The sequence below is a fragment of the Neopsephotus bourkii genome, unplaced genomic scaffold (genome assembly GCF_033783945.1).
Source record: "Neopsephotus bourkii isolate Nb327-2 ecotype Australia unplaced genomic scaffold, CSIRO-AGI_Nbou_v1 NB_873, whole genome shotgun sequence".
Lineage (NCBI taxonomy): Eukaryota > Metazoa > Chordata > Aves > Psittaciformes > Psittacidae > Neopsephotus > Neopsephotus bourkii.
Genome location: NW_026901367.1, coordinates 2,821,693 through 2,891,754, shown reverse-complemented (window position 1 = coordinate 2,891,754; position 70,062 = coordinate 2,821,693). Strand labels below are relative to the sequence as shown.

Here is a 70,062-nt window from a genome sequence, read left to right as displayed (position 1 = left end):
ATACAATACATATATTTATATATATAAAGCTTTTCTGCTGCAGAAACATTTTAAAATGGAGAAAATTCAGCTCTGCTAAGTAAAAGGAAGGCAAAAAGCAGGAGGTCACAGGCAAAACCGTTCCCCATCTCCCAGAGCATCACAGAGCGGATGCACCCTTCCCCGGCAGGACTCCTGGGATGCTGCAGACCCTGGAATGGGTTTAACCCCCCTTGTTCTGCTCTGCTCTTTCCCCAGTGAGATTCATGCCATTAGGACATGGCCGATGCTGCCCTGGGGGTGAAGAACCCCTCCAGGTCCCCCCCTCTGATCCTCACAGCACCAGCATCCTCCCCTTCACACACACAGCAGGAGCCAGGCTGCAGCACTGGTGCCGCTCTGTTTGCTTCCAGGAGGTTAATAAAGACCTTGCCTCCAGCCCACTGAAGGACACAGGAAGCTCCTGAAATAACTGCTTTTAGATGTGGCATCCCCAGCCCTGAAGCCGCAGCCTTGCTTTGGTGGCCATGGGGAGCTCGTGCACCTTGGGCAGGAGGAATAAGCTCTATAAATAAAGACTGGCCAAATAGTGAGAGCTGAGCTGCCTCATCAGCCTGCTCCATAGGAACACAGGCACCAGGGGAGCTTCTGACTCCTTTATCAGCTGCTTGATGGAGCAATATTCCCCTCCCTACACTGTGGCTTGTGCCTATAGACCCCACTGTGACACTGCTGGTTTAAGGATAACCCCACTGCACCACCCTTTCCCCCAAGGACACGGGTTCACCCACAGGTTGCCCTCCTGCCCTGATCCAGCCTCACCTCTGGCTTCCCATGGATGGGAAGGAGGATGAAATGTTATCCCATGCTGGCCACTGAACAGGGCCTATGGCTCCTGCTCCAGCAGGGACCTACCCCACTACATCACACCTGAGAGGCATCACCCAGCAGAGCTGCTGCATGGGGCTATGGGGTCCCAAAGGTGCAGACCCCTCACCCTCAAGGTCCCGCTGCCCCTCAGCATCTTACCTACAATAACCCTTGCATCCAGCTTCACTTCAGCATCTTCACAGATCTTGGTTTTTCACATCCTTTTGGCAGTGCAAGCACTCAGCAGGAGGGGTAAAGCAGAAATGCAGATGTCATGAAACACCTTTACTCTCTGAAGCCTTCATTCACATTCTGGTGGCTTAATCAGGCTTTGGAAGCAGAACAGAGCAGGTAAACCCCTTGGCTTTTATGCATCGTGCTTCAGTGGCTGTTCTCAAAGGGCTTTCTGAGGTGATTCCCCCAGCCCCTGACCCTTCCACAGGTGGGGAAACTGAGGCAGTCACCATGATGAGCCCAGGTGCTCAATGGAAGGGCTGGTGCAGCTCTGGGGTCTGCAGGGCATGGGTTTACCACTGCAGTGCTTGGACCCAGAGTGATGCGCACCCAGGGTGGGTACCGGAGCATCCCCATGCCCTCTGCATGCAGCCCTGGGACAGGGAAAGGGATAGGAATCAGAGCTGAGCGTGATGAGGTCCCATGGATCACCCCTGGCAGCATCCAGGGACACCCAAAGGCCTGGCCATGGTGTGGTGCTGGATGGCTGCATCCTGCAGCAAGCCGGCACCTTGTGCGGTGTGTAATTCCACCAGCCCTGAGGGGTTTGGAAACAATACTGGAAGTAATCCCTTTTGATCTGATGCTAATCCCAGATAATTGCTTTCAGGCTTAATAGGAAAACTGCATTTTCTTGGTGGGGGAATTGGTCAGTTTGAAAGGGCTTTGATTTAGCTCATGCTGTAGGTGCTTGTTTTAGCAGAGGGAGCTCTATTGTTCCTGAATGCCGGGAGTAATGACACAGGCTGTGATCCCGCAATTAAACCCGTCTGTTTGCAGCCACCCAGCCACATGGGCAGAGCAGCCTGGAAAAGGAGCCTTTCTAACCCACACTGGACAAAATACACTTCCAATATCGGTGGGAAACCAGGAAAACTCCTGCCATGGGATGCTGAAGGGGTCAAAGGCATCAGGGTTTGGAAGGAGGTGGGATAAATTCATGGCTAAGGGTGACATGCCCTTCGCTGACCCACTCTTGTGCCTGGGGGTATCTCAGAAGCGCATCCCATTTCAGGGTACAACACAGATTGATTATGTATTATGTAGGTTATATATACATTGTATTTGTGTTAGATACAGCCTAAACCATTCTAGGATTCCATTATACATATCCATCTTGCCTCCCTAGGCACCATGACCCTCTCTATGCCAACTCTCAGCTCCTGAGCGCACCATAAATTACAGATCTGAGCAAGCCGGAGGTGTTTTAGCACCGGTCCAAGCACACTTGTTGCTTTAACAGGAAAGCTGGTGTTGGGTGGCAGCTTGTGGGTCACTGTGCTCTTACCCTGCTCCCCCTGAGCCCCGGAGCCGTGCTGACAGCGTGCATTCTTCCTGCCAAACAATGGCTTTCCCATTGTTCATTAACCAAAGGTTCCCACTTTGCAGCTGCGGGTGTTGGGAAGTTACTCATGGCCCAGGCAGGAGGAACAAGGTGGTTTTGGAGCTGTGCGAAGGTCCCGGCCAAGGCTTTGAAGGTGCTGATGGGGATGGGTGGCTCGGGGAGCCTAAAAAGGCACCCTCAAACCAGGCAGGGAGAGCAGTGAAGAACTGGGTGGCCCGAGACCTCCTGAGCTCAGACTGAGCAGCGCTAAGCTCAGCCTTCTCCTGCACTTCCAACAACAGGATTTGCTCAGCATGGACAAGCAGGGTGAGCCCTTGGGGGTCAAACCCAGGCTGGCCCCAGCTCCTGTGGCTGGGGAAGGTTTGGTTCCCTGTCCAAAATCCCCATCCCTGGCAGTGCTCAAGGCCAGGTTGGACACAGGGGCTTGGAGCAAGCTGCTCCAGTGGAAGGGGTCCCTGCCTGTGGCAGGGGTTGGAGCTGGATGGGCTTTAAGGTCCCTTCCAAGCCAAACCAGGCTGGGTTCTGTGTGTAGGGTCCCGGAGCAGAAAGTCAGAGCATTTCTGGTGCCTTTGCTTTGAGGTCCTTCGCCCACTGGAGGGAGCATACGGCAAACGATTCACTGCGTGGGGCTCGGCTTTGGAAGAGGTTTGCGTTTAAAGCAGGGCTGGGTAACAGGCGTTAGATCCTGCTCAAGCATAACAAATACATTAAAAAACAAGGAGAAATGAGATCTGCTTAATTCTGGGCTTTGATTTCTTCCCGTTCAAAGAGCTTTTCCTCCAGGGAAGACGGTCAGGAGGGGAAATCCAGGCACCCCATGGAGCTTCCCCTTAATTTAGTTTATACCTCAACCCAGTTACCTTGGGTTTTAGGGAAATTAAATACATGCAGGTACAATGAAATCAGCTGAAATCCTGGAGGAGCTGTGGAATTCGTTGAGCCTCATGGTGGGGAACTGGAATGATTTCAGTATTTTCCTTTTGGCGAGCCACACTTCAGCAAACACTTCAGTTTCACCCAGTGGTAAGGGCAGATGTGTGGGTCCTCACCCATGGGGCCTTCAAAACCCCAAAAGAAGGATAAGAGAAGAGAAGCAACATACCCCAGCCCCCCCATCCCATTCACACCTTGTCACCCTTATGCACCCTGAGTATCCCTGTTCTCTCCACATCCGAGCTAGATGCAGCCCTTGGGACCCTCCTGCTGGAAGCATCAGTGCAGGGAAGCAGCAGCACAGGGTGCCCAGAGAAGCTGTGGCTGCCCCATCCCTGGCAGTGCTCAAGGCCAGGTTGGACACAGGGGCTTGGAGCAAGCTGCTCCAGTGGAAGGGGTCCCTGCCCGTGGCAGGGGTTGGAGCTGGAGGAGCTTTGAGGTCCCTTCAACACAAACCAGGCTGGGGTTCTGTGACTGCTTCTATCCATGGGGCCACTCGCACTGGAGGAGGGTGTGATGGTGTCTTGTCTTTGAAGGTGTGTGTTAACGCCTGTTTTGACTGCGGGCATGCAAAGGGCAAAGACAACCCCAACGTGCCCGAGCACCCCCCCAGGAGCGCAGCTCATGGCACCACTCGCCGTTATTAGAACAGCAAACGGAACACTATTGATTCAGAGGCTTTGTGGTTTACCAGCATAGCTCCGTGGCCAGCCTGCGCACCGCTGCCTGACTCGGGAGCACACCCGGAGCCCCACATCACCCGCCTCCAGTTTAAACACTTGGGTTTGTGTATGTGGGAGATGGCTTTATTTGGACTAATTCAGGTCGTGCCTCCCTCGAGACGCTGCTGCCTCCATAGGGCCTGATCCGATGCCCATGGACGCCCAGTGGAGCCCTTTCAAGGAATTCAATAGCACCTGGATCATGGCCACCAGGCTGCTATTCCCAGAGGTGCTGAGTAAACACAGCTCCAAGGCCTTTAATTCACCTTTGTGAGCATGCTTGCCTTTGAAAACCAGGCCTGATACCCTCTCCTTTACCTAGGCATGTGGATGAGGGTAACACACTGCCTGGGTCTTGACAGGTTGTCTATTAAATATAGATGATGCCTTCACATGCAATTGTCTGCTGGATGTTTGGGGAGGAACAAAAGGCTCCTGTTCACAAGCTCTGGCATGCCATGTGGGGATGATCAAAGAGGTTAAAGGCTTAAGATAGTTCCCGTTTACTTCAATGACTGCAGGACTATCCCTATAATAGCCCTAATTAAAAATCAGCCTGATATAATACAGCTGTTATACTACAGCTGATTTTACTTCATGTTTCCCATGTGACGCTGCCGCAATGCCTCTCATTCTCTGGTGGTGCCTCTGTGATTCACTACAGAGGGATCCAAGGGGAATATGCAGCTGCATAATGTGCTCCATTCGAGGGTCTACCATAAGGGTCCATGGCTATGTGTAAACTGGGAGACCAGGAGCAATCCTGGCATGGCTCAAGGTATTCCTTACCGCAGAGGAGCTGCTGCTGGGATAAATCCCATCACCAGTTACCCATCCTGAGGTCTCAGTGCCATGGCTTTAGGGAGTGTGGGATGCCTCTGCACTCACAGAACCCCAGATTGGTTTGGGTTGAAGGGACCTCAAAGCTCCTCCAGCTCCAACCCCTGCCACAGGCAGGGACCCCTTCCACTGGAGCAGCTTGCTCCAAGCCCCTGTGTCCAACCTGGCCTTGAGCACTGCCAGGGATGGGGCAGCCACAGCTTCTCTGGGCACCCTGTGCCAGCGCCTCAGCACCCTCACAGGGAAGAGCTTCTGCCTTATCTTCATCCTGAGCTTCTGTTTCAGTCTGAACTCATCACCCCTTGTCCCATCACTGCAGTCCCTGATGAAGAGTCCCTCCCCAGCACCCAAACGCTCTCCATGCTCTGTCTCCCTGCTCCTCATGTTCCCCACCACTGCTCAGCAGCTGAATGATGCCCCAGTTTGAGATGTTCAGCCATCAGCTGCTGGCACCATCCCAGCTCCCCATCCAGTGCCTGCCTGACAAGCTCTCCTCTGCATTTCCTCCTGGCCCCAGCCTTCACTGTTTGAAACTGGCTTTTGATTGAGAGATTCTTGCAGCAGGGCCAAGCCCTTCCAGCTCCCATTCCTTGCATGGGGAACTCCCCATTGCTCTGCTGACATATTGTCTTTTCCACAAGACATTCCTGATGCAGAGAGCAAACACTTTGCTGTAAGGAAGCAGCTGAGGCTCAGCTCCATGGAAGTCCTGCTTCCAGGGAGTGACTCCAGGGCTTTGCTGCACCAGCCTTTAACAACCAGCACACGCTGAAGCTGCCTATCAGGATCGCTCTCTCTGGAAATACAACTGTTTTCCTTGGGCTTTTAGCATCTCTCCTTAAGCCTGTGAATGTGTCACATGCTCTTTAGCATCTTAGAGAAAACAAACAGATACAAGAAGATGTTTTAAAGCCTGGCATCCAAAAATCCCTTCAATTCCGCCCATAACTGAGGGTCTCCAAAGGTCTTCTGACCCAGAGCAAAGCCTTGAAAGAGCCCAGCTCAGTCTGAGGTTACAACAGTGCTTCATTTGATAATGAGATATTGCTGTGGGATGAAGGACCCTCGGTGAGATTGCTGATGACACTGAGCTGTGTGGTGCAGTGACACTCTGGAGGGAAGGGATGGGATCCAGAGGGACTTGGACAGGCTGGAGAGGTGGGGATGTGAACCTCATGAAGGTGCAAGGTCCTCAGGGCAATCCCCAGCACAAGCACAGGCTCATGGAGAATGGATGGAGCATCCCTGAGGAGGAGGACTTGGGGTGCTGGGTGAGGAGAAGCTCCCTATGACCCTGCTTCAGTGAGCGCTTGAGCCCAGAACCCCACCTTGTGGAAGGTGTCCCTCCCCATGGCAGGGGTTGGAACTTGCTTTAAGGTCCCTTCTAACACAAACCAGACTGGGATTGTGTGATCCTTAATACAACCTTGGAAGTGCTGCCTTGCCCATAGCCATTTGATGGGATGGATCTCCCCTTCAGGAGCCTTCTCTTCTCCAGGCTGAACCAGCCTGGCTCCACAGGAGAGGTGCTCCAGAATATCTCGAGCTGGAAGGGACCCATAGGGATCATTGAGTCCACCTCCAAGGAAGATGCTCACTCATTTGATTTGCCTTTTCCATGGCCAAACCCACTGGTTGGGGTGCGGAGAACAGCAGGACCACCCCTCACCACCTCCTTCCAAGGGAGCACAAGCTTTCCTTATGGAAAGACCTCCAGCACTGGCCGGGGTCCTCTGCTGCAGCCGCTGCTCCTGATGTTTTAACAAGAGGCCCCACAAGGGAGCGAACCTGCTGTAGTGGTGGGGTGGGATGGATGTGTTTGCCAAGAAGAGAGGGTGAAAGACTGTGGAATTTATTGATTGGATTCCCGTTGAAACACAAATGCCTTCTCATAACCCAGGAGGAGATAATGGCTTGGCAAACAAGTACGGACTGAGTGCACTTGGCTGGAGGTATTTATGTTTTGTCCCAGGGAACTGAAAGGAGAGGGAAAGGTGAGGACCCCGTTTCACTCTCTAAGGATGTTCTCTCCTCTGCAGGGGGTGGGTGCATTCTTGGGGGGGACAAGCTGCTTCCCGGTGGGTCCTCATGGTGCAGGACCTCCATAGAAAACCTGGTCCCAAAGCCCGGGCAGCAGCCACAGTGAGGATGCTCTGGTTCAGCATCCCCATCACATGCACGTTGTGTGCATTTCTACCAAGTTACCATTGGTCCTTCAGGTGGAAAATGGCCAAGAGGAGGGAACCAGGGAGAGGAGCTGCCTGTTAGCAGGATGGTTTCACTTCTTTCCCTCCCATTCTTCCAGCACACATTGCAATGGGGTACCCTGAGCTTCTGTACATGTGGCAATGTTGCTCTCCCATCAGGCAGCATCTCTGTTGTAGGGGTGTGAAAGGAAAACTGGCAATTGTCTTTGAAAAAAACAGCCATCCATGAATCCCATATGGGAAAAAAAATTAGAACTCCTTTTAAATGTTCACAGACTGATGGAATGGTTTCTGTTGGAAAGGACCTTCAGGCTCATCCAAGCCCTCACACAGCTGAGAGCAACAGCTTTGCTAGCAAGCATACGGAGGCACAGCCCCGGGTGGGTGAATGTAGCTGTACCTAAGCCCATGTGTCTGAATGGGTTTCCCCCAGAAGCTGTGAGGGTGCTGAGGGTGCCCAGAGAAGCTGTGGCTGCCCCATCCCTGGCAGTGCTCAAGGCCAGGTTGGACACAGGGGCTTGGAGCAAGCTGCTCCAGTGGAAGGGGTCCCTGCCCGTGGCAGGGGTTGGAGCTGGAGGAGCTTTAAGGTCCCTTCAACCCAAACCAGCCTGTGACTGTATGGTCTTTGGTTGCTCTGCCTGCTTTTCAGGCATGTTCACCCATTCTCCCCCTCCCTATCTCCATAGAGACACCATTGTCTGCTCATGCCTGCCGCAAGCTTTTCCCCCTTTCCCCCCCTCCTTTTGTTTTTCTTTATTTCCTTTTATTTCTTTCTTTTCTCCCCCCCCCCCCCCCTCCATCCACGTGTTTCCACACAAACCACCCAAATTTCCATCTCACGAACACCACCTCCCTCAAACCTAGGTGACAACATCCCAATGGAAACCCTGTGCCCAACCTAAATGCATCAGCCACCCCTTCCTGCCACCAGCAAACGGAGCTGGTCCATGGGTGCAGGAGGAGCTGCGCTCTGCCCTCCTGCTTCCCAATGCCCACTCTTGGGATGATTCCCATCTTCTCCAGGAGGTTTTGCAACCCTTTCCCTGTGTTTTGTCCGGGCAGGGCTCTCAGGGCAGGTGCAGGCAGAACGGGGAGGGAGAAAATAAAGGAGACAGGACTGACCTTTAAAGTTTTGTTCCACCTCTGTCTTGCTGCTGAAAGCACACCGGCTTACACAAATAACTTTTGACCTCCAGCCCTCTTGCTTGTGTCACAGCATTGTGCCAGGAGCATTTGTCTCGGGGCTGTGACACATGGCCTTTGTGTCTGGGGGTGCGAGTGAAGGCTGGGGCACCGCGACTGCCTAGGTAGTGAGTTATGAGAGCACCAGCTTCTCTTTTAGCAGCCTCTCTTTGTGGGTGCAGGAGCAGCAAGGGGGAACGGGGCTGGAAGGGAAAGAATTAAAGGGTTGTTAATAAGAAGGAAATGAAGAAAAATGAAGTTGCGCTGCAATGTTTCAGTGCTGGATGCAGGCAGGGTCTGGGAGGCATCCCTGTGGCTGTCCGGTGGAAGAGTTAATGCCCTCATGCCATGCAGTGGGATTTCAATGGGGTGAGTTAGTGGGGATGCAGTGACATCCATACAGCTATGCTGAGTTACACCAGTTTACAACCTGACCCAGAGCCCTACAGGGGGAATGGTGCCAATTTACACCAGCTGAGGGTCTGCCCTTTGCCACAGGAGCCACCACAAATCAATGTCTCCTGCCTGTGCGTTGGGTTCATCTTATCGAAACACTTGATTTGCCTTGGAAAACAGTCCCGGCATTCACCAGCATCCTCCGTGCAAGCAGCCCACTCCAGACAGGAGTTATAGGGCCAATCTCAGAGGGCTTTTGTGATTCATTCCCAGGAGGCAGCTGGAGGCATCCTTGCACAAGAGGAATGTGCCTGTTTGCAAGACAAACACACTCGTTATAACTCAGGGGGGCTAAGATGCTACCAGGGCTGCACCCCTCCTAAATCCCGAAGCAGGCAGGTACTGTAGCTACAAAGGAGGGATAAAGGTGCTTGGGAAGCTGATGGAGGGAAGCTGCCTTTCACAGCACTCTTATGGATGCAAAGGGCTGGGATAAGGCCAGCGTTTCATAGGGCATGTTTCAGCCCTCGGGGAGACACCGCCTCTCGTCTTGCCTGGCTGAAAGCCGCAGGCACCTTCAAAGAGCAGGAGGAATAGGGTTTACCAGATTATCCCTAAGCACCTGCAGACCTTTGTGAGCCCGGTCCCGGGCTCCGAGTGATGTGGTTGATCCGTAACTTACACCCCAATTAGTAGCCAAGTGCGTCTGGTTTTAGCAGTGGGACATTGGCTTGGCCTCTGGTTTGCACCACCAGGGACCACGATGCCACCACGGCATGAGGATGACTCACCTTCGCCTTGCCCCGAGGCCACTGGGCTGCACTGGCTCCCCAGCTCTGCTTCCCACTGCATCTCCACTGCCCTTTTCCAGGCAGTGTGTTATTGGCTGTTATTTTGCCACATTCCTCCTTTCCCGTCTCTTTGTGAAGCTAAACAACATCCTCAATTCCCATCTCTTTATATCAGGGTGTCTAATAAGATAATATCAACTTTAATTTTCCCCTTTCTTCCTTCAGGCTCATTATATTCCTCACAAACCAAACCCACTCTTTCAGAGACATCCATGCACTCTGCTGTTGATATAATGCTGCCTTTACATGGACAGTACCAACCTCACATCATAAGCACGTGTGTTCTTCCTTTTTTTGTTATCCCTTTAAAAGCATTATTTCAAAGCCAGTTCTTATAATTGCATCCCAGAGAAAGAGCGTGTCCCCCAGGGGTGTTTCATGAGGGGAGCAAGGAAAGCACATCAAGCATTGGATGCTCACCGTGGTGTATGGAGCATCCCACAGCGCTCCCTGCCAGCTGAACTGCTTGGGATGATGCTCTGCTTTTCCAAAGGCAATCTCCAACTCCTGCCTCTTGGCATCGCATCTTCCAAGGTGGTACTTTTGGCCATCTGCAATCCAGAGGAAAGCAAACATTCCGTTTGAGGGTGTCCCCCCAGAGCTACCCTGAGCAAAGGCAGGATGGCAGGCCACTGCTTGCATGATGAAGATGATTTCATAAAAGTCAGGCCTGTTGAATTTTATAGCATTTAAGTCAGCAAAAATGCATCAGACAATTATATTGCACTTAATACTGGGATAATGGAACCACGAAAGATATATGTTTGCATTTTGTAAAATTAAACTGTATGCAGTTATTTATCTTTTACCTTAATTGTTTGAGCTTGTTTCTAATGTAAACTGTTGTAATTTTAAATAAATATAATAGAAAAAACTTTCCTAGGTATCGGAAATCCAGAGTAAATTTACTTTGCAAATAGGCTTTGTTGGGGATGGTTTATGCTGAGGATCTCAACCTGACACTTCCATTCAAAACTATTTTGACTACTTCAGCGGAGGCTCGATCGCTCCTGAGAGGATGTGGAGAGCTTCAGCAGAGGAGAGGACCTGGCTGGGTGAAGGACTGCAGGTGAGATGGACCCTGCAGCAGGTCTGGTGTGCTCGCCGATCAAGAAGACACAACGTAGTGTTGGATCCTGCAAACAGGGTGCCCTGTGCCTGAGGAGGACCAAGCAAGCTCCTGCTGATGGCCATAACCTGCGTGATCCAGCTCTTGACTTGTTGACCTTCGCATCGCTCTTCTACAAGAGACATGCAAAAATGGGACTGAGCATGGCGGGGCCCGTTTTATGGGTCCATGTCCTACAAGGTTTGAGTGGTTGAAAGCAAAGGACTTCAGGTCTTTCATCTTCTGTTGCAACACAGCCAAATATTAATGGTTTGCAAAACATGCCCAAGCGTGTCTTCATGCTGCCATTGGGTATCTGAGCGCTCGCTTCAGTTTGAGCAATGGCTTCAGGACTCCCAGCAGCGAGCAACGATGTTAGGATCAGGTTTTCAATAAAGTCTATCATCATGCCATGCAAAAATCCCAATTATCCGTACTGGGAAAGTACAGTTCCCGCTTTGTAGCGTTTTGAGGAGTTTTAGAGATGATCTTGGTTAAGCCCGAGATGTTGATTAAGGAGGTGAATGCAACTGTTGACTTAGCCCTAAGGGGTTGTTATAAATGTGTCTATTTGTTTTTCCAGTACCTCGAGGGAAGGCTCCAACAAAGGCAACGCGCTGGGTTGAAAGGTAACCCAAGTGATTAATGACATACACATTCAGCATGACGTCTTTATCACGGGGTGGTCTCATGGATTCCCAGTTGAGCAAGCTGGGAAGTGGGAAAAGAGGTTGTAAAAGTGAAAGCCCAGTGAAAATGAATTCATTGCTGAAACACCAGTGTCAGACTCCTTCGCGTACCTGGAACTGGGCGGGCAGTCCCATCTTGCAGCCCTATCTCACAGGGCTCTTGTGGCAGCTCTGTAAATCATAAGTGATTTTCCTTTCATAGCATGCAGTGAGTCAAAAAAGGTAAAATAGGAATGCTGGGGTTGGTTCAGGCTTGTCAGCTGCATATGCCAAGAGGATTTTTTGGATGACTGCAGCCCTCTTGACAAAGGGAATTCATCAGGGGGAGTTTAAGCGGGTCAGGACACCAGCAGGTGTGCCCATGGGTTGACTTGGATTGCTGAGCTCAAAAACTTCTCTGTGGAATTCCCAGTTCCTGTACTATAACCACCCCTGATACTCCAATGAGGCTACGGGGCAGGACTGAGCTTGTACACATTGGGTACGGCTATTCCAAAACCCCATCCCAAAAACCTGCCCTAAGTCTTCTAGATCACAGCAACTTGGCTTTGGTGTGGATGGCCCTGCTTTGGATCAAGGATCTCAGACAGTCAGACGTTTTCCTTGATTTCCCTGATATCCACTGTGCATATGATGGAAACAAGAAGGGGCTGGGAGGGAAACACCTTTGAACATCAGCTTTAGGGAATGGGCATATTCTATGCAAATTAAGGACCTCATTATCTCTGAGACAGCATAAATCCATCAAACACCCATCAGAAACCTCGTCCTGAAACTGGGCCCCTGCTGCTGAGCCACCTCACAGCAGCTAACGTGATGCTGCGGGTCCCTCTGCACCCCTCAGTGGTGGCTGCTGCTCTTCTTTGCCTTCGGTTCCTTTAGATGGCACCATCCTCCTGTGCTGGTGCCGCGCTGGAGCCCAGCTCCATTAGTATTCACACTGCAAGGAGAGGAAAATTCCTTCATTATGGAGCGGCGGGCACGCACAGTAATTGAGGTGTTGTCAGCAACTCCATTATCAGCTCCGGTTCCTACCAGGGGGAAAGGTTCACATGTGTGATGCTGGCAGCCACCTTCCTCCTTTTTATAGGCATCACTAGGCAGGATAATCTTTAGATACCACCTTCCTGCGTGGCAGCCTATGGGACAGGTCCTGGTTTGGGGAGATTAGATTATTCTGGCTATGGAGCTGGGCTTTCAAGAACTGGGAATGGGCAGCAAAGGGCATCCTGGACCATGGGCCCCATACGGAGCCCACCAAAGTGCTGGGGGATATGGTGAGCTGGCCAGTGGGTCCCTGGGGCTTCAGTATGATGCTTTCCCACCTGCAAGAGGTCAGGCCAGGCAGGTTTGGGCACTCCCACCAGCCTCAGCCCTCAGGTTATCAAGGGGTTGGACGGGTACCAGGACAGGAAGCAGGAGAGAAGGGTTTATAGGGGCATGCATCCCCCTGCAGAGGCTGCGCACCGACAACGACCGAGAGGTTGATCCAAGGTGGCCTCAGTGTCCTCCAGGGCAGGCCCAAAAGGTGACGAGCATTTGGTCCCATGCACACTGTGCTCTGGGTTCTCTCCATGGAGCAGAGGTTTGGCCTTCACTCTAATCAGCCACTTGGATCAAGGGGAAAAAGCCTTAGAGGGAGAGGATTAAAGCAGGAGATTGGGACCATGGAGGACATGGTTGGTCTAAAGGGACCATTCTCACCTGAATTAATGGACCTTTCTTCATCAGGCAGCCTCTTGATTCCTGCCCTGGAGCTGAACATCTGCAAGCCCAAATCCTCAGTGAAGTCCAAATCCTTCTGGCACCTCTACTCTGCTCTGGTGAGACCCCACTTGCAGCACTGGGTGCAGTTCTGCTGTCCCCAACATAAGCAGGACATGGAGCTGTTGGAGCAAGTCCAGAGGAGGCCACGAGGATGCTCAGGGGCTGGAGCACCTCCTGTATGGAGCCAGGCTGAGAACACTGGGGCTGTTCAGCCTGGAGAAGAGAAGCTGCGTGGAGACCTCAGAGCAGCTTCCAGTGTCTGAAGGGGGCTACAGGGATGCTGGAGAGGGACTCTTCATCAGGGACTGTAGGGATAGGACAAGGGGTGATGGGTTCAGACTGAAACAGGGGAAGTTCAGGTTAGAGATAAGGAAGAAGTGATTTATGTGAGGGTGCTGAGGCGCTGGCACAGGGTGCCCAGAGAAGCTGTGGCTGCCCCATCCCTGGCAGTGCTCAAGGCCAGGTTGGACACAGGGGCTTGGAGCAAGCTGCTCCAGTGGAAGGGGTCCCTGCCCGTGGCAGGGGTTGGGGCTGGAGGAGCTTTAAGGTCCCTTCAACACCAACCAGGCTGTGGTTCTGTGATACTAAATCCCACCCTGTGCTTTGCACTCCAGGAAGCTGCGTTTCTTACTGGAAAGTAGCTCATCTCCACAGAACCCCAGTAACATCATCATCACTGGGGCCCATCTGGCAGAGCTCTTGCTCATCTCTTGTCAGATTAAAGCTCAGAAAGATCAGGGATGACCTTCTACAAGGAGGATAGAGCCATAGAGAGTAGCCCTCATCGCTAAGGGGTTCAGAAGGAGGTGAAAGCCAGAATCAGGCAGGTTTTACCCAGGTCATTCAAGCTCAGGGACAGCAACTGAGCCAGCACCATGCTGTGGCTATTCCTCACCTAAGGAAATCCAGGATAAGGATGTGGGTGCTGATCCCTGCTTTACTGCAACCTGAATAGAGTACAGGCCAGATGTCCCCTGGGCAGGGAAGAAGGGAAAAGTCACAGTTTTATTTCTTTCAAAACCTCCTTTTACCTCTCTTAGAAACAGAAAACCACCACATTTTGGGAAAAAAAAAGAGAGAGAAATCATCTCATTTGTTGCCAAAACTCAGGGGTAACGTGGCCAGAGGAGGAGCTGGGAACCCCCAGCCTTTCTCCCAGTGATGCTTCCCCCCTCTTTGGGGGTTTTTGATTTAAATGCAACACCAAAACCAGCAGCGCATGAATCTTTCACCCCAGCAGAGCCTGATTTTGCCCGTCCCCTCCATCCCTCCCTCCCTCCCTGGAAGCAAAGTGCCCCCTTTTTGCTAACTCCTAGCTGCCGTGAAACAATGCAGCAGCGGGAATTCCCGGGGTCAGCCCAAATCCCTTGTTCTCCCAGCCTGCTCCAGGCCCCCAGGAGCTGCAGCCTTGTTCAGGCTTTTAGAAGTGCAAATAATCCCTATAAATGGGGGGGGGAACAGATCAAGCGATGGGGCAGGAGCTCTCCCCACGCAGCCTGGGAGAACACGGGGCAAAGCTGCTTTTCCCTGCTTGTTCCTCTGCTCGGGATCAGTTTTGGCTTTTCAAGGTTCTCTCATTCAACCTCATGAATTCAGACAGGTTCTTAAACACGTTCTGGGCCCAGGCAAATGGCAATTGCAAAGTGTTACCATCATAGCCACGGCGTGTGCTGTCATTAAAGGGTGAATCAGCCCCGCATTCATGCTGTGGGTGCCAGTCTGGTGGGACTGATGTGTCCCCCCAGTCTCGGTGTGTTTAACCCCATCCAAGAGCGCTCGGTCCACTTGTGGAGCAGCACAGACATTCCTGGGAGTGCAGTGTTTAGGCAGTCAAAATAAGCCTGAAAACATGGATGGTTTTAGTGAGGCGGAACCAAACCCCACTAGAACCCCCTCTGCAGCAGGACCAGCGACCCCGCACGAGTCGCCTTTATCTCCCTTTGCCTTTTGTTCCCCTCCAAGCCTTTGTCTGTGCCGAGCCCACGCTGCTCCTGGGGCCGGGATTGCTGCCTCCGGAGCAGCCAGTGCCCGGGCACCAGGGATGCTCTGCTCTCTCCCTGCCTTCCCAAACCAGGGTCCCTCCAACTTTCCCTGTGCCCATTGAGCAAAATCACCTCCCCGTGCTCGTTCCATCACTGCACCATGCCTTGCAGCCAGGTCTGCATTCCGGGATGAGCCCACAGCATAGCTGCAGCAGTTGGTTTATTCAGTTACCTGGGAAAACGGGGTTTGCTTCCTCTCGCTCCTGTGTTCCAATGACTTTCTTATTTACTGGTTCAGTTGTTTCCTCTCATCTCTCTGTTAAATCCACAAAGTCACTCGCTGAGCATTGCATGCCGCGTTTTGACCCTTTATTAGGCAGCGCTTAGCTGACAGCAGGAGAAAATCTCCATCCCTTCCTACATGTATTTTCCTTTTGGATGATCTGACAGAGCAAGTGGGGAGGGTGGGGGGTGGGAAATGCTCCGTGCAGTTTAAACAGCCTGGAAGTATTTTAATTAACCATTAAAGTTTCATATTTCCTCCCCACAACGACAAAGAGCAGAAGGGAAAGGAAGGGCTGTTGAGTTACACGTGCAGTCTGAAGGGCAGTTATTTGTAGGGGATGTTGAGGAAAGGACGAGTGTAAACTTAGGAGAAGTGAAAGAGGAACAGCCAGAAGGTGACATTAACAACTGATGGGAAAACCAACCTACCAAATGTAGCATTTGAACATATCTCCAAATAGATTCACCTTCCCCACATCCACTGCAGCCGGAGTTTGCAACTCCTCGGGCTTTCCCTGGAACAAGGAGCAGCGATTTAGGGACCGGGGGAAGCTCCTTCCTTTTCCCACCCTCTCCAAAGCTGAGGGGATTCTCATTTCGGAGTGGATGGGAACAATTTTGTCCCCGCGACCCTGCTGTCTAACCCTGTTTGCTGAGTTACGCCGGGCTTGCTGACAACTTCTACTTGAGTAAATTGTATTTAGACAACAATATATTTCATTCAGGTCTTTTGCAATGTCTGGACCAAGGTCAGTTTTATATTCTACTGAAATCATAAAGTGACACTTGAGATAAACAGAATGTTTACTCTCTCCATGTGAGCCGAAGCTGATATGTAAATTTATCCTTATTCTGTCATCAAATTTGCATTTACCCTCTTAGTCAAACACTACAGGGTTCCAAATCAAACAGCTTTAATGGTGGTCAAGCCTTTATGACCGATTGCCATATCAGAGAGAAAGAAACAGCAATTTAGATTAAAATGAAAAGAGTAACACAACATAACGAGCGTCATCCGGTTTTCCATAATTGGATAAACTTTTCATCCGAGTGCCTGGTTTGGATGCTTGGCTGCCCGGGAAGCAATCGCCGTATTCTCCCGGTGTTGTTCTAGTCCCTTTATCTGCCCTGCACAGACCGTACTCACCTGTCATGGGTTTTTTTCCCTCTGATCAAACAAGCCAAGTGCCACTAAACAAATCCTGGCGTGGGTTTTATTTCATCTTCCCCCTTCCATTTACATAAAAGAAGGGGACTTGATTCACTGCAGTGCGCCCTCGGGTTTTCCTTCTATCTGAAAGGCTCAGGTCAGGGGGGGATGAAACTTGGCAGGGTGATGGGAAGCCCGAAACGTGGGCTTTGAGGTCAGGCTGCTTCTTCATGAAGGATTGCATTATGCTGCTGGCAGTTCACTTCCAGGAGCCAGAAGGTACCTGGTGCCAACGCAGCCTGATGCCACGGGGATGGGCTGGGGAAAAGTAAGGCCCTTGGGCAGGAACTTCTGCAGAGTTTGACTGTAAAATAATACATGGGAAAACACAACCAAGGACTCAGGGTAACACTAGAAATCCTCCAGGAAATAATAAAACAAGGAAGATATTTAGCAGCTAAATAGCACATAAATAGACTCATGGAATGGTTTGTGTTGGAAGGGACAAGAAAGCTCATCTAGTTCCAACCCATGCCACAGGCAGGGACACCTTCCACTAGAGCAGATTGCTCCAAGCACCATCCAAACAGGGGGTTTACGAACTGAAGGATGTTTTCCGGGCCCTGAACGCCCCACAGTGCTAAGCTGAGACCCCACAACTCATTTCACATGTGCCTCTGACAGCAGGAAAAGGATCAAGCTTTATCAAGGCAGCACCCAAAGGAAAAAGGTTGGGATTTGTCAGTCACAGTGAACATTTTGGCTGCTGTAAGGAATGAAAGAGGAGAAGGGGTTTGAAGCTGGAGCTGCAGCATCAGCCCGGACAATGCAGCAGGAGCGTTGCTCCCAAAAGGCGCTCCCAGGATCTGCTGGGCAGGAAGAGAAAGAAAGGAAGAAAAGAAAACAGGAGCATGTTTGGCCGTGGCTCTCGCTAGGTAACAGCAGGTTTGGTGCCTGGAATGCCGGAGCTGTCGGACGGCTCCATCCAGCATCGCAGCCGCACCGGCGCGGGCTGCGCCGAGCTGCAGCCCTCCCCTCCTGCAAACAAAACAAGGCCCCCAAAACACCCCACAGGGGAGGCAAAGAACGAGGAGAAAGGGATAAAAAGAGAAAAGTTAAAAAAATAGGGAGGAAAAATCAAAGAAAAAAGGCAGGAGAAGGGGAAAATAAAGAGAATTTTCCTTTTCAGTGCGGCTGTCAAATGGATATCTTCTAGTGGGAGGGCTGGGAGGGAACAGATATCTGCCTCTCTCCGGAGCCTGCAAGTATTTCTGCCATTCATGAAGCCAAGGGATGCCACACACATTCTGTTTGTTCAACATAAGCAAACAGATTGTAAACTGGCTGATAATTTTTGTACTGACAATGTCATTTACAGCTGTCAGCCTTTTGTCTGTCATGTTTGCTTTATTCAAATATGAACCAAGTGGACCTCCCTTCCACCGCTTTCTTCTGCATTAAAATCACATCAATTCCGTTCCATTCTGTCTTATCTAAAATTCATTGGAGGCCAATCACTTGGATGAATGCTTTGGGGTTTCCATGGAGGCAAGAAGTCTAGTGTGGACTTCAGGGGATTAGGAAGTTTCAGATTTAAAGCCTTGAAGTGCACGTTTCTTTCAGTTCTTTCTTTTGATTGCGGAGGAAGGGGAAGGGGAAAGAAAAAAGAGACAAGAAAATGATCAGGAAATTTCAAGATAATTTTATTTTTCCAAAGCACCCCCAGCAAGAAGAAATCCCCCTTTTTCCGTGCCTGGATTCACTCAGCTGCAGAGCTTTTCCTTAAGCACTATTCATGGCTGTGATCTTTCCAGCTCAGCTAAAAGGAATATACTGTACCGGCATCTTCATCCCTCCCTCAGCATCCTCAACAGGATGCTGGCCACTGGCTCCTATAATAAATTCAGGCCCATCTTCAATTAGATTGATTTGGATCCAGCTGCTTCCCATGGTGCTGCCCGCAGGTCTGGAAGCATCTCCCTTTGTTAATAGAGGTCACGGCACTTTGTGTTAAATAATTCACATCAGACTGTGTGTCTGTGTGTCTGTCTGTGTGTCTGGGGGCAGCTGCAGATGTTGCTGTGAGCCCCACGCAAGCCCGTGCACCTTTATAGCAGCAAACTCGTCCTCAGAGGGTATTTATTTTATATCAGTGCCTCAGGTGCTGAGCTCATGTCCATCAGGAAAGAGCCAGCACCAGCAGGATGAATTCACAGGGACTTGTTTTATCTTTGAGCCTCCCAACATGATTCTTGGGTTGATTTTCAGAGCTGGGCATCCATTTGGAGCTGATTTCCCTGGGCTGTTTGCGAATCAGATGCCTATTGCCAATCTCAGGTTAAGATCATAGAATCATAGAACGGGTTGGGTTGGAAAGGACATCCAGTTCCAACACCTTCCACTAACCAGACAATGTCAACCAAGGCACTACCCAACCTGGCCTTGAGCACTGCTAGGATGGGACATTTACCACTTCCTTGGGTAAAACAGCTGACAGTGGGAGTAGCCAAATCCCAAACTGAGCATAAATATTGTGGTTCTACATACAAGATGGGCAGAGGGAGAAAGGAGCTGTTTGCCATGGGAAAGCTGGGACTGGGAAGCTGTCCCACCAGGATGAGGACATGGTGACGATTAAAGTCATCTTTTCCCCATCTTCACTCATATTCCTTTCCCTGGCACCAAGTGATGAAAACCTCGAGTCAAACCTCAAAGAGAAGAAGCCCCAGACTGGTTTGGTGAGTATGAAATGTTCAAAAATGTGCCCTTTATTTACCTTCTGGGCCTTGAAACTTGGTAAGTGCTCTTGCAGCCTGGCTTGGAGCCCCCATTGCCGTGGCAGGGAGGCAGAGCCAGGCTTCCTGGCACAGCACTTGACCCTGGCATGAAGGGAATGTGGCCACTGAGCCACCCCATCAATGCTGGCACCCCTGCAGCAACGGTGATGCCAATGGCAATGGCAATAGCCAAGGTTGTTTTGGGCAGCCCAACAGTTGCAGAGGTTCTCCTGCAATCTCATCACAGAACCCCAGCCTGGTTTGTGCTGGAAGGGACCTTAAGGCTCCTCCAGCTCCAACCCCTGCCACAGGCAGGGGCCCCTTCCACTGGAGCAGCTTGCTCCAAGCCCCTGTGTCCAACCTGGCCTTGAGCACTGCCAGGGATGGGGCAGCCACAGCTTCTCTGGGCACCCTGTGCCAGCGCCTCAGCACCCTCACAGGGAAGAGCTTCTGCCTTATCTCCAACCTGAACTTCCCCTGTTTCAGTCTGAACCCATCACCCCTTGTCCTATCACTACAGTCCCTGATGAAGAGTCCCTCTCCAGCATCCTTGTAGCCCCCTTCAGACACTGGAAGCTGCTCTGAGGTCTCCACGCAGCTTCTCTTCTCCAGGCTGAACAGCCCCAATGTTCTCAGCCTGTCTCCATACAGGAGCTGCTCCAGCCCCTGAGCACCCTCGTGGCCTCCTCTGGACTTGCTCCAACAGCTCCATGTCCTTCTTATGCTGAGGACACCAGTGCTGCACCCAGTGCTGCAAGTGGGGTCTCACACAAGTAGAGCAGAGGGACAGGATCACCTCCTTTGGCCTGCTGCTCACGCTGCTTTTGATGCAGCCCAGGATACGGTTGCTTTCTGGGCTGTGAGCACACACCATCCCCTTCTCCTCCCACCAGCCCATGGGATGGGACTTGTCAGGTCTATCTGGTGGTGTCTATGGGCAGGTTTTGGGGGAGGCTGAAGGGTTTCCCTCTGCTAGCAGCTTCCTTGGTGCTCTGCAAAGTACATCTCAGTCAGAACTAATGTAGCAGTGACCCTCCTCACTGATGCAGATTGAGCAGAGAATGTAAATGCCATGTCTATCAATCCAACCAGCTTGCTTCTCCTCCTCGATGCCTCCCTGTAAGCTCACTTATGCCTCAAGCTCGCGTTCGGTCAATAAAGCCAGCACACACCTACAAATACACAGCACCATCAACAAACAAACAAGCCCAAGCAAACAGGCAAACAAAACTAATCAAGACATTCCTCCCAGCAGCCAGGAAGGGAAGGAAGGGAGGAAGGAAGGACTAGGGTTGCATTTATGATTTCTGCTTCTAGGAACTGCTGGGCTGCTCCCACATGAGGCAGTGGGACCTGCCCTGGCCAATACAAAGGGTTGCTCATGCCTTTGGTGGCTCCATGTTCCACCACCCAGCCCTGGGCAGCGGTGATGCTTTAGCATCAGACACTACAGTGTGCTCAGTAACAACCATTTTCAGCTGGGATTTATGGAATGACCCCATGTCACTTCCATCACCAAGAGGGTGACGTGGTGGGTCTCAAACCCACCCCTGCCAACACCCTCCCACACTGAAGTTTCCATGCACCAGCCTGCTCTACATCAAGGATAGGTCATGCAAAACCAGGACAGGAGCTCTGGCCCTCGCAGCACCAGGGGCTGCTTCAAGAGCACCAACCTTCCACTGCAGCAGAGAGTCCAGCAGAGGCTGGAATAAACCAGCCCCACAAGGGGAGGATCTGTGGGAAAGCTCCCTGAGAGTTATTAAATATTTACAAACCGCTTGTGCTCGAGAGGCCCTTTCTGAAGGCTTGAGGAGTATTTGGGAGGGGAGCTCTGTGTGCTCACCCTCAGCCTGGAGCATCTCCCTTGGGCTGCGGCAGGCTGGGGAGGACCTCAGGTGTGATGCTCGTGGTGCCCCCATGTCTCTTGTCCCATGCTGCACGGGGATTTTAAGTTCCTGGGTGGTTAAAGGGCTTCAAGATCTTTGGGGCTATTGACAGAGGAAGTAGGGGTAGAAATAAAGACCATGGTTAATTCGTGCCCATCTCAGACTGGATCAAGTTTATGCAGTTGTCAGGCTCAGTTTTGGGTCAAGACCAGGCATAACTGGGCTGAGGGGCTGGGGGATGCAGGGCCCCTGTGTCCAGTGAGGGGCTCAGCATCGCCTCATTGCCCAGGGAGCAACCACAGCGCCGAAGGCAGCGCACGCCTTCCTCTGAATGACTTCTAAACATGAATGTGAGCTCTAAGCTGACCTTTAGCGTTTGATGCTTCATATTTGGGAATTGTCTTTATCTCCCCCCTTTTTCTCCCTTTTACTTCTCCTTTCCACAGCGCCTCCAACTCAGGAAACTTTGGAAATGACAGAGATTGTTCCCTTGTAACCCTGGTGCCTTTAAACGTTTTCAAATCCCAGCGCTGGAGCTGCCGATGGGTTTTGTTCCCTTGCTGCTCGGGCTCATCTTCCTTTCAAGTTGGGGTCTTTCTTCAAAATTACAAAAGGGAAAAAAGAAAAGGGAAAAGTGGGAAGGAGCTTTTCCCCATCATTTGTCTTGCCGCGTATAATAGCAGAAAAAGAAAGGGGGGAGAGGAGAGGAAACTTTTCCTTTGTTTCAGTAATGTCTCATTTCAATTTGAAACAAAACTCAATATGTGTGTGTGCTGCTTTATAAACTCCAAACCTCAGAGAAAATCGGAGAATGGAAATGGCCCCCTCGGTGGGCGCTGCCTGGAGAAACGGGCTTTTAACTGGTGCAGTGTGAGCATACAGGTTTGAAGATGAGGGCTGAGGTAGTTCTGCAAGCATGGATTGCTCTGCTTTACCTCGGAATGGTGTCATCATTTCCTGGGCTTCTGCGTTGCGCTGCTGTATCTTGCTGATCAAACAAGCTGAAAAATTGGATTTTCTACCAATTGCATGATTTTACTGATAGTTGTAGTTTCCAGGTGCAAATGGGCTGATTGGATGCCATGTAATTGGGCAGAACACTAGGTTCTGGTGTCTATGCCTTAGGGATCTCTTCATCCCCATCTTCTGCTCTTGGTCTGCTATGGGATGCTGGTGCTCCAGTGTGCCGGCTGTGGTGGCTGTGATGGGAGCTGCTTTGCCAATGCTCCGTGGTCACCAAGGCCAAGAACCGGCCAAATAGTGTCATAGAATCACAGAGCCCCAGCCTGGTTTGGGTTGAAGGGAGCTTAAAGCTCCTCCAGCTCCAACCCCTGCCACAGGCAGGGACCCCTTCCACTGGAGCAGCTTGCTCCAAGCCCCTGTGTCCAACCTGGCCTTGAGCACTGCCAGGGATGGGGCAGCCACAGCTTCTCTGGGCACCCTGTGCCAGCGCCTCAGCACCCTCACAGGGAAGAGCTTCTGCCTAAGAGCTCAGCTCAGTCTCCCCTCTGGCAGGTTCAAGCCATTCCCCTTGGCCTGTCCCTACAGGCCCTTGTCCCAAGCCCCTCTCCAGGTTTCCTGCAGCCCCTTTAGGTATTGGAAGACTGTTATAAGGTCCCCCTGGAGCCTTCTCTCTCTCAGCCTGTCAATGGGATTTGGGATTGCTGGGGGATGCCATGTGGTCCAACATGCCCCAGAGCCTGGCTCATAAGGTTTTTGTACCAGCACAGTGTTCAGTAAGACCCTGGCCTGGCTTTGATGGGCTTTAGGTCAAGACTTCACCCTGACAGTGCTGCTTCTCACCATCCTGCCTGCCCAGATTTAAAAGCCTGGCCTCCACTTCAAGTCTTGAAGAGCCTTGGCTTCACTTCTGCAGCAGCTCAGCCTTGGGGAGGGGGAATAGATATCCCTGAGGCTCTAAGAAAACCCTTGGTTGATTGACGGCCTTCACCAGCTGGGTCCTTGATGTCCATGCGTGAGCCCAGAGCCACAGCAGATACAAAATCAACCAGAAAGAAAGTGGGTTTCTTGAGGTTTTGTCTTCCCTTTCTTTCTCATTTCTTTCTTTTCCAAACAAAACCATGGCAAACCCTGCTCGGCCACCGGGATCCGCCACATGCCCTACAATACCACCCGTACAATCCAGCCCCACAATTCCTGTCCACTCCTGGGATATTTACGACATATCCCATAGTTGTCATGTCAACACGACAAGCAAGGGCGGCCTTAAATCAAGCTGTCAAGGGGCCAGAACAGTGCTGCTATGCAAAATAACAGCCCTGACTGACACCAGGCATTGCATCTGTCCTGAAGGGAGGTTTGCGGCTGCTCCCTCGCTACGTTTGGGTTGGTCCTTTGGAAGGGGAGTAGCGCAAGGGGAGAATATCAATGAGATGGTGAAGATGGCCTCGTTTTTAGAAAGACAGAAAGGGGGAATTGGAGTTTGTTGGTGTATAAGGTGGTTGTTTTCCTTGGGGGGGGATTGGTTTGTAAGCGACCTTGCTGCCTGTCCTCCCAAAAGTGATGTAACCCCATCAGCAATTCTACTGTTGAGCCTGGAAGATGTCGAGCAAGCTGCTCTGGTGGAAGGTGTCCCTGCCCATGGCAGGGGGTTGGAACTGGATGAGTTTTAAGGTCCTTTCCAACCTAAACCATCCCATGATTCTGTCTACCACCAACCACCGCTTCAGTCAATCTACACTCCTTGGACACTGCAGTAGGAAGCTTGTCTTCATCCTCACCCTACCCAAAGCAATCTTTCTCCCTCACACCTGAATTTCATCCAGTCCATGGGGCAGCAGTAATAAAAGAGCACACTTTTATTGTAGGCAGCTGCTTTTCCAAGGAAAAGGAGCAAACACGCTGATTTGGAGGGTGGCCCATCAGACCCTGGTGGGGTTCTCACGTAGATCACGCTCCTTCAAGTTTAGTGCAAACACATTAGCAGGCTGGAGGAGAGGTTTGACAGGAGCAGCCAGGAGCTGGTTAAGGAAGAGGACTAATTTTCCATACATTCATACAGTTTATCTTTAGTTTTTTGGATGGAAAGAAGAAATACCACCTGCATCTCAATTCACCTGCCCCAAAAGGAAAGGCAAATTGGGCAGAATATCTCATTCATGCTCCTGAAGCACCAAGATTAAGGAACAGCTCGTGAGTTTAATACATCAGAATGTGTAAAACCCTTCTGCATTCACCCAGCATGGAAATCATAGAACCCCAGAATGGTTTGTGTTGGAAGGGACCTTAAAGCTCATCCAGTTCCAACCCCTGCCACAGGCAGGGATACCTTCCACTAACTAGAGCAGGTTGCTCAAAACCACTGTATTTTTTAGTGCTGGAATTTCAAAGCTGGAAATCCATATAGCCTTTGATCAAGCTAAGCTGAACATTTGAAATGAAGATTTTCCAATACCTGTATCATATATATCATATGTATCATATACAAGTACCTGCACGGGTGATGCTGACATTGTGACTGCATTTTCATTTTGTTCACTGCATCGTGGTTGCATTTGGAGGGTCCTCATGCCCTAAACCACTTTATCACACACTTGAGACTGATGCATAACCATATGCTGTGCTGGACCACGGCACCAACCTACTTCTAAACCTCTACCTGACACCAAGACTTTCCAAAAGCAGCTGATTATTCCACATCTGCCCATCACAGCTCCGTCTATTTCTATCTATTCAGCTCTGCAGCATCACTAGGAAAGCGAGGGGTGACCTGGGTGGGCAGGGGCTTTACCATCACTGGTGCTATGAGCTCTTGTAAGCTCATTCCTGCTTTGGAACGAGCTCCTTCCCTTTGCATTCTCTTATTAAACCGCTGAGGAAATCAGCCTGGGTGGTAATTCGCACCATTAGCAGAGGTGATAAACTGAGCAGGGGAGCAAGGGGGGGCCAGACAGAAAGGTGTAAAGCAATTAGTGATCCCATCAGGAGCCCGCATCCTTCTGGTTGTGCCGGGAAAGGGATCTTGGGATGCTGATGGGGAGTGAACTGAGACAGAAGTTGGTCCCCAGCACTTTGGCCGGTGTTTGTCTTGTGCCTGTTTTGGCTTCCACCACCGCAGTGCCGATAACCAGATGGCTGCAAAGGCCATTACAGCTTCGGGTGGCTATTTTGTGAGCATGCAAATGATATTGCTGTGTTGCATCGCACGGTTGTTTACGGCTAATTGCTAGAGCTGTGGATCATTATTATATTCTGTGGTGACAGGGTTTGTATTTGCATAGTTTCAGCTACCCATCCTATCTAAAATTAGCTTGTGGGGTGGGTTTTTATTCAGGAAAAAGAAAAAGTTATCAGTGCTCAAAGAAACCATCGCGGCATCGGCTGGGGTGCAATATCACAGGGCTTTTTTGTATGCACACCCCGACACTTATCTGCGAGGAGGATGGAAACCAGCACGATCTGCCTGTGAAGTTTGCAAACAACGTCCCACCCCAGGGTCTGCATCGCATTTCCCTTTGTGTCCTGGCTAAGGGCACGCAGAGGATCACAGACCCCATCCTCGCACTGTTTACTTTGGGAACAATCAGTAATGTATGAATAATAATGCCACCCTCTGACCATGACTAATTGAATTGCAGCATGCTGTGGAGGCAGGCAGAAAGCTTTGCTCCCCGCTAGTCTATCAGCCTTGGTTTTCAAGTAGCAGCAGACAATGATTGATGCTGATGTGCTTTCAAACAAGTCGCCTTAAAACACCTAATGCTAGCACGTATGGACCTGCAGCTCCAGCCCCTGCTAAACACCAGCCTGGATTTATCCCTTCATTTATTTACTCCACTAAAGGTCCTTCTGCAGGCTGACTTTTTCCCTTGGACAAGGTCCCCCTTGCAGCAGCCTCCTGGTGCAGAGCAGTGGGGGTTTATTTGGCCCCATCAGCGTTAACAGAGCCAGGGCAATCCATCCTGGCTTTCCACAGGGATATGGGGAAAGGAGGGATGGCATAGCTGCCCCTTCCCTATGGAGGCCTGCCTGTGGACAGCAGCAATACAGCAAGGCCAGACCCAGGCATCCTGCAGCAGGAGCAGGGGAAGAGGGAAAGGGGTGAATTTTGCTGCAATATCTGTCTTTCTATCTGCCTGAGAAGCTGAGAAAAGAGCTTGGAAATATGGAAGCAAAACCAGGACTGATGGAAAAATCCAGCAGCATTACAGGAGCATCCAGGACTCCAACCTCCCAGCTCAGCACCAAGGGGACCCCGAGAGTGATGCTGCCTGTGCCCTCTCTGCTGTGGGAACCCAGGAGAGAAGCTCTGCATGGAGCATCACTGTGCTGGAGGTGGAGCTTTCCCCCTCAGCTCCAAAACCTCCTCATTTCTTCATCCCAAACTGGCTCCATAACAACATGCAAACAACGCCAACAGCAGCAAGGCGAGCAACAACAAACCCCATCTCCTGAGGGCAACACAGCTCCCTGAGGAGCATCAGCAGAGGACATGGGTGGGATGTGCACCATGGTAGTTCTCATGCCCGTGATTGTAGTCCCCAACATCTTCATTTGGGGTCCTACCCCGTGTCCACAGGGCCTGAAAAGTGAGGATCTGAGGCCAGGGCATCCAGCCTGAGCTTTTATCCTGCTCCCTCAGCACACACTCCAAGTTGGCTCCCTCGCTGTGCCGGCAAGGCAAGTGTCCAGGCTCAGCCCCGTGCGGGCAGGGTATTTTATTTGGTTAAAAGAAGGACGAGAAGTCCATTAAATCCTTTCTTTAGCAATACGATTAAGTGCAACGTTAGTGATTTATTTTCTCCTTCTGTACTTGGGTTTTCAGGGCCCGGGTGCCAGGCGCTGGGGTCGGCTCCAAATCTGGAGCATTGGCCTTGTTTAGGAGTCAACAAAAGCCGCGTTTAGCAACCAAAAGCCAAACGGAAATCTGTACTTTGGACCAAGTCAAATCATCGCTCCTCGGGGGGGGGGAGGCAAGTCTCGTGTCTGAGCTTCACCTCCAAGCCTTTTCCAACTTTTTTGTTGGCTGTTGCCATGTGGAACGCACCACAGGGCAGTTGATGGCACTGGTGCAATCACTCGCCCCAGCCCTGCTGTGGCATTGCCAGCTCAGCATCCTGCTGATGCCCGTTTATCTTGAGGCACTCACCAATGGACCAGCTCCATGCACCCATGGAAAAGCCTTGGGAGAAAGAGCTTTATTTCCCTCCTGGAGAAGGGGGATGTGGTAATGTTCCTCTCATGGGGATGTGGAAGATAATTTCAGGCAGGTGCTGGAGCATTCCAGCATGGGAGCATTCCGGGGCTGGGTCCCTGCCGCCTGGGATGCAGCAGAGCATCTCCATCCCAACTGGGCTCAGCCAAGACCTGCTGTTTGCACTGGAATAATTCACTTTTAACGCCCCTCCTGAGGAAACCACCACGTTTTGGGCTGCAGCAAAGTGGTGCCCGGGCTGAGGGCTCGGTCCCCGCAGCAGCATCCCCATCGGCACGGCCTCGTCGCCACGGGGCCCTCGCATCGCCCGCACTATATGTACACTTGGTCAGGCTGTGTAAACTTTGACATGTGGATGTCAATCTTTCTCATATTTGCAGATGGCTTTATCAGAGCGTGATTAGTTTCTAGAACAAATTTGAGCAAAAGAAAACATTACCTACAGTATGTAAGCCAACAGACCAGCTAGTTTTCAGATTTGTCTATTTACATGGGCACTGGGTGTTTTGCTAAGGCTCTCTAAAAGTGATGGTAATTGAACAGTGCCAGTGTGTTAGTAGAAGCTGATGAGTTGTAAAGGTTTTATAAACAACCACGGTGGATTTGGCTATAGCCTTTTGAGTAATGTTTGTTAATCTCACTGAGCAAGTGTGCACCTAACACAATGTAAATACTCCCGAATTTGGAGGTGTCAATAGTGTAACTTTTACTGTTTGTAAAATCATTCTCTGATATCATCAGTAAGTTTACCAAACGTCCCATGGCCAAATATAATAAAAGCTTAAGTAAGCGCTCGCAGAGGAAGAGGGGAAAACATGTTTGCTGCTTTTATTTCCGCTGCCTGTTTGTTAAAGGATCGCAAGGAAAATAGGACACCGGCTAATACAGACGTTATCCCTGTGTCTTTGGAGGTAGCGTGGGGCTTCCCGCAGCGGTGATGTGCCAAACCCGCTCCCTCTTTTCCAGGGGAATCCCTGGGCAGGGCGGGCTCCTGATGAAGCCGTCTCCGCCGTTTTCCTCCTGCTCGCTTGCTCAGCAATCGCGTTATCCAAACACATCCCGGCTCTGCCAGGAGGAAGCCGGAGCCGCGCACGGGGAAACGCCGAAATCCCATCCCCAAAAATGGCATTAACCACTAGAGGGCCCAAAAATCGTACCAAGCCGCACGGCGGCAGCGGGGAAAGGCGCTTTCGGGAGGGCTCTTCCCCCCGTGGGGAAGTAACTCTGTTTTCTCCTTCTTTCTGCTAATAAAAAGGGGTCTGGAAGGAGAAGTACGATGCGAGGAGCCGGCACCGGGGGTTAATAAACAGCCCCCACGGCTGGAAGTATTGATGGCAGAGGGAGATGAAATGGCTGTGACATTTAAAGGAGGAATTTGTGAACCACAAATATGAGCATGACTGACACAGCATGGCAGCACATAAAATCAATACAAATAACCTAAACCTTAATACCTTGATCCCGGTGAAGAGCATTGCATTACCGGGGACTCGGAGGAGCAGCAGCCGCCCTGCATGTGCCTGCTGGGTGCTATCGACTGTCTGGCGCGGAGCCGCGGGGGCAATGACAATTAGGATGCTCTTTGGGAAGGAGGTTTTCCCTTCACTTCTCCCCCTTTCCCATCTTGAGGGTGGAAGAGGAGACAGCAGCAGCAGGGTCCAGGGGCTCCCTTTGCTCTCCCTTCCCCTGGAACGTGGGGCTCATTATTCCGCTCAATATATAAGGGCAGGTTTTCAAAGGAGATCATCTCCCACTTCACTCCTCAAGCACTGGGGCCTGGAGGAAGATGAGTGCTTCGTCTTTGGGAAGGAGAAGCTTGATCTCCCTGCAGGGTTTAGAAACATCCAAGGATGGCTTCTGAAGCAGAGAAAATCAGGCCTCAAGCTGTGCCTGTTAGCAGCAGCTGGCTGCCCCATCCCTGGCAGTGCTCAAGGCCAGGTTGGACACAGGGGCTTGGAGCAAGCTGCTCCAGTGGAAGGGGTCCCTGCCCATGGCAGGGGTTGGAGCTGGGTGAGCTTTAAGGTCCTTTCCAACCCAAACCAGCCTGTGATAGCCTGGGTTAGCTGTGTGTGTGTCTGTCTGTCCTCACATCCCCTGTGTCACCACCAGCAACCCATCCTGCTGCTTGGCTCATGCTCAGTGTCCTGATCCAGAGCGAACCAGCAGCACCCGTGCCCTCCCTCCAGCAACAAGGTCCAAATCCAGAGGAAACAGGAAAAGGAGCCTGCACCTCCCATGCTCCCTCATGGGGTTCCCATCACTGCTGCCTGCTCCTCAGCTCACCCTACACATCCTCTTCTTCACTCTTCCAGACCCAGAGGGACAAAACAGCGGGGAACACCAACAGCCACCAGGCCGACGGAGGCAGTGAGAAGGTGAAAGCAGGCGCCATCATCATCACCCGGGCTGTGTTTGTTAATGTGTGTACAGAGGAACTCTGTTTGTTTGTAGGTCCTTAGTAGAAGTGTGTCTAATGTTGACTTTTTGAGTCTAATATTGTTTGAATTTTCTATCGTGAGCCTAAGCCAAGCCGCCGACTGCTCTCACCCTCCCCTGTTTGCCTGTTCATTACCTTCTATAAACGTCCTGAAGTACCAAAGGACCCACGGGGTCCTCTGTCCACCCCCAGCACTGCTGGGCTCACCCATCCCAGCTCGTGTCAGCCATCACTGCTGCATCTTTGCCATCCCACCCAACAGCAGGGCTCCTGCTGGGTTTAACCTGCCCCCAGCTGCAGGCAGGGACCCTGCTTGTCCCCCCGCAGGTTCAGCCTGGGCCAGGGCCGTGCTTGTTTTCACAGTCAACAGAAAACACGCTGTTCCAGCCAATTCTTCACTAATCTGAAAGCAAATACGGAGCTCGGGCACATCTCTTATCCATCCCCGCAGCTCTTTGAAGGTAAAAGTTTACCGTGCCCCCTGATATCACTATGGCTGGGAGAACATTCCAGCCCTCCAACCTGGCACAACGCGACCCCTCGGCTCTGCAGTGCTTCAGGAAAAGCAGGAATCGCAGCCCCATATGGAGGAAAAGCTTTTAATCGCTGTGGAAAAGCTGCCAAGGTGCAGAAGGACCTTTCTGGTGGGCCCCATCCCGCTCCCAAGAGTTGGATTGGCTTTGGAAGTGCTTTGCTGCTTACAAGCAGCGTTCAGAAAGGACTCCACGGAACTAATACCCACTGATGGAATGACCTTTAAAAGGACATAATTAAAAAAACCCTCCTGGATGGGTGTAATTTTTGCTTCCCCCCTGGGTCTTGAGGCTGTAAAAACAAAGGAGGGGGGGATAAAGCCTGGTTTTCTTCAGGAGAATGCCAGGGGCTCGCTGCAGAACAATGCAGCTTCGGAAACCGGCACTTTAAATGAAGCAAAGTATGCAAAAACCCTGAAACCTGGGATAAATTCTATAGTCACAGGTGCTCTTGCACCATCTTTTATTGCCAGAGGGAAAACAGTGCAAAAAGGCATGGATATTCCAAACCAAGGGATAGCTGCTGTCTCAGGTTCAGTACCCAAAAGCTGTGCCATGGGTTAGTGGTGGCTTTAGCAGAGCTGCGGAATGGTTGGACCTGATGATCCTAAAGGGCTTTTCCAACCTGGTTGATTCCATGATTCAAAACTGTGGGATTGCCCAAGCTGCTGCCCCCAGCCCCACATGCCCAAAGAGCAGATTCCAGCTGCTCCCAAGGAAGGGTTGCAGTGTTATCCTTCTGCATCCCTTCATGGTCCATGGTCCAGCATCAGGATGGTGACAGCACTGATGTGTCTCAGTGGGTTGGGGTGAAGCACAGTCGAGGAAATGGAAGTGGGGAAAGCCAAGACAACAGGAATGTTGGGATATTTCATTTCTCTGTGTGTGCCATGCAACAAAAGCTGCTGCCTTTAAATTGCCGTGGTGAATGAGAGCCTAAAGCAGGTGCTCAGAGAGCAGCTGTCACATAAAAGCCAATATTTAAAGCCATCGTGTTTACATTACAATTATATTTACCTTCAACGTCTTCTGGGCATCATTCATTTCCTCCATTATCACCTATTTTAATGCTTTATTTCACAGAACGAGGCTGTCACCCCTCAGTGGGGTCCCTAATTGCTCCCCATCACCACACTGGTGGGGTCGGTGAAGGCGAAGTCACTCTGGGAGAGGGATGGGGATAGTTTTCCCAGCAGCTCCATCACTCCTGAGGCAGCGGGATGCTGGGATGTGGCATCACAAACTCAGACTGCCCATGCCCATGGGTCACTGCAGCGAGGCAACAAGGGGACTGCCAGCCATGGGCAGGCTTCTTGGCCAGGGACCCCATTAAAGCCAAAGGGAACCCAGCAGGTCTCACCCCAGCCCCTTCCCCGTGTACCCACATGCTGTCGGAGCCAAAAGCTGCCTCGATCCTGCTTACGCCGCAGTCAGAGCAGGGACAGATAAAAGCATCTGTGTACACATAGAAATCAGCCTGAGCTTTTTCCAGCCATTGAGAGTGAGTTTTGCAAGGGAAAGATGCTGCTTTGTCAGCCCCGTCTTTCATGGGCAGGGGCTGTTTGGTTAAGCAGCACAGACACCTGTGGGACAGCACGCAGGGGCTGAGGGACGCGGGTTTTGTTCGCTGGGGCTTTTTCTCCTGCTTTAACTGTAGGCTTTCATCTTTCAAGCAGAGAATTTATTGGCTTGCGCTGCCATCCCCTATTATTGACCCCCCCAGCGTGGTTTGCTTCTGTCTGTTTCCCTGGGAAGAACAATCCTTGGTGAAGGGGCAAGTATCTTAGGAACAAGGCGAGTGGGTAGCTGTGAAGGCAGGGAAAAGGGCACCTCTCCCAGGTCAAACCTCAGCCTGGCACGGGCAGCCCCCAAAGCAAGACTTGGTGGTGGCACGTCAGAGGGGTGATTTCCCTGTCCTTCCCAGGAGCACAGGGCCTTTGGGACCTCATCCAGCACTGCATTTACCCATTCACACACCATTTAGCTGCTGGGTAATCCCATTAACCTCCTAAGTAAGAGGCCCGGAGGGGAAGGTGACCAGTGTCGAGCTGTTTAGTGGGATGGAGGAGGACTGGGCTCTGCAGGGATGCTTCCCCTCTGATAGGATGGGGTGAGTGAAGAGAGGGTCCTGATGCCTAAATGGCTAAACTGACCCCCACGATGGGGCTGGATGAGAGATGAGGCAGCACATCCCAGCTCCCACCGTGAGGAGGGGATGGGGAAAAGCAGCATCCCAATGCAAAAACGTACCCTAAACCCCTCTGCTCACACAGCCCTAGCCCCCAAAACCCCACACAGGGCATCAAATAGCCTCAAAACACCGAAATCTGCTGCTTTCTGACTGCGGGATGAGCCACATGAAACAGCAGCTCAGCCAGGACCAGGGGCCCCACGGGCCCATGCAGCCACCTCCAAATGCACGGTGTAAGTACAGTATATCTCCGTTAAATTATGGGCACTCAGATTAGCATGTCCTTGTCCTTGCTCTGATAAAGGAGCCCAGGGGCTGGGTTAAATTATAGGAGCAAATCAAGCCTTCTTTTGATTCTGACCCTATAGACACAAGAGTCCCAGAGGGTCCCAGTTTTCTTCTGCCCACTTGCCTTTATTTATTGCTAATTTCCCCTACTACAATAAACACGTCCAGGGTCATCTGATCCCCATACTGTTGGCGTTTTGTAGACGACATAAACCATGCTCGGCCGGCGGCATTCCTGCTCCCTGGTTGCCACGAACCAACAGAAAGTCCTTTATGAACTGGATGGGGAGACAGAGGGTGTCAGAAGGAGCAGGGGCTGCTGAATGGATGGCATTTCTTTCTCCCTTTTCAGAGGCCTCCCTGAATAGATTTGTTACGGGACGGGTCCGACTGGGAACGGGGCAGGACGGAGCCGGGAGCCGTATGGAAATACCCATCAAGAGGCCGGCCGGCACTTATAGCTCTGAAAAACACCCATGTGTGTTTGGCAAGCGGAGCTTCCAGGCAGCTGGTTGTGTTTAACCCAGTGGGAGAAACTCCCCTGGGAAGGTTTTTATCACGGCAGGTGGGGAGGTGGGAATGGGATACCTGGGAGTCAGGACACACAGAGCCCTGCCGCGGGGCACCGCAACCAAACACCACCCTCAGGACACGTTGTATGCACCATTCCCTTCTTTTCATACACACCACTGCCTTCATTTCAAGCTGGATTTGCTTTGGCTATGGAAGTAAAGCTATTATTGACATCTTTTCCCCCTTTATGGCCTGGGGGAAGCTGGAAAATGAGTGCACGAGGCCACCTCCTCTCCAGAAGCAACCACCCGGTGGCTCTTCCTTTCAAAATGCTCTTTGAAGCAACACCAAACCAGCTTTCCCTTCCCCAAAACGGCAACTAAATCAACTTTCTGTCTGAAAACACCCACCCCTAACAAGCGAGGCTCTACTGAGAGCTCCAGGCTGATGTTTCCACCTAAATGACTCTGGAGCATAAGTCCTATTGCCTCCCAAGGCTCCTAGGGAACAGGTTTTAACACATATTTACATACCGAGATGGGCAGTATCCAGGGAGCAGCTCCTGAACACCCTGGTGCTGCTGCAGACCCCCCTAAAACTCAAGGTGTTCTTTAAAACCCTGTCCCCCCCAGTTTCTGGAGTAAACCCTGAGTGCCCAGAAGCATATGGGTGGTGGTTCTTTGACTTTCTCTCGTGTGATAACCTCAGATGGGGGTTTTGGTTTGGTTTTGTTTAGGGTTTTGATGGTTTGGGTTATTTTAAACCAAAAGGCCTCTTGGTTTAAGGACTAAGATCTGTTAAAAACAGGAGACTGTGAGGGAACTTCAATAGTTTAAGGCAGCAGCCTGTTGGCAACGAAGGAGCTTCAGTGCAGCTTCATCTACTTGATTTTGGCTTCCTCTTTGCCTTTGAGACCAACTAACTCATTGCCAACCCATTTCTGACCCTTGCATGGGTATCTGGCAGCAATATTTGGGTCACTCCTCACTCTCCTCCCTGCAGCTCGGGTCCTGCTGGGCTGCCATTGCCGAGCCCTGCTTGGACCCCCGGCACCATGGGCCACCCGGGAGGATGCTCGGGGGGGGATGTTTGGGATCCAGGTGCGAGGGCAGCAGCACATTTATGCCACCACCTCTCAAACTGACTCAAACATCACCCAGCAGGGTCAAAAGTGCACAGGAGCAGCACCAACCCCGCTGGGGTTTGTTTCCTGCCCAGGAAACACGGGGGTGAAGGAAGGGACCGAGGAGAAAAGAGAGAGAAATCCAATAAACGCAGGGGTGAGAAGGGAGAGGGGCAGGCGGTGAGAAAAGCAAACAAGGGCCGCAACAAAAGGGGGAGAAAGGGAACGAGAACCACGGGAAGCAAGAGGATGGCAGGTTAGGAGGAGCCGCAGGGGTAGACGAGGGGCATGGGGCAGCCTGCATAAGGGCCTGAAGAGTGGCAGCCCTCGCATGGCAGCGACCCTGCGGTGTTTAGAGGCGTTTGCTGAGCCTTTTGTCACCCTGAGCCTGCTCTGGGCAGTGCGACTGCACCACCATCAGCTCTGCTCAGCCCCACAGACCTGTGGCCCAGCTCTGGGCACACAGTTAGGTCTTCTGTGGACAATTGTGCATGAAACACTGACCTCGTCGTGTCCCACCATCCATGTCCTCCACACAGCCAAGATCCCTTTTCTCATGGCCATCCTAGATGGACATCTCCAAGGCATAGGACGTCTACCCTTTCCTTTCCATGCACACAGAGGCTTTGCAGCAGCACGTAGAATCATAGAATGGTTTAGGGGGGGAAGGACCTTAAGATCATCCAGTTCCAAGCCCCCTGCCATGGGCAGGGACACCTCACTCTAAACCATGGCACCCAAGGCTCTGTCCAACCTGGCCTTGAACACTGCCAGGGATGGGGCAGCCACAGCTTCTCTGGGCACCCTGTGCCAGCGCCTCAGCACCCTCACAGGGAAGAGCTTCTGCCTTATCTCCAACCTGAACTTCCCCTGTTTCAGTTTGAACCCATCACCCCTTGTCCTATTGCTATAACCCCTAATAAAGAGCCCCTCTCTGGCATCCAAAATGAGCCTGCAGCACCTAGTATTCCTGAACCGTCTCCCATCCAAGTACTAAGTAGGCTTGACCATGCTTAGCTTCCAAAATCAAACAAGATTGGGCATCCCCCATACAGTGCTTCTCCTCTCACCCACGTCCACACTGGCTGGATGTCTCCAATGGATGGGACATTTAACCCTTCCTCTCCATGCACGGGGAGACTGCAGCAGCCCATCTCATAACACACATGAGCACATCATGCTCCATCCCTGGCAGTGCTCAAGGCCAGGTTGGACAGAGCCTTGGGCAAACTGGCCTAGTGGAAGGTGTTCCTGCTCATGGCAGATGTTTGGAACTAGATCTCCATGTCCTTCCCAACACAAAGCATTCTATGATTCTATGACACATCCCCAGCATCACTGGGGGAAGCTCCATGTTTCCTCCCTGGCCCCCATCCAGCAAGGCATCCCTTCCCGTGCCTCCTCCTGGCACCGATGTCAGCTTCTCCTCGGGTTTACGGGTGCAGGGAGCTTCACATGAAGAGGAGAGCATGTCCTGGCATGCACATTGAACAAAGCACTCTCACGCAGGCATGTGCACCTTGGAGGTGGAACAAAGGCTTTATGGCCCTCACACCGCAAGCAGCGGAGCCTTCCCCGCGCTCTCCGGCAACCTTGGGTCTTTATTGTTTCTAAGAATGGACCCTTTATAGGCTCCAGATGGAAAGTGTAAAATTAATAACCTCTGCTTGGCAAATGCCCATATGTTTTCCACCTTCTCCCGAGATACAAGTTGTTTATAGTGACATTTATTTAATGCAGATTAACATATAAATGAAGATACATGGCCCTTCCCAGAGACCTGCAGAAACGGCTTTGCACTGCGCTGTTAAACCCCATCATGTGTGATGATATAACCGAGGGGAGGGGGCTATAAAAGAGATCAGGATGTTCTGCTGGGCTGAGTCCTTGTGCTGCAACCCCCAAATGCCTCCTGCCACCCCCCACCGAGCTGCCCACCAAAAGGATGCACCAGGACCATGCCACAGAACACTACGGAATTCAAGGTTATTTTCGACCTTATTACTAACTCTTCTTCCATTCTCAACAGACCACAGTAACTTGGTCACCAAAACCTGACCCTTGGCCTAAAACTGCAAGTAAAGACTGATTTATTGCCTAATTTTCAGTAAAAAACAACCCAGCATCTCCCAGTCTGCAGGAGAGGTTTCCTTTGAAATAAGCTCAGCCTTTTTGTCTTCTTTCCAGCCGGGAGGAATTTCGCCAGCCTCCTGCGAGGGCCCTTTTCTTGAACAATATATACCAGCCTTGAGAGGTGCTAATTGCTTTTTATCTAAATGGACTGTTTCTCCTCATGCCACCAGTGCTTTTGGTGGTGGAAGGAATACAATACATTATCAAGGAGCCAGATACATGTGTACAAAGGGTATTTACTTGTAGGAGGTTAAAGATACGGCACAAAGAAAGCAAGGGTGCCCTGTTAACTAGTGATGGATGAACCACCAAAAGAAGAATGGCCTGAAAGCAACGAGCAGATAAGACCGTCCAGGCCTTATCTGAGCCTATGGGTACCTCCTGGAGGTGCAACCTCTAGGATTTGCCTGCAGAACAGTGGGTTTCTGAGGTCTTGTCCCAAAGCAGAAGGCTTGGGGCAAGCGGTGATGACCACTTGGGAATGGGGTCCACCTGCACCAGAGGGCTGCCATGGAAACCAAAGTGCTTGGACGGGGTTTTGATCACTTTAGGGCAGTAATGAGCATGGTGTCTGCAAGTCATTTGGGTCTCTTGGGATACTTTGGTCCTCTGCTACCTGCCTGCAGTGATGTCCCCCTCTCAAACTAGGAAGAAAAGGGCTTGGAGAAGGCCTGGATGGTGGGAGCGGAATGGGGTGAGCCTGGCACAGTAACTTCATAGAGAAATAACCCCCCCAGCCACAGTTACACACCATTTGTCTGCCAATGACCTTAGTTAAACCAGAGCAAGTTTCTTAATTCAGAGCCAGCCTAAGCCTTTAAAAACTGTTGACTTTCCAGAAAAGCAGGAAGCGGGTAAACACGGCAACTGGCTGCTCTTTCTACTGCCCACATGTCACCAGAAGGCAGAGGGAAGCAAAAACCCCCTTCTATTGGGCTTTTATTTCACATGAATTTGAATGTATTCCAGGTCACTGATCACATAAGCAATCACGATATGGGCAATAAAGAAGTTCCTACCATACCTTTATTTGCTTTCTACCTGCAATAAATCTTTATCACACACCGTGCTGATTGTAACAGTATCGCTTCCTTTTTTTTACCCTCCAGTCTTTCTTTTCTGTAGAGCAGTGAAAATCTACCTCAATGCATCTGCAAGCCCGGCTTTGCGGCTCTGCTGAATAGCTGGGGCTGGGAGAGCTGTGGGTCATGGTGGTTTCCTAAAGGCTGCTGAGGGGTGTTGCAATAGCCAGGCTGATTTCCCCCATGTCCTTCAGCTGGACCGTGACAACCCCATGCAGGTCATGGAGCTCAATGTGCCTCCTCACAGCTCACCTGGGAGCTGCACCCGTCCCTCTCCAGGCTCTCCATGCCCTTTCCCAGCACAGATCCCAGGACAAAGCAGAACAGCCCTCTCCATGGTCATGGGGATTTGAGGCTTCATCCCCCCCATAGCTCTGTGACTGCCTCTTCACCTTCCCAAGTCTACCCTGCAAGAGGTGGGAGCTGCACCCAGGTCGTGCAGGCACCAACACTCACAGGCAAGTCCTTTCAAGTGAGAGGCAGCCACACACTCTGCCTGCACTGCAGAGGAAGCACGGTTGTGCTGGAGGATGGAGGGCATCAACCCCCATGCCTTGCAAAGGGTTATTCTTAGAATCATAGAATCAATGAGGTTGGAAAAGCCCTTTAAGCTCACCCAGTCAAACCCTTACCCCATCACTGCCAAGGCCACCCCTAACCCATGGCACTGAGGCCTCGTCTCCACGGGGTGTGAACACTTGCAGGGCCGGTGCCTGCAGCCCTGCCCTGGGCAGCCTGTTCCAATGCCTGAGCACCCTCTGGGGCAGGAATTGTTCCTCAGCTCCATCTAAACCTGCCCTGGTGCAGCTTGAGGCCGGTTCCTCTTGTCCCATCCCTTGTTCCTTGGGAGCAGAGCCCAGCCCCTCCTGGCTCCATCCTCCTGTCAGGCAGTTGGAGGCAGCCATCAGGTCCCCCCTGAGCCTTCTCTTCTCCAGACTACCAACCTTGTTCCCCCAGCTGTTGTCCCAGACAAGGTGGGTAGAGACAGGTTCAAACCCATAAAACCCCTGAGAATCTCCCCACAGACTCCAGCTGATGACCAAGCTCCCTTAGTGCCCACAAGGATGTAGGTTATCATGTGATAGAGCCAAGGAGATCCCCCTCAGAGCGTCTATGGCCACAGGGAACCCAAGAAGAGTGTGGTGATGTTTAAAACTACATCAACAACTGTTCTGCAAGAAGGAAAGTTGGGATCTGCTTCATCTTCGCATGATGCTGGGAAATACTAACCTGCAAACTTACTTTGGAAGCCATCACAGAACGGGTTTTACAATAGATCCAAGTGACAACCCTGTGCTAAAGGAGTCCAAGCTTTTCCTTGCTAGGAAGCTTTTCCCTTCCTGCAAACCGAAAGCAGTGCAAAGGGAAATCCAGTTAACAGGGTTTCAGAGCGCATGTGATGGAGCAGAGGATTCACCAAGGGAAGAGAGCCTGGCACCCGGCTCTATCAGGTGCTGGTGGGCGGCCACCAGAACCAGTTCAACTGCTGCTGGAATATGGAGGAATAAGAACATACAGGAAAGAATTCCTAACTCGAAAAAGAAATATCCGAGACTGCAAGTATTTGGCTTTGAGAGGAGGCAAAGGAAGGGTTAAACTCTACCTGCACCTCTGTCACAGATGGCAAACCAGAGATTTATCTTTGGCCTCTTCAAACACAGCAAGAGGGGGCATTCATTGGCTCAGGGTGGAAGTGAGTCTGCAGTGGATAAAAAGAAGCAGTTTAGGGGTTTTCCTGCTGTGATACTGCTTGCAAATTCATTTCTATGAATTCAATCATGAATCCAAAACCTTACTGCAACTCAAAGTGCCAGACATTGCTCTTGCATGCAAGATCCCATTAGAAACAACGCAGTTTCCCAAACTAAGGAATATTTAGCTTGTCAAAAATCATGCAAAGAACAAAAAAGCCAGAAGTTGTGACAAATTACTCCTGTAATTCTTTTGATTTCTTTGCTGGGAAGCAAAGTTCAAAACCCAAAAGACTCTGAGAATAGTTTTTAAACTTCTCCTTTGGTGGCTATGTAAGCCCTCAGTTGAATTCCAGGTTGGGAATGCTGGTGAGGGGAAGCTGCTGGCAGAAAACCCCAGCATGCATGGCACCATCTGGTCTCCTCAAAGCTTTGATGTCCAGGGGTGGGACACGCTCCCAGCATCCCTGTCTGTTATAGACCTTGAGATTTGGGGTACCGAGACCTGTACACACAGGGCAGAGTTTTCCCTGTGTCCGCATCACCATTTCCAACTCCAGACACACAACCTGAGCCATTTCCCACTTTTCCCAGCATCCCGCTTTCTGGATCCCTTCTCCCTTGGCCCCTCGTGCTTAATCTGTCTCATTTGGATGATTTGCATCCAAATCTCCCCAGTTTTGTCCTTTCGTTCTGGAGCGCACAGGCAGCTCCTGCTCATGCAAGGGCATCAGTCGCCTTCATCTTTTCCCTATTTAATGATATTTATCCACCATCGCAGGGGAGAGAAATTGGCTGCAGCTCAATTTGGCAAAATAGATTGGTACCAGTTCAAGCATAATCCTGCTAAATACACAGATTTTAATTTCCCCCCTAAGTGAACTGTGCTGCATCTGCACTCATTGTCCTTGGTACAAAGCCTGGACACTGGCTTCAAACTCCTGCATTTTGTTACTGCTCAGAGATCCACTTGCTGACTGTACTGTCTTCCTCAGTGCCACCTTCTCGCTTATGCAACCTAAATCCACTCCATGCTTAAAGCACTTGATAGGGAGCAATGGATGTAACCACCGCTGAGCTATCCCAGGATGCAACTGGTCTCATGGATGCTCACCGGCACTCAGCTAGCATGTAGAACCATGCCAGAGTCACTGTGTCTGCCGCAAAGACTCAATACAAGCTCCAAAATACCTCTTGGGCATTGCAGGTTTGAACCCTCCTCCCTTTGGGGGAGTCACCCAACTCTAGGGAACTGTTGGAGTAAGTCCAGAGGAGGCCACGAGGATGCTCAGGGGCTGGAGCAGCTCCTGTGTGGAGCCAGGCTGAGAACATTGGGGCTGTTTATCCTGGAGAAGAGAAGCTGCGTGGAGACCTCAGAGCAGCTTCCAGTGTCTGAAGGGGGCTATAGGGATGCTGGGGAGGGACTCTTCATTAGGGACTGCAGTGACAGGACAAGGGGTGATGGGTTCAAACTTAAACAGGGGAAGTTCAGGTTAGATCTAAGGCAGCAGCTCTTCCCTGTGAGGGTGCTGAGGCGCTGGCACAGGGTGCCCAGAGAAGCTGTGGCTGCCCCATCCCTGGCAGTGCTCAAGGCCAGGTTGGACACAGGGGCTTGGAGCAAGCTGCTCCAGTGGAAGGGGTCCCTGCCTGTAGCAGGGGTTGGAGCTGGAAGAGCTTTGAGGTCACTTCCAACCCAGACCAGGCTGGGATTCTGTGATTTCTCTCCACAACCAGCCTCAGCACTGCATGGCCCTTATCACCCCACTGCATTTAGCAGCCCCCTAAAGCTGAAGCCATCAGGGGTGCATGGGAGCCAGGGTGGTGTGAATTATTACAGCCCCTCTCCTCCCATTAGCAGAGCCAGCAGAGGCTGCATCCGGATTACCCAGCCCCTGAAAGGCTGCAAATCCCTCCTTTGGAAAGGCAGGAGGCTTTACTCCTCCTTCAAGGGCCTGAAGAGGAGGCAGCATTTAAATTCAATAGCACAGCTTGGGTACAATTTCACCCCTGTTGTTGTTAATTGCTCGAGTATCAGGCAGGCCGATAGAGCGATTATTTGGAGACATTTATACCATCCCAGGCCTTCTTTTTTATAACTTTATTTCATTTTCTGCTGTTTACTCAAAGTGCCTTTATCATCGCACGCTGATAGTCTGTTCTTTATTGCCCCGCTGTGATTGCAAGGAGCCTAAGCATAGTGCAATAACACACATATATAAATATTTGAACAGGAAAAGAAAGTCTGTCTGATCTGTGCTATGGAAGGGACAAATTAAAGCAAATAATACCGCTAGAGGGACCTTCACTCAGAACGCAGCACCGGGGAGGTCACACACGTACTGCTCCGACGTGGAACTCCAGCAAGCCACCGTAACCAAGTCACCCCCATGCCCAGACCCCTTCTCCCCCCCTCCAGCAACACGCTGCTCCAGGCCTCTTAGAAACAGCCACTGCAGCCCCCTGCACATGTTTGCAGGACTTTGTGTTTGCTGAGGATCACCAAAATAATTCCACTTGAGCACAAGGAACGCGTTTTGTTTTTGCAGTTAAAGACCCGAGTAGTTTTAATTAGTTTACTCGGGTCTTTCACACGGGGACCCCTAGCAGCGCTGCGGGCTCAAAGCGGAGCCTTTCTGTGCGTTTTCCCCCTTTTCTTCTCCTTTCTTTTCTCTTTCTCTTCTCTTTTAACGCTGCAAGTGAATAGTCGAAGACGGGAGCGAAAGATGCTGGACTTAGAAAGTAAAATCTCCAGGAAGGGAAACGGGAGGCAAACACAGGAGCTAATTTAGGCAGGCATAGCTGGTGGTGTTTGTGGTTGTCCCTGACAGCGCTGCTGACTCGAAAGCACCTGTGTTTGCTCACTAGCTTTCCCCAATCTGCTAGAAAATGGCCCAAGCATGTCACATGGCAGCGAGATAGTCGGAGCGCCATGGGAATAAAAAGGCCTGAGCTTTTAGCGGAGTTAATCATTAATGCGCCGGTTCTTTGTCCCATTCAGGAGTGCTGACAAGGGCTTTGATATTTCATATTTGCCATCAGGTCAGCAGCAGCCATACCCAGGTACTAATGACCAGCCTGGCTCATGCCTCCCCTTTCCGTGGCAGGCTTCCTTTCACCTGCCCACAGCTCCCTGTACATACACCTATGTGTGTGCACATACACATCCATATACCCTCTTTCCCAGATGGGTTGGAATCCCAGCATGTCCATGAAGACCTCCTGTGATTTAACACCAAGCGTGCAGCTCCCTTTGCTTCATGCTCAGGCTCTTTCCCCCTTCCTTTAGGATAAAACACAGGGCACATCGGAGCAGGCAGCTCATAGGCTCCATATTGCCCATCTGAATACAGCGCTTTGTATTTCTCAGCAGCTGCCAATTTGTGTGTGTGTGAGAGTGCGTGCTTTGGGGTTGAGCAAATAATCCCTCTCGGATAATGTATGGATGGGGAGGAATGCAGACTGCCTCACTCCTCCCCTCGGTGTCACTGAGGGGCTCGAAGGTTTCTGTGCTGCGCTTCTTTTGCCTTAGGACCTCACCTCTTGAGGACATGGGCTTAGGAGGAGAGGGAATGGGCACACTGATAAACACACCAGGGGCTGGCTCTGCTTTGACTTAGCAAGTCAAATGCATTTGCTTGCCCCAGTTTTGAGCAGAACCCCCATTTCTGCAGCACAAAGGACAGGTAGGTCCCTGGGAGCCCATAAAGCTGCTGGGGAAGGTGATTTGTGCCAGCTCAAATGTGAATCACAGACAAACTTCAAGGTGCTTGAACTTTTCCCTTGACTCCATCAAACCTGATGGCACGTTGCGCTCACCCGCCCCGAAAGCAGAGCCTGCCAAAACCATGTGGTGATGGAGGAAGGACAATGCAAGGGGGCTGTCCAGTGCTTTAGCCCTCCATTTATACCACCTACGTAAGGAAACCCAACCAAACCCCACCATGCTCCCAGCTGGAAAGCTTTAACCACCAATGTCTTATGATCCTGCAGCTGACCATCGATGCAACAGCCACACCAACATTAAAGGAACAAATGCTTCCTGTTAACTGCAACTGCACCTAGGAGAGCCCTGAGTTTGCATTCAAACCCAGGCAGGTAGGAAAAGCCATTGCTCAAGCAGAGCAGGGATGACTGTCCCTTTCCCTCTGCAGTTATTTCCAGGATATGGCACTCAAGTACCTATAAGAACTTCATGCAACTGAGGTTTTCCTCTAGGACCCCTGCAGATGGAAAGCATCTTGAATGCCAAATCTAACGAGCAATTAAACAATTCCTTAGCTTTTTGGCCCCTGTTGCTGAGACATACTACCTGCATCCTTCTTGGCCTCAAAGTGATGCCTATAGAACCTGGATGGAGCCCATGGAGAACATAGGGTGGGTTCCTCTATTTGCTCTGTGCTGCTCACCATGGGAACTATGGAAAAGGCAGCCAGGGCTTGCAGCCCACCCTCTGCAAGGGGAGCTGCACTCAGGAGGTGCGAGGCAGCAGAGAAGTTTCTACTCAAGTAGCTTTGGGCCCAAGGGAGCCCTGGCACCGGGTTCCTCATGAACCTGGCAAGCCCCAAAGCCACCAGAGGCCACCAGCTCTTCGTGCCAGGTTTTATTCAGATTAAAGAGGAAACTCCCTTAAATATCACAGATTGGTAAAGGCCAGCTAATGGTGACTCATGGAGATAAAGTTCTCAAGGACATTGTAGGAGCCTGGCAGCCCTGGTACCATGAGCTTCCTATGGGAACAAGCTCTGCCTCGGCACCAAGGTCACCTGTATTCAGAGAACACCCCACCGCTGGCTTAGGTCTCTATGGGATGAAACACCTCATGTGTTGAGGCATCTGCACCAGTAATTCTGCAGGTGATGAAGGTGCTGGATGCACCCCTGGGCTCAAAAGGGACTTTTAGGCTTAGGTGAAGGAAAAGCATGTGTAAGAACATAAGCATCATCCAGTCTGGCCAGAGAAGAGGAACAAATAGTCCATACCTGGCCTTTCAGTAGTATATAATAGATATCTAAAGATTAGGACAGGATACACACAGTGATATTTTGCCTGAGGGCTCATCCTCACACCTGGAGCCCCCAACGACTGAGTGAGGGGAGAGATTTTGTATGCAATAGTCCCTTTAAATATAGTCAATCACTTTGAGAATGAGTATCTACAGCACCAACACACAGACCCATAGTATCAACATACGTGCTTCAGACTGACGTACCCCTGGTGTAAGGTGCCCATGCCATGGTTTGTGTCAAACATAAGTGAACACATCCAGAATCCAGAGCAAGGCCAGGGCAGCACCAGAGCCAGATTTCCTAAAGCCAGGTAAACATTTGCAGCCCCAAGGCCACCGAGGGCTTTGATCCCCACCTTGCCTTTTGAAACCTCCAGGTTGCTTCAGCTCTGTTGCAACAAGGCTGGAGCAGAGCGGCTCTAACAAAGAACGCAACTTGAAATACTCCTGGGCAGCAAAGAGCCAGCCTGCAGCCCTCCGAAGCAATAAACCCACCCATACACACACCCATAGGGCCAGACCTCAGAGGGCTCTTCTGTCCTTGAGGAATGCCTGCACGCTCACGTCACAGCCAAGGGCTCCTTGCAGCAGCCATGAAGTTTAACACACTCAAAGCCACGGCTCCTGCAGCCCAGCTTGTGCTTAGAGCCAGGTCAGGGTTGGTCCTTTCAGTCACTTGTGCTCGTTTATTCCTTTACCTTGTTAGAAACAGCCAAGTAAGCAGGAGGATTGCAAAGCCAAGCCATGGGAAGGGGATGCACTACACAGGGTAGGATGGAGAACCTCACCACAGAGGACGAATCCGGAACCTCATATATGCTGCTACTCACATCTCCCATCCTGCATCTCCAGGCAGGTCCTAGTTACTGCTGCTGCATCCCAGGTGGGTGAGGATGCCCCAGGCCCTCTTTGTAGGGTGAGGAGCTCCAGGATTGGCCTGGAGGAGGGTGGGGAAGGGCTGGACCAGGGTTCCCACTTCCTTTTGCAGAGCACAGCATTGTGGAGATGGGGAGGGGTCTTTGGACCTATGCTTAGCCAGCCCATAGCTCCCCACATTCTCCTGCCCAAGCTTGTTTGATGTGAAGCTCTTGCTTTGCTTGGCTATTGAGGTACTGCAGCTTGCTCAGAGGACAGATTCCCACAGCTTTCCATAGGCTTTAACTTGGAGCTTCAACTCCCAGCTGAGGATGCAGAGCTGGGCTCTGCTGCAGGGGAGAGCCATGAGGTTAATGCAAGGCTGGAACAAGGAGCTGACGTGTGCTGCAGGCAGGGGCTGGGGTTCACCATCACATTGAGAAATGACTTGGCTGTGGGGTAGCAATAGCCCCATGGGGAGAAGACCCAGGGTGCTAAAAGGCTCTTCAATGTGGTGGGGAGAAGATGAATGGGGACGAGGCACAGGACCTGCTCCCAGGCATGCCCACACTGGAAGGGGAGCCCAGCCTCCTGGTAGCAGCAGTGATTAATGAGCTCAGCAGACTAATTGTGGTCCTCTCTGGCCACAGAGCTCTAATCTCAGAGGGGTTCTTCATGAACTCCTGCGATTGGGCTTCCCAGGTAAACCCCTTCCATCTCAACAGCGCCGTAGGAAGCTGCCCTCTCTGAGCCTGCAACCAAAGCTCATTCATAATTGCTTGGTTAAATATTTTTCCTCCTTCGTCGCCGCAGCCCATTCGCTGGGCGCATCCTATGCAGGGGGGAAGCCAGCCAAAAAGGAAGCTTTCCTGGAAGAATAACAAAGGTACTTTCAGCCACAGAAATCCCCATCTCGGATCCAAACAGGGAAGCCTCTGTCCCTTGCCAGTGTAGGCAGGGTTTCCGCCTGCCTGTTATTTCACATAGCAGAAGAGTTAGCTTAGGGCAGGGGAAAGGGGAAGGGGCCGCTTCTCCTGCTTCAGGGTGGAAATCCTTGTCTTTCAAGGGGCTGGTTGCAAGCTCAATCCTCGCACTCGGTGCTCAGGGACTGTTTATTAGTCCCGCTGTTTCCTCACAGTGGTAGGTAATAGCTGGAGGCAACACAGGCACTAGGGAGCAGGTTGTGGGTGGAATGGGCAGGCAACACCTGGGGATGGAAAGTTGTATGGAAAAGCTGTGTCACCCCCATTAGCTGCTTCATTTTGGGTGGAGGAATGACAAACCTGGTTCCTGGAGCTCAGTCTTTCTTCATAGAGTCACAATCTGGTTTGGGTTGGAAGGGACCTTAAAGCTCATCCAGTTCGAGTCCTCTGCCATGGGCAGGGACCCCTTCCACTGGAGCAGCTTGCTCCAAGCCCCTGTGTCCAACCTGGCCTTGAGCACTGAAAACTGAACAGTTGCAACCACCCAGCTGACTGCAGGGGATGCATGATGTGAGTTTGGGTGCAGAGGATGAGGGGATGCTCAGCTTGCCCACATGCATGGCATGTTGCATCCAACCTACCAGAGCAAGACAGGGACACACAAGGGAAATGGGATGTCCTGCCCAGCTCAGGAAGGGACGTGTCCACAGCATCCTCAGCATCACTCCCTCAGCACCAAAATGATGCTGAGCCAATGAATGAATGTGAACCCTTCCTAGCACTGTTAGTGACCTTCTCAGTGACCCAGAGCCACTTGGTTAACCTCTCCTGACTATGAGATAATGACAGGCTCCAATGGGTAAATATGCAATTACAGGGACTGCTTCAGGAGGGCAGGGGTGGCCAGGCAGTGGCTCTGCAGCCCATCATGGAACAAGGGGTGATGGGCTTAAACTTAAACAGGGGAAGTTCAGGTTGGAGATAAGGCAGAAGCTCTTTCCTGTGAGGGTGCTGAGGCGCTGGCACAGGGTGCCCAGAGAAGCTGTGGCTGCGCCATCCCTGGCAGTGCTCAAGGCCAGGTTGGACACAGGGGCTTGGAGCAAGCTGCTCCAGTGGAAGGGGTCCCTGCCCGTGGCAGGGGTTGGAGATGGAGGAGCTTTAAGGTCCCTTCCAACCCAAACCAGCCTGAGGCTCTATAGTCGTGCACTCAGGTATCCTTGAGCACTCTCCAGATCAGTAAATGGGAAGAAAAGCATCTTTGGCCCCATGGCAAGGCAGGCCAGGAGGAGCCACATGCTCCAATGAGCACCAGGCACATCCAGGCGTGTTTGCTTTCCTATCTTCCATTATTAATAAGGAGCTGGACATTTCCCATGATGCTCATTGCAGCCAAGAGAGAGGAGAGGGTGAGCAGCACAGACATGCTGCAGGAATGCCCTGGTGTTGCTCAAATCATGGTTTTAAGCTCCTTTCTGCACTGGGAGAGATGTACCTGACATCACTGAGGTCAGGGGGCTCCAGTACCAGGGGGAGTCACACAATCAAAGCCCCCCCATCCATCCTGCAGCACCCTGGACTGATTCCCACCCACTTGCAGGGCCCCCCAAATCTTGTGTGTTGCATCATCACCCAACAGGGTCTGGAAAGAGAGGACTTGCAGGAAATCCAGGCAGGCACCGGTCTTCTTTACATGGATCACCAATGCTTTCATGAGAGACCCCTTTGAGAGGGGATGCTTCACAGGATGCAGAGCGGGTGCGTGAGTGCTACGGCACCACTAGGAGATGCCTGTGACCTGCCATCCCCCTGACATGAGAGGGGCCATGCCAATAACCCAGCCAGGTGCTGGGTTTGAAAAAGCACGAATGATCTCTACTTTTCCCTTGGTGCTTGGGCACATCTCAGAGCCATGAGGTGCGGATGTGACCGGGGGTAGGAATGACCTCCTGTAGCACCAGTGAAGTTACAACAGGTCACATAGAGCAGGTCCATCAAGGGTGGTAAAGCACAGGGAGACCCCGCCATCGTGTTAAAACCCTGCAGCAGCACACAGACAGCTTCGAGACCAGCGGGTGGAAGGGGCTGGAGCTGGGGGGCTCCCATGGGCGCTGGCTGCTTGCCCTCCCCGCCGGGGCGGCTGGCTCCCTGCTGCGCAAACACGGCCGGGCGAGATAAGGCGTGTGTGTGCACAGCACTCCGACAGGAATCCGGGGCCCGGCCCCCTGCCATGGCCACCTTCCCAACAGCCACCTTCTCCCGGCTCACTCCCTGCACCCCTCCGTGCAGCAGAGCTGGCCTCGTCCCCATCACTCCTCGGATACCCGCTGGGGTGATGCAGGGATGCTCCAAACTGCAGCATCCCTGGCACGAGCCCTGCTGCATGGAGGCCGTGTGCATGGGAGGACTGAGCACATGCTAGTGTGATGTGGGAGCTGCTGTTGGACGTGCAGCCTCCCAAAAACAAGCTGATAAGGCCATGAGCATCCATGTAGAGGGAAGGAGGGGGGATTCACTGCTCTGTGCTTGGTTTTTAGCATGGGTGACGGTAATGGGGATGAGACATGCTGGTGGTGGGCAAACAGAGCCCAACTTGCCCATCAGCAATAGCAATGCCTCCTCACCCTCCCACCACCCCAGTGGAGGGCTCAGTGTGATAAAGGCTGGTTTTAAAATTAATATGGTGATACCTAAGAGATTAATCTTCCCGATAAGCAGACAGCAACATGACTGAATAGGCCCGTGGTTCAAACAAAGGTTTCTGTTGAGTAGGACCAGGTAAAAGACGGATGGTTTGTTAAACATTGCCAGCATACTTTGCTAGTGCCATTCCCCGGTCACAGCTAATGGCAGCTGGGGCATTGTGTGGCAGATGCAGGGGCTTATTTCAGCCAACTTCAACTCTGTTTCTTATCTTTGTTGGTCTTGTTGAGAGGAAGGTGGTTTCGGGGTTTGAATGCACTACACTCGCGCATGGGAAACATTCCTGACTGTCTCAAGATGTTAAAGCACCCTCAGCCGGTGTGGCTGGCCACACTGGAGCAGAGCGGGGTCTGCTGGGCCAGGGGCTCCCCTGCTTTCACAGCAGGAGCAATTTGGGGTGGTTGCGTTGCCCTCTGTTTTGCCTTTCCCATTCCAAACACATACAGCAAGGTCCAAGGAGTGTCCAAAATGCGTTGAGCAACGCGGACTTCGCCCCAGCCGCTTGATAAGGGCTGTTCATCCTCTTGGGTGGCTGCTGCGCCTTTGACCCCGGGGCCCATCCAGCCCATGGAAGCTGGATAAACACATGGGACCAAAACTGCCTTTGCAAGCTAAATCAGTGCACAAGCTCGTTCTTATTTTCCCATCAGTTCTGCAGGCAAAAGCAGGGGAGGGTTGGACAGCAAAAACTCAGGGCAGATCACATCAGCTTCTCTGCTTCTTCATCAACTTCTCTGCTCCTTCCTTCCCCACGTCGCCCACCAGAAATTAAACACTAAAGAACGGCGTGTCAGGGCCACTCGGGTGCTCTTCAGCATCAATTATCATCACTCCAAAGGTCTCTGCGGCTTGCACCTATGTAGAGCCCCATCTATTTTGATTTCCACCCAGACGGGGTTTCTGGTGTCGCCCTGTCTGTGTGTCCCTCCCCTCCTAACCCTTGAACTCCTTGGCTGGTTTCAATCAGATTTGTCAAGACAATAGCTGTCTGGAAGCTCATTAAGTCCTTAGAGGGGTTTGTGGACATAGGCAGCTGTGTGCAGGCAAGAGGCTGGGGGATGGCCGCGGGGTGAAATCCCTTCACTGGGACACCTCTTGCCTCGCAGGGGAGCAGGAGCACGTCGCCTTGATGCTGAGATGCTCCCAGGTTTCCCCCTCACTTTTTGGGGGTGTTTTCTGCCCCCTTTGAATCCTTCTCAGTGTTTTTCCCCCAACTGGCCACATGCGATACCTCTTTTCCTGTAGCAGAGCAGCCGGGATATCGGGGGGGTGGGTAATTAATGGCATTATAACACTTTTTATTACTGTCAGGCATCTCAGCAATGCTGAGTCACAGGGGGGGATTAGGGCAGCTATAGGAATATGAAATCCTGTGCAGGGCCGGGCTCTGCAGAGGCAGCAGCAAGGCACATTTCTGGAGGCTGGGATGGGGCCAGGAGCTGGAGGTGCCCTGCGGGAGGCATCCCTGCCAGGCAGGACCTACCTGGGATAGCACAAGTCCCATCACGTGCAGAGCTGGATGCTTCCTGCAGTGCAGAGTAGTGCAAGGGGGAGGTGCATGACACATCCTGACTTCCCTGGGTATTTCCTCTGCACCCCACAACACCCCAGGCTAGATGCAGGGTGCCTAAACTTCATACAACCCACTGGTGCCTCTGGCTCAGGCACCCCAGGTGCCTGGAGGTGATCAGGGATTAAATGTAGGAGGTCCAAAAATCCCAATAAAATATTTATTTGTCCCCAAGAGTCAGTTGATATTATTATTACTACTATTATTATTATCAATTTACTTATTATTTTTATTATTGTTATTGCATAGGTTTTGTTGTTATTATTACTACTATTATTATTAAGAGGATCTACAAGAAACCTGGAGAGGGGCTTGGGACAAGGCCCTGTAGGGCCAGGCCAAGGGGAATGGCTTGAACCTGCCCGAGGGGAGACTGAGCTGAGCTCTTAGGCAGAAGCTCTTCCCTGTGAGGGTGCTGAGGCGCTGGCACAGGGTGCCCAGAGAAGCTGTGGCTGCCCCATCCCTGGCAGTGCTCAAGGCCAGGTTGGACACAGGGGCTTGGAGCAAGCTGCTCCAGTGGAAGGGGTCCCTGCCCATGGCAGGGGTTGGAGCTGGAGGAGCTTTAAGGTCCCTTCAACCCAAACCAGGCTGGGATTCCAGGATTCTTAGGGATAATGTGGGGAGGCAAATCAGTACCTTCTTCCTCTGGCCCTGTCCCAGCACCATCTGCAAGCAGGATGCATGGGATGTCTTGATGTGAAGAATAGCCGATGCCATTTCAGTATTTCCTCTTCATCACAGCTCCCTTCTCCTTCTGGTTCCCCCATTGCAACTGCAGGGGCTGCCCAAGCCCAGGAACCAGCCCTCCAGGAGCAAGATGACCCGAGGCAAGAAGCACCATGCCCCAGCTGTGTAGCTCTGCAGTGCCTGTCCCCAGCCCTGGTGAGGGGTCCATGGGTGCAGAGATGATCCCAGCAGCCCACCAGGACACAGCCACCCCGGTTTGGTGGCTACGCAAGCCCTGGCACCGCTCGGGTTCCTCATGCCAAGGTACCTTATCTGGTGGCAGAGACACGGGCAGCAAAGCCGTGCTGGCAGCGAGCTCCTGCCAGGGGCATTCTATTCGCTTGGAAAGGAAGGGAAAGACAGAAGAATTCGATTGCCAGATATATTGTTCCAGTAGCTGTAACAGAAATGACTGTGGGTCTTGCCAGGTTACACAGCTCCTGTTAAGTAGCTCCCGCGTGTTGCAGTTAATGCCTATTGTTATTGTGGAGCACCCATGCTCCTGTTCGGGATCACCCTGCTTTGAAGGAGATGAATCGGGCTCTGCTCTTTCCTCTTCCCTTTGCTTTTTAATTTCTTTCTATTTCTCTTCTTTATCTTTTCCCCCCCGAAGCCCCAAGTCTGTGACCGGGGCTGGAAGCAGAACCTTCAAAAGGGGTGGGGAAATTGGGCAGACCCCCCCCCCCCAGATTTGTGCTGCACAAGCACACGAGGTAGAGATGAGCAGCATTGGCTCCAGTTAGAGGTGCTCTGGGGTTTGCTGCTTGGGCTTGTGTCATGTTTTGGATGACCTGGAGATGGGTGAGGAGCACCATAGAGCTATTATAGAATGTCAGGGCAAGGGATTTAGGAGCATTAGAGATGCTCTGGGGTTTGCTGGTTGGGTCTAATTCATATTTGGGATGGCCTGGGCACAGGCTGGGAGGACCTGTGTGCCATGGAATGTCAAGGCAAGGGATGCAGGATGGTTAGAGATGCTCTGGGGTTTGCTGGTCGGGTTTATGTCATGTTTTGGATAACCTGGACATGTGTGCGAAGTGCCTGTGCTGCCATGGAATGTCAACGCAAGGGATGTAGGAGGGTCAGAGAGCTCTTGTGTTTCAGAATAGGGTCTGGCCAGGTTGAGAAGTCTCCAGGCAGGCCATGGGGATGCTCTCCCTATCCCTCCCCAGGTGAGGAGCCTCCTGAGCCAAGCACAGGGGTTTTAGCCACTACCCTGCTGTGGATCTCCCCTCCACACAGCTGCACACCTCCCTTGAGCCCAGGTACCCCTCCTGCATCCAGGGCATCCCTCGGGAAGGAGCTGGGGCAGATCCAATCCCCGCTGCACAGGCGATCCCGCAGATTTTCTGTTGCTCCTTCTCCCAGCTTATGGCTTTTATCCAATTTAAATGGCAAGGATTTAAAATGCCACCTGAGTTAAAAGGACCTGATTAAAACCGTAGCCTCATCACAGTTCTTCAACATGCAGTTGCATTGCTGTATTTACATTAGTGTCAACTTTAATTTAAATTCTGCATAACTATATTTGCTCCCCTAAATTCATTCGCCGGGAACAGAGCACAAATTACTCTGCACTAACTGCGCCTTCTCTTTGTCTATGGCGGAGTGCTCTGGAAATTAGCACCCTAAGTGAGTGGTGGGAAGTGTCATTCCGCCTCTTTAATGTCTCATTAATTAACCCATCTGGGCCGGGAGCAGATTGATGCCCCGAGCTGGGTGATCCACTGGGATTACTCTGCTTGGCTGATTGGAGGGCTGAGCCTTCGGGTTTATTCCTCACCCTTCAGACCATGGAATGGTTTGGGTTGGAAGGGACCTTAAAGCTCCCCCAGCTCCAACCCCTGCCACGAGCAGGGACCCCTTCCACTGGAGCAGCTTGCTCCAAGCCCCTGTGTCCAACCTGGCCTTGAGCACTGCCAGGGATGGGGCAGCCACAGCTTCTCTGGGCACCCTGTGCCAGCGCCTCAGCACCCTCACAGGGAAGAGCTTCTGCCTTATCTCCTACCTGAACTTCCCCTGTTTCAGTCTGAGCCCATTACCCCTTGTCCTATCACTACAGTCCCTAATGAAGAGTCCCTCTCCAGCATCCTTGTAGCCCCCTTCAGACACTGGAAGCTGCTCTGAGGTCTCCACGCAGCTTCTCTTCTCCAGGCTGAGCAGCCCCAATGTTCTCAGCCTGTCTCCATACAGGAGGTGCTGCAGCCCTGAGCATCCTCGTGGCCTCCTCTGGACTTGCTCCAACAGCTCCATGTCCTTCTTATGCTGAGGGCACCAGCACTGCGCACAGTGCTGTAAGTGGGGTCTCACCAGAGCAGAGCAGAGGGGCTTGGCTTTGGCAGGTTGGTCCCATTTTAGAGGTTTAGGGGTTGCTTCATAGTTGAGAGGCACAAGGCTCAAGGTGATGGTGAAATGGTCAACCCTAAAATGAATACCAGTATCAGTTTTCCTTTATCACTGTGCCTACAGAATGGAAATCAAACTGGATGATCCTTATGGGTCCCTTCCAACTGGGTATATTCTATGACTCATGAAATGGTTTGGGTTGGAAGGGACCTTAAAGCTCATCCAGTTCAAATCCCCTGCCACAGGCAGGGCCACCTTCCACTAGAACAGGTTGAAATGCAAATACAATTGAATAAGAGTATCCCATAAGATACCACTTGGACATAAACATACTGCCATAAAGAAGCCATAAAAGCTCTTTTCCCCAGGGATTACATGGCCAGGCTCCTCTGCATGGCTCCCATTTGCTCACATGGGTCTGTGCCATCACGGCAGGGCTTGCTGGGTGCTGCAGCATCCCCGGGCTCAGGGCACAGCCAGGTGCTCAGCAACTTCAGGCACACGTGGGGTCAGCTCTTAAAGCAGCACAGAGACAATAGGAGCCCTCCTGCTTTTCAGCCCATCCTCCTGACCACCCACCAGGGAAGAAGGGGGGAAAAAAGAGACAACAAAACAGCAAAAGCCCTGCCGGTTCCTCCGCTTTCGGTGACAGCAGCAGTGTTTCAAGCCGGTGTTTCCTGCAGGTGTGCTCCTACAAACGCCGCCTCTGAGCTCAGCGTTTTCTTTAGTCCTCGGCGTTTTGCCTTTTCACCTCATAAACCCCTTTCAAGCTAAACAAACGTCCTCACAAGAGGACGCCGAGGCACAGCCCAGCTCCAAAACCAACAGCCCGGGGTAGGACAAAGAGCAAAAATAGCAGCAGCATCCCCATCGGCACCAGCGCCGCGGCGTCCGACCTTGCTGCTGATTTGGTTTAATGACAGCATCGTCCCGCTCAGCAGTGTTAAAGCGAAGCAAGTGGTGGCCTGGGTGGATTAGAGGAGGGAGGGCGACCTTCAGGGACAACACGGGGTGCAGGGAGGGAAGGGAAAGGATGGAGGTGGGTGGGAGGACCTGCCCCTGCAAGGGTATCGCCATCAGTTCTTGCTGTCACTCATATCCAAGTGGTAGGAGATAGATCCCACCACTGCACCGTGGTTGTTTGTAAACCACTCATAGCCTTCAAGGGACAGAAAATGCTGCACGTTGCAGCTCTGAACCTCCAGCTCATGATGGCTGCATCCTTTATCTTTAGAGCATGGAACTTCTGCAGCTGGGGCAGCTTGCTGTGATCAAAGACGTGCTTGCATGTGTGTGATGGCAAGGGGCACGCGCAAGGCAAGATGTGCATCACCGGTGCCTTGGCTTCACATCCAGCCCTGTGTGACTTGATGGAAGAAGGGATGCACCAGAGAGGGTGTCCCACAGGGGGACATACAGTAAAGGGGAGATGAGATTTGGGTGAATAAGTCAAAGGCCTGACTTAGCCGCGCCGCCGCAGCTGTGCTCTTATCTGGCTGGAGGAAGAGGCTGAACAACAAAAGGGGCTAAGAAGCCGGGTTGATGCATGGGAAAGCCATTGGCCGAGCATTGTGGCTGCCCTTCTGCTGAGCAAATAGTTCAAACTGTTCATTCCCATCTCCTATTCTCTCCCTGGTACATTGTTTGTGTCCTTGCATTTCATTCTGCGAGGAAGATTGCTCTCTGGGCCTATAAGCAAACAGTCCAGAAAAGAGCCAACTATCCTCTCCTTTTCCCTGGAGAACTAGCATTTTTATTTCAGCTCCAAGCTGTCAAAGAGCTGGAGAGTTTATGTCAGTATCCTGAATTAATTGCTTTAAGCTGGAGCAGCCTATACCCGCCACCAAATGTCCAGAAGATGTTTATTAATAATGTTTCCTTTAGGGTTTTTTTGGGGGGGTTGTTCCAAGCTGTGCTCTCACATCCAGTGCCCTCTATTAACCGCCGCTGCAGCGCCGGATGCCGGGTGAGGGTGGCGAAATGAAAGCTGCTTATAGGGAATTATGAACAGCTCCCGAGGTATTGTCAGCCCCCGGTGCTCAACATGCCAGCCGGAGGCTCGGAATCCTCCCATCAGGAGTTTTTGGGGGGTCGGGAAGGAGAGGAGGAGGATGGATTGATGGAGGGATGGAGAAGGAGCGAGCCCTCCTTTAAACACAAATATCTTTGGTAATTAACCAAGGTGGCGAGGAAATTAGTGGTGGGAAAGAAATCAGCACATGCAAGGTAAATGGCTTTGTGTTTAAACACGATACATGTTAGAGGGTTCCCCAGTGTGAAAGTCCCTGTTTAAGGGAATGAAGTAATAAACCAATTTATATACCAATAGAAAGTCGAGATCCTGAGTGCCTTTGTGTAAATTTTCCACTTGACTTTTCATTATCTACCTGAACAAAATCAATCTATATGTATGGGATCAACATGCAATATGAGAGATAAAAGACGAAATAAATGTGCTTTGCATATCCCACGGATAAAAGCCGCCGGCTCCGGGCGCTGCCTCCTTCCCAGGCAGATGTGTTTTAGGGAATAAATCATTTTGCAAGGGAAGGAGAGCCGGGCAGAGTGGGGCTTCTTAAGTGTTTACTCCCTCGCTTGAAATATTGATCCTGTCAAATGAACAGTGGTTAATAAGTAACTCGGGGAAATATGTCGGCTCTGCCATTGCGGGAGCAGGACCCATCGCTGGACCCTGCCCGGCTCCTGGGCAGCACAACCCAGAGCATCCTCACTGCAGGCAGGACCTCAGGGCAGAGCCCAGCCAGGCTCCCGGCCCTTTGCAGGGTGGAGAGGATGAGCAGGGATGCAGCAGAGACAGTGGAGGGGGGACAAGTCCCTACAACCCCAGGGAGCCCTGAAACCCCAAACCCTCCAGCATCCCAAACCCCACTGCATCCTAAACCCTTCCACATCCAAAGCCCTGCCGCATCCTAAGCCCTGCCGTATCCCATTCCTCCTGCCTTGCCTGCACACCAAGGTACCATCCTATCACACGAGACACTGACACACAGATGCCTTGCCCTTGTCTTGCCCCAGCAGAAGCCATCCCTGACCCAAAATATCCCATTTCACCTGAGGGCAGAGCATTGCTGTCGGGTGGGGATCGGCTCTACTAAACTGGGTTAACGTGGAAACCACAGTAACACTTTGGGAATGTGGGAGCTGAGGACATAGCGCAGAGCAAGGAAAATGCTCCCAAATCTTTTCAAGCTGCACCAGTGAGCACAGATTTGGCTTCAGCATCCCAGTGAAACCAGCAGATAAAATACCTACCCTGCACTCCTATAACCCAGAGCCTCACTAGCCTGGAGCAAGTGCCCTGTCCTGTCACCGCGGCTTGGATGTCTTCTCTTTTCACCCATCCATTCTCCTCCCCTCTCCCAGGACCTGGTTGGTGTTTGGCTTTTGGCCACGACAAAGCTCATCTGGTTTCATGGATCCCAACACCTTGGAGAGCCGGGGAATAGCATCCTCTTCTTTTATGGTTAGGTGAAGAGGCAGGAACTCCTCGTGATTCCTTTTTTCCCCTTTAGTAACAGGATATAGAGAAGGTTAAGAGGCTCTTCAGTAGATACAACCCCCTCCTGGGCACAGAGGGTTCTTATGCTGCTGAAACCCAGCTCCATTCCTGCTTGATGTATCCCTCCTCCTCCTCACATCCTCAAGCACTCCACAGCCCCACAGCCAGGGAAGCACCTGCCTCCTGTGGGGTTTACATCTCTGAGGGTCTCTCCGCACCTCCTGCCTCTGGCAGATGCGCTGTGGGTTGGATATGGGCTTTCCTCCAGGTCACACATCAGATTTTTACCTTTCCTTGTGCAAAAGCTCCTTTCCAGCCTTTATTTTTTCTTCTTGTCCCCTTAAAAATCCAGATAAGAGGGAAGCAACTGGGGAGGAGGGTGGGAAAGGAGATGAAACAAAGAGAAAACCAGGGCACGCTGATGACTTTCCAAGCCAGAGTTTGTCAGGATGCTCCCAAGGAACACGTTCTGCTGTTGCCTCAACATCTGCAGCCATTTTATTAGTTTGCAAATGATGCCTCAGATTGGGCCCAGGGGTGACAGAAAGTCCTGGCAACCCCTCCTGAAATTAAACCCACCTTCTGCCCCGGTCCCACAGCATCCCCCAAGGACATTGGCCTTGTGTCCCCATCTCCCAGGCTGTCAGCTCAGAGGGGATGCACCAGGAGCATGCATCCGTACATCCATCCCTTCCCATGGGACACCCATTTGCTGGCCACCAGGGATAGAAATACATTGAGTACAATGAGGGGTGCAGAGGAACAGAGGGGAGCTCCATGGTGGGGCATACTAGAAAAGCTTTGGCATAGGAAGGGGGTTAATCATCATTTGGGGGGTATTTTATGGTTGTTTTCCCCTCCAAAGCCCTTCCTGGGCTCTCTTTTAGCGCAGCACCAACGTGCATCCCCCAAAGAGCCCCACAAATCCATTAACTCCTCAACTTTCTCAAGGTGCTTTTATGATTTATGCTCCCCCCCGCTCACTTCCTTGAAGCCTAAAAGGCTCCATCCCAGCAGAGCCCCTTCTCAGGCCGGGATAATGCTTCTCCCCATCCCCATCAGGAATTGCTGGAGCATGACACAGGTATCACACACAAGTACAGACACAAAGAGGCAATCGCAGATGGGAATCTGTGGCTTTAATAAGGGATCTGTACACGGCAGCAGCGCGCTCGGTGGAGCCCAGAAGTTTGCCCCAGCTCCCCCCGACACTGATTTCTTGTGCCATTATCACAACGAATGGAGGGGGGTAAGTGCAGGCAGATGGTGAAGCCCTGATGCTGACGGTGACACACAAAACAGCTCAGGGGTCTCCAAAATCCTTCAATCTCGATGCTTTCAATACAGGGTGGGAAGTAAAATCACCGCATTCCCACTTCCCCGTGCTGTTTGCAGATGTTTCCCAGCCATGGAGAGATGAGGATCATTCTTTTTACTGCTGGTGTGAGGCAAAACCAGCAGGAAGCCACAGGGAGAGCACCTTGCTCTGGCCTTACACGCTGGCACTGGTGGTGGGCAGTTTGGGCAGGTAGAGCTCTCCCTGCTGCAGAAATCCGTGTTATCTGCAGCGGGTGATGTGTCCGGGGCTCTCCTGCCCCTTGGCTTATTGAAACAAGGAGCCCGTGGCCAGTGGGGAGCAGGAGGGGCCCGCTGTTGCGGTGCTCCTCCGGTGCCCATCCAAGTGGCTTCGGGGCTGCCTCACCTGGCTGCGCTGTGCCCTGCCAGGGAAACGACTCCTCTCCCCTGGAAAGGGGCTCTGGGAGGTGGGAAAGGGTAGAGTGGGAAAAGGTGGGAGGTGAGGGTGAGGTGTGAGCATCGAGGGGGGAAAGGGAAAAAACGGGAAAATGGGAAAGAAAAGGGGGAACGAAAGAAGGGAGGAAAAATGAAAGAAAGGGGAAAAAGAGAAAGAAACTGAAAAAAGGGAAAGAACGGGAAAAGTTAAAGAAAAGGAAATAAATGGGGGAAGGGAAAGAAAGGAATGGAATGAAAGAAAGGGAGAAATGAAAGAAGGGAGTGGAAAAAGAAAGAACGGGAGAAAAGGGGGAAAGTAAAAAAAAAAGAACAGGAAAAAGAAAAGAAAGGGGAAAAGGTAAATAAAGGAAAAAGGGAAAGAAATTGGATAAAAGGAAAAAGGAAAGAAACTGGGAAAAGAGAAAGAATAGGGAAAGGGAAAGAAGGGAAAAATAAAATAAATTGAAAGAAAACGGGGGAAAGGGAAAGGAAAAGAAAAGGGGAAAAGAGAAAGGGGGGGAAGAAAAAAAGCTGGGGATGGGAATAAACGAAAAAGGGAGAAAAAGAGGGGAAAGGATGAGGAAAACGAAAGAAATGGAAAGAAGACGAAAGAAATAAAAAAAACGGGAAAAGGGAAAGAAACTGAAAAGGAGGGAGAAAGGTAAAGTAAGGAAAAGGAATGGGGAAAAAAGGGGAAGGAATTTAAAGGAAAGAAAGGAGAAGGAAAAAAAAAGAAAGGCAAAGAAACGAAAACAAAAGGAAGGGAAAGGAAAGAAATGGAGAAATGGGAAAAGATGAAAGAAAGGGGGAAAGGAAAGGGAAGGCAGAGCAATGAAACGAAACAGCACGGGGCTGTGGCGGGATGCACGGACGTGGCTCTGCACACGCGTGTGCAACCACAAACCCCTTAGGACACGGGAATGGGGGGACAGGAGCCCCCCCTCCGGCCCCGTTTCACGCCCCCCCCCCCCCCGTAGCTGCCTCAGCACCGTGTACAGGTTTTATGAAGTTTTTTTTTCCCCTTTTTATGATTTTTTTGCACACAATTTCACGAGCGGCTGCCCCGCAAACAGACCGGGCCCCCCCGCCGCAGCACAGCCCCTGCTCCCCACCGCCCTCCCGGTCCGTTTGTGGCCCGTTTCGTTCCTCAGCGCTGCCCGTGCCACTGCCAACACCTCCCCGTAACTACGCTCCCCAGAGCCCTGCTGCCGGGGGGGGCAGACCCTGTCCATCCATCCATCCATCCATCCATCCATCCATCCATCCATCCACCCATCCTACATCCATCCCTGCATCACTCTGTCCCTCCATCCATCCTTCTGTCCTTCCATCCCTCTATCCCTCTATCCCTCTCCATCCACCGTTGCCTCCCTGCATCTCTCCATTCATTCCTGCATCCGTCCCTGCATCCTTCCCTCCACCCGTCCCTACATCTATCCCTGCATCCTTCCATACCTGCATCTATCCCTGCATCCCTCTATCACTCCCTCCATCCTTGCATCCCTCCATCTCTCCATCCCTTGACCCTCCCGAAACAGCATCCCGGGCTCGATGCAGCGTTTCCCATCCCTCGGACCCAATTCACACCCTCTGGGGCATCTCCCCCTGCCCTGGGCTCGGACTTGAGGGGGCCCGTATCAGACCGGCAAAAACCAACCCTGCCCAGTGGTTTTGAGCTGAATCCCGGGGTTAGCGGGGGAGGGTGATCTGCAGCGCCTGTGCCCGACCCCAGGCACCAGTGCTCCGTGAATGGGGGGAAAACGAATCGCGGTGCCCGAAGGTGGCTGCAAGCGAGTTCGTTTGGGGTTTATTTTCCTTCCCCTTTATTTCCCCTTTTTGTTCTTGTTTTGTCTTAATTCGCTTTGGTTTGTTTTACCTTTTTTTTTCCTTTTGTTTTGCTTTGATTTATTTTGCTTTGCTTTCTTTTCTTTTTTTCCCCAATAAAAATAACCACCTACCAAATTCCCCTCTCCCCGCCCCGGCTCCATCGGGAAAGGAGGAATATTTCGCTATCCTGAGCCTGAAAAACGACCGCAACGAGAGAGAAGGAAATAAAAGAACCCCGAAATCTTTCTCCTCCCTAAAGCGGCCCCGCAGATCGGGTTTAGCTCCGCTGGCCACGAAGCTCCCCGTAAATAAGGAGCCGGCAGATTCTGCATCATCCTTTAATATTTACTCTTTTGAAGGTTAGACAGGGCAGAGGGAACAAACCCCGACTGGGTTTGGGGTTGTTTTTTTCCTATTCCCCTTTTCCATCCTCTTCCCTACCTGGTTTTATGTGGTTTCTGGATTAATCTAGTGCGGAGCAGAAGCGGACTTTACCCGGCCGAAATACAGGATTAGGACTATTTCTAGAAGAAAGAGGACAGTGTGAACTGCCTTTAGCCTGCAATAGTCTAAAGCAGAATTACAGCTTGTAAAATAGGTCTCCATCAGTTTCCCAGGAGACGAGTTAAGCCCTACTTGGGTGTTCCAGCTCTTTTTAGAACCAGCAATAATTAGACTCATCTCACCCCCGAGTTGTCCGGTCCCGGGTTGAGTTGGGTTTTAAAAGATCATCAATAAACGCGCTTTTGCCCGCAATCCATGGGCAGGGCAGGCAGCGGAGAGTTATCCCGCACTTATCCCGCGGTTATCCCGCCGAGGGGGCAGGTTTGGGAGCAGGCAGCGAGCCCTTCTTAACCCTCCCCACCCGAGCTGTGGCACCTTCTTTGTGCTCCCATGGCCATCGCTGAATGACACTGGGGGGGGGGGGGGGACGACGACACTAAATAAGTGTTTTTCCCACCTCTCGGTGAATGGGAAGTCAGGAAAAATAATCATAAACCCCACATATATATGTATTTATATATATAAACGCATATATATATGAGTGAAGGATGGATAGGGGCTCATCTGGGGGCTCAGACCGCTTCCCCCCTCCCCGGCCCAATCGAGCTCAGCCCTCACCAATGCCAGTGCTGGCCCTGGGTCCCCCTGCAAAATAAAGCTGGATTTGTGGGGAATTAACGACCGAAACGGAGCCGAGCGCTCAGCCCCGCGGTTAACGGGAGAAATGAGATCCAGGGACGGGGGGTGCTAAAGGAGATGGGGGTACTTGGCTGCAGGGAGAGGATGGAAAATAGCATGGGGTCGCAGGCAAGAAGTAGTGACCCCCCCCCATTCCCCTGCAGGGAGCGGGGGACACTGCCCGGCCCCGGTGCGGGGTACGGGGCTGTGGCTCGGCTCCCCCCCGGAAGGATGCCCCGAGGTGGCCCCAGGACCGGGCCCTTCATCCCACTCGCGTCCCCCTCCCTGCAGGGGCGACAGGCCTTTAATGACAAGTAATTGGCGAGCGCGCAGAGCTGCATTACGAGCCGGCCGGGCTGTTATGAATTATTGAGAGCCCATTAGTCGCCGAGCGGCTCTTACCGGCGGGATGTGACCCGCCACGGCTGAGCGGGGACGGGGACACGGACATGGGCACGGACACGGACCCACCCGCTCCGGCCCTCACTAAGACCGGCCCCCCGGGCCATACACCCCCCGCGGGAAGCATCCCGGGATCCGCAGCCCCGCATCTTCCCCCCGTGGGCCGTGCCACTCGTGTCCGTGTCCGGTGCGGAGCGGGAGAGCCCCGGGAATGGGATCGCGGCGAAACTCCCGGGTTTTTCCTTATATCGAGGAACTATTTAGGGTTTTCCCTGTATTTTGTTGCCAGGAAGCGGGGCCGGGCCCGCGGTGCCGGCTCTCTGCCGGTGACACGGGAGGAATCACACGGCCGTGGTGACTCCAGCCCGGAACCACAGAGTGCCACGGAGGGAAAAAGTAGAAGGGGAGGGGATGGTTTCAAACTAATACAATTCATAATAATAATAATAATAATGAATAAATAAAGATAAATATTAAACCAAGCAAGTGTCCGGTCGCACGCCTCCAACCCGCCGCCGACCCCGCCACAAGGTTTCCCACCCCGTAGCACCAAGATTTGGTGTTGAACAGGGCAGAAACAGCCCCAGACCCCCCCCTTGTCTCTCCTGTCTGTGCTTTCCCCCAAAAAATAACAACCGGGAGAAGGGAGCCGGCGGGGATGGGACCCCACAAAACCCGCGGGGAGGATCCATGCGGTCCCGCCGCTCCAACGAGCCGGGAAGGAGGAAGAGGAGGAGGAGGAGGATGGACCCGAAGGAGAGGAAAGGGAAGGAACGGCGGGCGTCACCTACCTGCGCCCCGGCCGCCGGCCCGGCTCTGCGGGAGCTGGGAGCATCCCGGCATTTATGGGAGCCGAAACTGTGCTGGTGTTGACTTTAGCACAAAGCAAAGATTTCGCTGCCCGCTAGTTTAAAAATGAATATTTTACCAAGATATCGATCAGCTTTATAAAATTCAGTTAAGCACAATGGCCCGAAAGGAGCGCGGGGGGGGTGGGGGGAGGAAGGAAAGGGACGCAATATAATATCTGTGCAAATTTGCTGAAGTATGACGTGGTGTTGAAAGTTTACCCTCCTGGAATTTGGATCTAGATTCCCCCCCCCCCTTTTCCTTTCTTTGCCCCCCCCCCCCCCGCCTTTTCTTTTTTGTTTACTGACTTTGTTTATTCACAGATCACGGTCGCTTAAACCGACGGGAGCAGAAGCGGTTGCAACGGGGCTGGGGGGGGGCGAAGAGGGGGGGAAACACCGCGAAGAGGCTGGGGAGAAGAAGGAATAACGCTCAGAGTGAGGCTATTTCCTTTTATTCCCCGTCTGCCCCAAGTCCTCCTCCTTGCGTTTCAGCCCGAAACAGGCCAGAGGAAAGGGGGGAAAAGGAAGGAAAAATAAAGGGAACGGGCGGAGGGGGGGAAAGCGGCTTGTGGAGCATCCCAAGGCCGGTACCGGCGGGGCGCGGAGCCCCAACCGGCGGCACCCCCGCGCCCGTGCTCTTCCCTGCGGGAGCCTTTTATGTGCTAATGAAACACATTGCATGCCTTGGTTCACAACGTGTGTGTCCTTCCCGTATAGAGACGGACAGATTTCTGCCTGGATCCCTGTTTTGTTTTTTTTTGGGAAGGGTTTTTTTTTTCCACCCCCCACCCCCTTCCCCCCCCCCCCTTTTTTTTTCCTCCCCTTTTCTCTTCCCGCGGACAATGCGGAATTTTAAGAAGGATTTGAATGTTATTTCGCAAAGCAACGTCTACGAGCGCCGTAAACGCGTGGGAAAACAACAAGTGGTTGGGAAGACGGGAGGGAGGTTGCAGCGGGGAGGGGGCAAAGACATGGAAAATGTGTCTATGGGTGTCTATGGGGCAGCCGGGAGAAGCGGGAGGGGAAGGAGACATAAAGAGCATCCCGGTTTGCCGACGCCAGTTTCGCAAGGTTCCAGGGGTACCCCCCAATTCCCACCGCTCGCATGGTGAGGAGCTGCCCTGATGGGGTCCCCCCCCTGAGCCGAAGGGCTCTTTGCGGGGAGGCAGCGGCTCCCCGACCCCTCCTCATCCCTTCCCCGTGTTGAGCTGCTCCGGGGGGACCCGTCGGGAGCGGAGCGGGCCGGCACCGCACCGTCGGAGCGGCAGTGGGACCCCGGCCCGGCCGAGGAGGAGAAGAAGGAAGAAGCGGGCGAATCCCGGCGGAACAGAGATGCAGGGGGAAAAAAACCGCCAATAACACTTTAATAGAGTTCTGTGAAAATCTGGCTAGTCGCTACCAGAATACACATTTATAAGCCATAAATAAAGCGTACAGAAACGATAAATTAATCAGATCCAAGTAGTTTACTCTCCCGGTAACATCAAGCGTTTGTTTCAATTACAACGATCTATTCTGACTTTTTTTTATTGTTATTATTATAATTTTTCACAATTTTTTTCTATTTTTTTCTTTTCTTTTTTTTTTTTTTACCCCTCTTTTCCCCCTTTTTTACAATATTACAAGACTTTTGGTCCTGGGATTCCAAACTAGCATGGGTTTCACACTGAAGGAGGGTTTCGTTTTGCTTGTGTTTCGTTGTGGTTTTTTTCTTCCCCGTCACTTCCACACAAAAAAATAGATATATTTATACCTCCTTGCGACGACGACAACGAAAAGTAATAAAATAAGCCCAATAGAACCCCCTTTTTCCCATCCCTTCGCCCCCAACCCGTCCCTCCCCACCAAAACCAAGGGAAAACAAGGGAATTGCAGCCCAACCCCAGCACGGGTGGCTTTGGGGGGTGACCCCCCCCGAGATGCTTGCGAGACACACGGCTGCTGTTTCCCGAATGGATGCAAACATCTGGAGCCAATGGAAAAGGAAATAAAAAGAAAATATATAGAGATATATATATGTATATGTACCGTGCTCGAGAGCGTTCATAGTCCACTGCTCTGTCAGGGGCTGCATGGGGGTACCGGGGGCTGCCCCCTCGATGGGGGGGTGGGTTTTCCCCTCGCCCCTTTTAGGAGGAGTTCATGATGGGCCGGGAATACACACCTTGGTAGTAAGAAGTCTCTCCGGCTAAAGGGGAGGACTCTAAGGCGTTTTTGTTCGTTACGGGCCCCATGGCCAGGCTGCCGGGCATGGGCGAGGCGTAGCCCGAGTAGTGCATCACCTGCTCGTAGGCCTTCAGGTCCATTTTGTGGTGGTGGTGGTGGTGGTGGTGAGGGTGGTGGTGCTGCTGCTCGGAGGAGGACATCAGGTTGTTGATGGAGAAGGGGTGGTTGAAGGCGTAGTGGTGCTCGGGCTTGAGGTGGGCGTCATGGGGCAGGCCGGGGTGCGGGGGGGCCAGGAGGTGCTGGGCCGGTGAGGATGCTGGCTCCCCGGGGCTTAACCCTGGTGTCCCCTTCAAGTCAGCCAGGGCTCGCTTGTGGTCCTGGCACGGCGAGGTGCTGGCCGGGGACTCAGCACCGGCAGAGCCCTCGGAGCCCCCCGAGGAGCTGCCTTCCCCCAGGGGCTGGCTTGGGGGCTGCCCCGGCCCCTTCTTGCCCCCACCACCCGCTCCACCGCCCGCCCCACCACTGTCCTTGGAGGCCAACTGCTTCTCGCACTTGAAGCGCTTCTGGCGGCGCAGGTAGCAGCCGTTCTCAAACATGTTGCCCGAATCGGGATGCAGCGTCCAAAAGGAGCCTTTTCCCGGCTTGTCCGGGGAGCGGGGCACCTTGAGGAAGCAGTCGTTGAAGGACAACGAGTGGCGGATGCTGTTCTGCCAGCGCTGCTGGTTCTGGCGGTAGAAGGGGAAGAGGTCCATGATCCACTGGTAGATCTCGCTCAGCGTCAGCATCTTGTTGGGTGACTGCTGGATGGCCATGGTGATGAGGGAGATGTAGGAGTAGGGTGGCTTGGCGTGCGTGTAGCTGCGCCGGTAGGTCTTGGGGTCCCGTGAGCGGTTGAGGTTGGACTGCCCGTAGATGGGGCTCATGGAGTTCATGTTGGTGTAGGGGGCCAGGGCATTCATGGAACCCGCTTGGCCACCCATAGGGCTCATGCTGGGGCTCAGGTGAGTGCCCATCCCTGCCACACCGGCTGAGCCCATGCCAGGCATGGCCCCCGTGCCCGGGGACATGCCGGTGAGCGAGGGGCTCATGCCCGTGTTGGCGTAGGACATGTTCATAGAGGTGGCGGCCGTCATGTTGGCCGTGGTGCTCATGGCCGACATGGTCATGTACGTGTTCATGCTGTTCATGCCCAGCCCCGCGTTCATGTTGCTCACCGAGGAGTAACTCTGCAGGGGCAAGCAAAGAGAGAGGAGGGAGGTTTGGGGCGGGGGGGGGGGGGGGGTAGGACAAGACGGGGTGGCCCCGCCGGGGACGCGGGGTGCCGCGGGGGGACCCCGCAGCCCAGCCCAGCCCGTAGCGCCGCCGGTGAGAGCGTCCGCAGCGCCGGGGCTCCGTGCCCCGCGGGACGGGAAGGGTTAAATCCCGAAGGGGGGGTACGGGGGGGGGGGGGGTGTGGGTGTTTTTCTTGTTAATGAAAAGCAAATATATATTAAATAAACCAAAACAGAACCGGGACGGGGTGGCCGCAGGACCGGCGGCTCCGTCCTGGGAGCGGGACTGGGAGCAAGGGGAAAGGGAGCGAGAGAAATACCTGGAGGAGAGGGAAGGGGAACGGGAGGGGGGGAATAGCGAACTGCAGCCCGCACCCTGCCTGCGCCCTGCCCGCACCCTGCCCGCGCCCTGCCCGCGCCCCGCTCAGCCCTCGCTGCCGAAGTTAACCGTGTCCCTGGGCTGGCACGGCGACGGGGACCCCAGGACCCCCCCTCAACCCCTCAATTCCCGGTCTCCCTTTGCTTACCTCGGGCTCCCCGTAGTAGTTGCTCCAGTCCGTGTGCTCATGGCCTTCCATTTTCACCGCTCCCAGCATACTGGAAGTGGAGTGCATGGCAGTTTAAAATTTAACAGCCACAACAAACGACGACAGAGAGCAACCCCCAAAAAAAAACCGGGGGAAAAAAAAAAGCGCCCAGCCCTCCCTCCCCTCCGACGGAGCCTCTGGAGGAGGAGGAAGAGGAGGGAGGGAGGAAGGGGGGGGGTGTCGAGCGGCGCTGGCGCTGGTTTTTTAATCGCTGCTGCTCCTTGGGTGGGTTTTCGCAGCGCTCCGCGGTGAAGAGTCGCCCGGAGGCGATGGAGGAGCCGGAGGAGGAGGAGGAGGAGGAGGAGGAGGAGGAGGGAGGAGGGAGGAAGAAGAGGAGGAGGAGGAAGAGGAGGACAAGTGCTGCAGTGACGTGGGTGCCCGAGTGATATAGCACGGAGCGGCCGGGCGAGCCTCCAATCCCCAGGTCCTCGGCTGCCCATTTGAATAATCAGCTCACACCTAAGCGGGAGAGGCTCCTCCGCGGCCCCCCGCGCACCTATCCGCACCCCGACGCGCCGGGACGACCCCCCCCCCCCGGAACCGGCTTCCTCCCGGTTTTCAGGGGGATCCAGGGGGAACCGATAGCCACAACCCCCCCTTTTCACCGGGCAGCCTCGAAGGGAGCCGGCCCCCCCCCGGCACCCCCGACGGGAACTGCCACCCCCCCACACCGCAGCCCCGACGGGAGCACCCCCGTCCCGTCCGGTTCCGTCCCCACGCACCTTTCCTCCCCGCGGTGCTCGGCGGAGTCCCAGCCCCGGCCTCAGGCCGCCACCCCGCCGGCCGTGCCCCGGCTCGGCCCCATCGGCGGGCCCGGCAGCCGCCGCTCTGGCTCTTGCCCGGGCTCCGGCTCAGGTACCTACAACAAATTCGTAACTAAAACAAACAGGGAGGGCGGGGAGGATGAGGAAGGGGGGGGGTGGCTCTGCGGGAAGCGCCGTCGGGGGCCACGGGGGCTGCCCCGGCGCCGGGCCGGGAGGAGCGGGGTCCCGGTGGGCGCCGTCGGGGGCAGCGCTGCCGCAACGAGAAGCCCCCGGCAGCCTCGGAAAGGAGGAAGGAAGGAAGGAAATAAGGCCCGACGGACGGACGGCAAAACCCACCCGGCTCCAAAACCCACCCGGCTCCGCTGCCCGCCCCATCTGCGCTGCGGCCGCGTCGGCTCCCGGTGGGGTCCGGCTGGCGGAGCGGGACCGAGCGCGGCTCCTGCCCCTGAGGGAGGGAGCGAGGGTTCCCCTCCACCTTCACCACCTCCTCCTCTTCCTCCTCCTCCTGCTCCACCCGCCCCGGGCCGGGGCCGTGCCTCCCCGGCAGCATCCCTGCCGCACCCCCGGGGGATTGGGGTTCGCCTCTTTCCTAGATCCCCACCTATATCTACCCACCTCCTAAACCCCCCCTAAACCGCCGGGTTCGGTTTGTTTCATTCATTCATTCATCCACCCACTTATTTATCTTTTTTATTTATCGCTCCCGAGAGGGGGATGAACCCGCCCCATCCATCCGCGGCGGCTCGCGATAATTCTTAGATCCTAACCCAAACCCACCGCAGAGCAGGATTCCACCTCCCGCCCTCTGAGGGACCTTACAGCTCCCTCCCAGGGCTCCAGCACCCTCAGGAGTCACCGCCAACCCCGCTTCCAACCAGGAGCGCACTCTCCTATCGCGATAGCCGCGGCGACAGCGGCAACCCGCCTCCCTCCCTCCCTCTCACCGCAGCCCTTTTCTGGCGGTATTTAGGGCTCGGGGGGTTGGATGGGGATGGCCCGAGAGGGGCTGTCTCCGACGGGAGGAGGGGGACACCCCAAAAGCGGGGTGGGAGCGGCGGGCCCCCCCCCGGTCCCGACGGCCAACAGCGGTGGCGGGGCGCCCCCTGTCGCCTGCTGCCGGTCCTCTGGGTCGGGGGGACACCCCTGGGGCTGCATCCCCTGGGGCAGGGGTCTCACTCCATGGGAGCACCCTGCCTGTGCTGGGGGGTGATGATCACCCCCAAGTCACCCACCCAGGGTGGTAGCAGAAAGGGGCTCCCGGGTGCACCCTGGCTCTGCCTTAGGACAGATTCCCCACCTAATGCATCTCCATGGAGCTTCTTGCTCCCTGGAAGTGTCACAAAGCACAAACAGCTCAGAATTCCAGGAGACTTCCATAAAATTAGCGACGTGGCTACTGGACATGATGGAGACCATCAGTTCAGGGATCCTGCCCGCTCAGCTCCCTGCTCACAGCTGACTTTGGACATTTAGGATGAGGTGTGGTTGGCTTTAGCATCGATTTTCCCCTCCGGACGCGAGGTGAGCGTGTGCTTTCAGCATGGCTGGGTTTGGGATGGAAATTCCCAGTGAGCTCCACAGGAGAAGGAGAGAATCCATGGGGAGAACGTCCCTGTGCAATAAAACTGTGCCCTGAGCCTGTCTGGCACCTCTGCATAAGGTGGCACATGTCCTGGAGCTCTATGGGTCCCAGTCTCACACCACTCCTCATGAGGTGCCACTTCCCTCTCAGGTCAGCAATACTTTGAATCCTGCTGCCACTAAAGATGAGGTTTTTCTGCCTCTCATCACACACACACACACACACACACACAGAATGGAAGCTGTGGAGCAGCAAAAGAGAGTTGCTTCCATGAGACTCCTGTTTGCTTGGAGTTTGACCCAAATTGTTCCCTTGAGGATGCTCCTCAGTTACAGAGGACGTTCCTGCTGTTGTTGCTCCAGCCCTGGCGCTTAAATCCAGTTTTGCCTCCCTGGGCTGCTGTTGCACCCTTGTCTGTCATAGGTTTGTGTGTGAAGGGACCTTAAAGCTCCTCCAGCTCCAACCCCTGCCACGGGCAGGGACCCCTTCCACTGGAGCAGCTTGCTCCAAGCCCCTGTGTCCAACCTGGCCTTGAGCACTGCCAGGGATGGGGCAGCCACAGCTTCTCTGGGCACCCTGTGCCAGCGCCTCAGCACCCTCACAGGGAAGAGCTTCTGCCTAAGAGCTCAGCTCAGTCTCCCCTCGGGCAGGTTCAAGCCATTCCCCTTGGCCTGTCCCTACA

General features: G+C 52.8%; 1 protein-coding gene and 1 long non-coding RNA gene across 5 annotated transcripts; both read right to left on the bottom strand.

Moving 5' to 3' along the window:
- Nucleotides 1-58,138: 58,138 nt before the first annotated feature.
- LOC133214168 (uncharacterized) lies at nt 58,139-63,163 on the bottom strand. 2 transcript variants are annotated; one of them, XR_009726021.1, is made up of 3 exons: nt 62,951-63,163; nt 61,017-61,099; nt 58,139-58,579 (listed from the first exon to the last, which is right to left on the bottom strand). It is a non-coding gene; the product is annotated as an uncharacterized LOC133214168 (long non-coding RNA). The 2 variants fall into 2 exon arrangements; XR_009726022.1 differs by lacking the exon at nt 62,951-63,163 and having other exon boundaries at nt 58,139-58,771; nt 61,017-61,817.
- A 1,188-nt stretch (nt 63,164-64,351) lies between these two features.
- On the bottom strand, nt 64,352-68,301 carry FOXA2 (forkhead box A2). Of its 3 annotated transcripts, none has more exons than XM_061356904.1 (4): nt 68,152-68,301; nt 67,757-67,893; nt 66,975-67,044; nt 64,352-66,402 (listed from the first exon to the last, which is right to left on the bottom strand). In XM_061356904.1, exons 3-4 carry the CDS (start codon nt 67,041-67,043, stop codon nt 65,140-65,142), a joined length of 1,332 nt encoding a protein of 443 aa, XP_061212888.1. In that variant the 5' UTR covers nt 67,044; nt 67,757-67,893; nt 68,152-68,301; the 3' UTR covers nt 64,352-65,139. The 3 variants fall into 3 exon arrangements, with proteins under 3 accessions (XP_061212888.1, XP_061212889.1, XP_061212887.1); XM_061356905.1 differs by having other exon boundaries at nt 68,135-68,222; XM_061356903.1 differs by lacking the exons at nt 67,757-67,893; nt 68,152-68,301 and having other exon boundaries at nt 66,975-67,555.
- Between the last annotated feature and the right edge of the window lie 1,761 nt (nt 68,302-70,062).

Bases quoted from the DNA above. Each gene is read 5' to 3' on its own strand.
- FOXA2 (XM_061356903.1), bottom strand. From the start codon at position 67,061: ATGCACTCCACTTCCAGTATGCTGGGAGCGGTGAAAATGGAAGGCCAT. The intron at 66,403-66,974 runs GTAAGCAAAGGG...TTGCCCCTGCAG, and splicing joins ACTACTACGGGGAGCCCGAG to AGTTACTCCTCGGTGAGCAA.